The following is a 72089-nucleotide window of genomic DNA, read 5'->3' on the forward strand; positions in this document are numbered from 1 at the left end:
TTAAGAAAAACAGTTTTCTCAGCTACTCCTCCTTCTTGGTTTAGGGTTGTTAAATTATTTAAATGGTAGATACAGAATTAATTTTTTAATATGACTTTCTAAATTGGAAATTCCAAGACATTTCTCACCTTTATATTATTTGAGAGCAAGGATCAAGTATTTTCATTGTTTTTCTATAGCGGGGGTTAGGGGGTGCCCAATAAATATTCAATACTGATGCCACCATTAAAACTATAAAATTGGGCTTCCCTGGTGGTGCAGTGGTTGAGAATCTGCCTGCCAATGCAGGGGACACAGGTTTGAGCCCTGGTGTGGGAAGATCCCACATGCCGCGGAGCAACTGGGCCCGTGAGCCACAACTACTGAGCCTGCGCATCCGGAGCCTGTGCTCCGCAACAGGAGAGGCCGCGACAGTGAGAGGCCCGCGCACTGCGATGAAGAGTGGCCCCCGCTCGCCACAACTAGAGAAAGCCCTTGCACAGAAACGAAGACCCAACGCAGCCAAATAAATAAATAAATAAATAAATAAAATTTATTTTAAAAGAAAAACTATAAAATTATAAAGAGGAAAGCATAGTAAAGCTTTTTTAAAAGGAGGATGTATGGTTAGAGGAGGGAGATAAGAAAGGATTTCTTTATGCCTCTTATGTTTACAATAAAAATACTGAACCTGGTGGAAGTTTATGAGATCTGTGAATATGAAATGGTTAAGCAATCACTAAAAGTTAGTTTAAGAAACTGGACGTAGAGCATTCCCAAGCAAAACTGTGGACATTTAAATCTGCCTCTGGTTGATGTGGTGACTTGCTGTGTTTCAATATATAACCAGTCCCCTCAGCCCTGACTACTCTAGTCATCATAAATCCACATAGCCTCTTTGCTTTGACCTCTTAGTATTCCCAGAATTTTACAAAACTCATGATCAGATATGTCATAGAGAAAGTGACCTCCTGCTGAAGAGGTCCAATTTAGGTCAGAAAAGACAGGAACCCTTTTCTGTTAACCATTATTTGTTTTGATAAAACCATTGTATTTCTCAGGGTTCTCCAGAGAAACAGAACCAATAGGACATGTGGATCTCTCTCTCTGTCTGTCTCTCTGTCTCTCTCTCATATATATATATATATATATATATATATATATATATATATATAATTTCCTTAAACTAACTGGCCACATGATTGTGGGGACTGGCAAATCTGAAATATGCACAGCAGGCTGGCAGGCTGGGGGCCCAGGGAAGAATTGATGTTGCAGGCTCAGGTCTAAAGGCTGTTTAGAGGCCAAATTCCTTCATTCTCTGCGGACCTTGGTCTTTTCTCTTAAGGCATTCAACTGATTGGATAAGACTCACCCACATTACAAAGGATAATCTCTGCTTTACTCAAAATCACCAATTTAATTTTTTTTTGAATTTTTGAATTTTATTTAATTTATTTTTTATATAGCAGGTTCTTCTTAGTTATCCATTTTATACATATTAGTGTATATATGTCAATCCCAATCTTCAATTCATCACACCACCACCACCATCTCCCACACCCACTTTCTCCCCTTGGTGTCCATACATTTGTTCTCTACATCTATGTCTCAATTTCTGCCCTGCAAACCAGTTCATCTGTACCATTTTTCTAGGTTCCACATTTATGCATTAATATGTGATATTTGTTTTTCTCTTTCTGACTTACTTCACTCTGTAAGACAGTCTCTAGATCCATCCACGTCTCTACAAATGACCCAATTTCATTCCTTTTTATGGCTGAGTAATATTCCATTGTATATTCTTTATCCATTCATCTGTCACACCAGTCAGAATGGCCATCATCAAAAAACCTACAAACAATAAATGCTGGAGAGGGTGTGGAGAAAAGGGAACCCTCTTGCACTGCTGGTAGGAATGTAAATTGGTACAGCCACTATGGAGAACAGTATGGAGGTTCCTTAAAAAACTAAAAATAGAATTACATAGGACCCAGGAATCCCACTACTGGACATATACCCAGAGAAACCATAACCCTACCATTTAAATGTTAATTATATCTAAAAAATATCTTTACAGCAACATCTGGACTGGTATTTGACCAAAAACTCGGTACCATAGTCTAGCAAGTTGACACATAAAATTAACCTACACAGCCATCAATATTATTTTTTATGCCAGTTATTACAGCTACAATTCATTCAGCCAATAGGAAGAGACATACCTTTAAATTTCTCCCCAAAACAAATCAAACCAGTCCCTCTTCAAATTGTGTAATATTTCTGTGGACTAAAATCTATATCAAATATCCTTTGGCCAGATTCTTCCTCGGCCTATGTATTACCCAATAGTAGCTGCTATCGTTTTTCAATATCAGCATGATGGCTTTTATCCTCTTTGACTACGTATTTCCAAGGAGGCACCACAGAAAAAGGTGCTATCACATTCCACCAGCATGGTATCTCTCATTGATTAAATTATCCCAGTTGCTTTGATACAGGTAAGTAATGGCAGTCCCTTTCTTTATAAATCTGTGTCTTGGATTAAACATTCATGGCATCCATACCGTGAAGAAAAACACAAAAGTATTCTACCTCTAATGAAAGTTTAATCATTATCTGATAGCAGGGGCTTACAAAATGCCCAAAGCTGTTACTGGGTGGCGTGATCTCTTTGCTGGTCAAAAAGTAGGGGTTGCACACACTTCACTTGGGCATCTATGCCAGCCATCTCACTTCACTGCCAGCCCTCTCCCTCCCACCTGAACAACTTCCTTCTTCTAATTCCTTATATTATCTAAACGGCTATGGAGCCCTCAGACCCGGAACAGAGCCCCCAAGAGCTGGATTTAGAGGAGATAACTAGGAAGATTTCATTTCTGGACAAGTGGAGGGAAATCTTTAGTTATCACTGGTAAGATGTTCTCATTTTCTCATTTCTCTAGAACCAGAGGGATTTTAGGTGTTTAAGCAATCAGCTTTTACGCTTGCCACATGAGAAGTGTCCGTTACAGATTTACATTTTAAATGCTTCAGGTATAACTGTTTACAGAAAGAGCCATCCTTAGCAAGGTTGAAGTTGAAGAGGTTTGAGGGTATAAGGGTTGAATATAGTGAGTAATTTTCTTGATGTTTTCTCTTTCATTTATAGGTTGGGAACCAATAATACAACTTCTCAGGTAGTTTTTTTTCTCAAAGCCAGTGTGTTTTCCTCTAGCTGCTTCTTCAAAACAATCACATTAACAGCATAATCTGCATTTATTCTGTGCACATAATGTCACTCAGGCACCCAGCATTTAATGTGTGAAAACACAAAACTAGAAACCTTGTTGAAGATCTTTTCTTGCGCTTTCTTTTTTCATTAAAATCTCTTCCTACTTTTTCTTTTTAATTGGGGTATAGTTGCTTTACAATGTTGTGTTAGTTTCTGCTGTACAAGGAAGTGAATCAGCTATATGTATACATATGTCCCCTCCCTCTTGGACCTCCCTCCCGCCCTCCACCCCATCCCACCCATCTAGGTCACCACAGAGCACCGAGCTGAGCTCCTCTTCCTCATTAAAAGCACCATGTGGTTATTATTTTAGAAAAAAAAAATATGAGCATCTAGAGTTCCTACACTTGTGAAATAACACTAGATTCTGACACCCAAGTGCTTCGGTGATCCTGAAGAAAAGTAGTTCTGAAAATAGTTATTGTCTTGATTCAGCTTCTGAAAAATTGTTTTCCTTACCATCTTCAAATAAGGAAAAGATGACTGAATTCAGGTGTTAAAATGTATTTTAAAATCTGTTATACAGTATAAGATGAAAGATGTTTTTCTCTCACATCACCTGAAAAGGTTAGAAGGTAATGGACTTTGTGTTTCAGATATTAATTCAATCACTGAACAAACACAGCATAAAATATTAAAGTGATTTTCTTGGCACTAATATATGATACAATCAAACAACTGAATTATTAATATTTTAACTATTAACACTAAAGCACCTTGCTCCAAGTAACCTGTGATCAAAAGCCTTATTATTTGTGCTGAAACTCTCTTACCCAGTCTATTAGAATTGGGGAGATAATACTTCTGTTTTAGTCCTGAAAGTATTAAATGGAGCTAGCTATCATTTGGGGGAATAGAATAGTCAAAAGATAAAACAATCTTTGCAAGGAAAAAAAATAAATGTCAAGTTATGCTTTACTCAAGGTGGGGGGAACCCCTGCCAAAAATGTAAAGATTTTCCATGCGATTTACGAATGCATCTTATCCCACCAGTAGTCTGTGACTTGGATGCTGTGTTTCTGAGATAAGAAAGCATCTTAGCCTCTAGGAATCCAGAAAAACTAGGAAGGCAGTTTCCTTCATGTTTCAGCTACCAACTGGGCAAATTTGTTTCATGAAACTAGGATAGAAGTAAATTGGAAGAAGAATCGATGCTAACTTATATTTAAATGCCGTAAGAATCAGTTAAGAAAAGTAAAAATAGATATTTTTCTTAAAGGTAGGGAGTGGATTTTTTTAAGGAAGAAAATTATTATATTCACTTGCTAGGCAACAGGAATCTGAGAGAATTAAAAGGAGGTAACCTGACTTTGTTTACTGGCCAGTTAACAACATAATGAGAAATACCTTAAAGATTGGAAAGATTCACTCATTGTTTATAAAATGTTGCCTTCTCAAAACAAGAGACAGTGACATTTACATTCTTCTATAAACATAATTTCAAGTCAAGGTCTTGATAGCGTTAATTATGTTTCCATAGTTACACTTAACCTCTCCGAGTCACATAAAACTTAGGAGAAACCCTTTTGACACAGACACTGGGATTTTTCTGCCTCTTTTATTGCTATTTATGAAAATTTTCAGACAGCTTTAAAAGGGAGACAACATTTTCTGAGCACTGATATTTCAGAGAGAAAGAGAGAAAAGAGGGGAAAAAAGGTCATCACCAGCTCTGTTTGCTTTGTTTTTTGGTGGTGGCATTTTACACAGAATCGTGAAGGCAACCATATATCTGCCGGTGAAACTGAAGATGGAACAGGAATACCTCAGCCAAAAGGACACGGACATTGGCCATCAAGTAGCCTTTGTTCTATTCCCAAACCCTCTATCATCTCTTCAAAATCGGGCGGCTTTCCTATCTCCCTAGCAGTGGCCACGGTAAGTATAGCTTGTCAATTAAACATGAAATGAAACGTAATCTTCCCCAAACAACAAGCCTGGGGAATCTTATCTGCTGTCATGTGAGAGTATTATGGAAGATAAGACTACAGACGGTGGTTACTGGTAAAAGACGAATATAATTAAAATGACTTATTTATGGTATTTTCCAAGGACACCAGTGACGTTACAGGCTTTTCCTCCCAAACTCTCAGTCTCTCTTTATTTACTCCCTCAGTGTGACAGTCAAGTGTGAAGCCACGAGGGAGTTAAATTCAAATAATTTACATATAAGGTAGGACAGAGCAGCCAGTGAGGACTGCAAAGGTGGAAGACGAGGTAGATGTGGGAGACAGGATCACTGTCCTCTGTGGACAGGAGGGAGGGAGATGGGGACACATTTCCAAGCCCAGTCTTGGGGCAAAGAGATGATCTCAAGAAAGAAGCGTTCCCCAGGGCTGCCAACTAATAAGCAGATTTGAAAAGAACCCGATGTTTAAGAATCCGAGTGAACCTGGAAGCTACTGTTCCCAGGGACTATTTGTTCCATTCAAAACTTGACCAGGGTTGGGGAGAGGGGCTGAGGCAGAGAGACCCAGACGCACCTCATTGCATGGGCTGGGGGCAATGCCTTGGCGAATGGCCAAAGGACCAGCTGTCATGGTCAAAGAGGCATGATCGGGACCTGGGGAAGTGAAGCCAGGGGTCGAGGCAGGGAAAAAGCACCAGCGAGGGTGAGATTCCACCAATAGGATTGTCCTGTAATATGACCCTTTCAATCATAGTGAAAATCAGGGCTTTTAGGGACAGTTTTCCCACATTCAGCCCATTTCCTCAACCTCCAGACCACAGTCTAGATCCTTAGGCAGAGACCTCTCCTTTGGGCCCTAAGGACAAATGTCGGAGGAAGCACTTCCTTTCTGAGGACACGCTGCCCTACACCTGGGCACGCTTGCAGAACCCACCCGGGACCAGCCTGGTCATCTGGGCAAAGACCAACAAGGCCTACGGTCAGACCTGCCATGGACATAAAGCTCTGCAGTCTGTGCCCTGCAGGCAGGGTCCCTGATGAGAGGCAGGAGTGGGGGCCAGACCCCCTCTGGGGAAACCTCACAGTCTCCACCTGCTTTTCGAGCCCAGAGGCCAGGCTGGCCCTGACTGCAGTATTTCTAACCCTCAGTGTAGCTGTCCCTGAGGCTGCCCAGGTGCAACATCATCATACACACAGGGACTAAAGCCCCCGTGTTCTTTTTCATCACGCACATCCTCACAGGCTTCACAGAGCAACTCTCTCCACCGCCGTAGCTGCGGCACCAACGTGCTGGGAGGCCCACGTGCTCTTTCTTATCTTCACAGATCTTTCTGCCTCAATCCACCTTCCCTCTTGTGCTCCAGTGCCAGATGTCACAGGAAGACAGGCCGCAGGGCTCTCTTGAGATGCTGCACTTTGCTCATTGGCCTCACAGTCCCTGGATGGTGCCTTAACTTGTGTCTTAGGTGTCTAGTTCATCAATCTCTTTTTGAGTAATGAAGACAGGTCATGTGTAATCCTATTAGCATCTCCAGCCTCAGTGGTTATTCTGCCTACACTGTGCTGTAGAAACAGTAGTTAGAGCAACTACAGCGTCCCTCAATATCCTCGGGAGATTCATTTCAGGAGCCCCCAGAGGAAACCAAAATCTTCCGATGCTCAAGTCCCTTATATAAAATGGCCTAATACCATTGGCCCCCCCATATCTGCAGATACAGAGGGCTGAGTGTATCCATATTTTACTGTAAAAGGTTTCTAATGAACACTTTAATCAGAAAGTATTATTGGCTACTAATGAATTTCTATGGAGAATGTCATTTTAAAATTTACACATATCAGGAAATAGGCTACCTTTTGTATGGAAAATAGAGAAAACTGTGATTCTACACTGATACCGTATTTGCCTGTATATGCACACAGAAATTCCAGAAGACTTCCTAAAATGTAACAGTAGGGGGAGGGAGAGGGGCAAGAGCCCTGGGTCGGGGGGAGTCTTCTCAGCATAGCTTTTTGTACTCTCTGGATTTTGAACCATGTGAATGGACAATCTATTTCTAAAAACACCATCATGCAGTTTAAAAACAGGAAAAAAAAGGCATTCACAGGTGTTTCCAAAGTTTTCTAGTTCCTCTCTATATTGTGGAGGCAGGAGAGTCTGGGTCTGAATTCTCCCAATTGCAAACACAGACGTGATGCAATTGGAGACCTCCTCGGTGACTTTTCCAAGGTAATTCTCTCCCTTTGGAAAAGACTGGGAGACGAAAGAATCAGACCTGATGGAGTGTTCAGGAAGTCCCAGAAGTAAAGAGAATTGATTTTTCTTCAAAAAAAAAAAAAAAAACAAACAAATCTGGACTTATTCCCATTATGAGGACCAGATGATAATGTGTCCTTTAAATAACAGTAGCATTCATGTCCTTTAAATAACAGTAGCATTCATGAAACACACCCTGGGATTTCAAGATGATGAGCCTTGGGATTCTGAATACTCGTGTCCAGGGAGGCAGTTTGGAAGCTTGACCAATTCTAATGGACATTTTGGCCGTGCAGCCGCCTGGCCAATTCTTAGAGCGATTGGATCCTAGCACTCACATGAGAGTGTTTTTCGTTGTCATTCTGCTGTTCTCACTTCCCCCCTCTATTTGGAATTGCGATTCATAGGATTTCCTGACATTGGCACACACATTTTGCTGGGAATCTGCTGAGAAAGTAGGGAGTGGGCAAAGCAGCCAATGCCCCTTTGCTTTCCCCAGCTTTCCTGTTTCTCGCCTTTTGTTGCCCTATCTCCAATACCACAGGGTTCTTCCTTCCCCCAGCCTCACGTCTTATAGTGTGTGTGGTGTAATGAACGGGGATCAGCGGAGAAGGTGAAAGTCCTCCTCTGGGCTCTTCCACAGTGACACCCCCTCCCCCGCTGTGCTTCCCCCCAGCAGGAGTTTCTCATCCTCCCCACAGTCAGGCCCTTCTGCAGGACCCAGCCTGGAACACACTCCTCTAGCCTCTTTTATCAGCAGCCAATAAACAAACCCCTAGTGTATTTGCAATATCACCCAGCAGGATCATATTAAAACTGTAATACTGGGAGATCAAAATATTCTGGGGGAGAACCAGAAGAATGAAGCTCTAATCGAGGGTGACAGGAAATGGGCTGGCTTTAGGGGAGCAGGAAGCAGAGCCTGGTAACCCCAACATAGGTCTGGCTGATAGATGGTCCTCAGTAGACGTTTCATTCATTCATTCATTCATTGCCTCTGGGTGATCCCCAAGAGAGGCATCTCTGTACAGGGTAGTGGGTGTCAATTGTGTGCCCTTCAGAAGCATACTCTATCCCTGTCTGCCCTGCTTTCTGCGCTGGAGACTGAGCTGTACTCACTCCATCAATAGGGCTCCTTCCTCTGACTTCCTGTTGAGTTTGACCAATGGGAGCCCTGGAGGGAGCCTGGAGGGACGGAAGGGAATGAAGTCAGGTGTGCCAAGCTGGCTGAATCCCTCTCCTCGGAAGGCGTCCTCTCCCAGGACTCTTTTCTCCCTTCCACCCCTCCAGGTGTCGGGGACATAAAAACTTCTCACTCTTGCTAACCCTGGGACCCTGCGTTAGCCACTGTTGTTGCCCCACATGCAGCCCACATCTTTGTAAATGGTCCCCGAATTAAAGTTTCCTCAAGTTAACTATCCTGACTTGAGTGCCATCTGTTTCCTGCTGGGACCCTGACTGGTACCAGTTGAAAGGCTTGCATTTGATTCCTGGCACTACCATTTACTACCTATGTGACCTTGGGCATACCACTTCGCTGCTCTGGGCCCAAGTTCTTGAACTGTAAAACAAGAGAGCCGAATCAGATTTTTAAAAATTCAACAACTACTTCTTGCGAGCCTACTATGGACCAGGTACTGCACCAGATGCTGAGAAACTGATGGTGAACACAACCAGGTAAAGAGACTACCACTCTATTTGATGGGCAAGTTGAGAAATGTCTTCTTAAGACGCAGTAATTCTAAACTCTCTGATTCCATGATGGTCCAGTAATTTCTAAAGCAGGAAAAGATTTAGGGAAGGAGCTTCAAAGAGAATTATTCTACTTCAAATTGTGGGCAGGGAGCATGTGGCAGAGGACTGGATGGGGACAGGTGGTCACAAGAGGTCCCTCTAAGACCAGGGACAATGGACAAGGCAGTCAGGGTAAGGAAATGAAATCTGTTGGGAAGAATGATCCAGGACCTGTGTGTGCGTGTGCGTGTGCGTGTGCACGCGCGTGTGTGTGTGTGTGTGTGTGTGTGAGAGAGAGAGAGAGAGAGAGAGAATGATCACCATCATTATCATCATCACAGCAATCAGGGAAGAGATGTATTCCTGGAAAACTAACAAAGTGAAGAGAGAAAAACCGTGCTTGATTGTGTTAAATAATAACCATCGTTATAGTCATTTATTAGGACCATTTACCATTTGTGTCTAGTTACCAGGCAGCACGACAACATACATGTATCACTGACTATGTGTCAGGTTAATCTTGTTATAAATTATATCGATATGAAAGTCAGTGTTGGGAGGAGGGATAAATTTGGAGATTGGGATTGACATATACACACTACTATATATAAAATAGATGACTAATAAGGACCTACTGTATAGCACAGGGAACTCTACTCAGTACTCTGTAATGGCCTATATGGGAAAAGAATCTTAAAAAGAGTGGGTATATGTATATGTATAACTGATTCACTTTTGCTGTATAGCAGAAACTACCACAACATTCTAAATCAACTATACTCCAATAAAAATTTTTTAAAAAAGAAAAGAAAGTCAGTGTTACATAAGTAAGGTGAGTCATCTCTGTTGCCACCCTGGACCCTGGGGGCTCCCTGAGAAGCCTGCAGCCCCCCTGTTCTAGGCCTTCCCGAGGTGAATCTGGACAGTGGCGCTCCCTAAGTTGGAGGGGGCAGCTGGCAACAGAACAGGAGTTCGATTTGACTCACTGAATTGTTTCAATTGAACTTGAATTCTCAGCTTTCTTAACCACAATTGTCTTAGTCTGTCACATTATCCATGGCTTCTCCTCCCTTACCCCTGCCAGTGTCTGGTCTTTTTCCATCTGGGCTGGGACTTTCTTTCATGCAACATGAGAGGTTCCAGTGTAGACAGGCTGTGTTTTCACAAAGGTAATAACAGCACTTATGGTTCCCACAGTCCTTTCCATACTTCTCCTCTTGCAGTGATAGCTTTCAGTTTCAGTGATGGGGACAGAGCAGGGGTTATCCCCATTTCAGGATAAGCAAAGAAAGTCTTAGAGGGGTTGGACCATCTGTTCCCGTTCATGTGGTTGGCAAGAAGCAGAGCTGGGGCTTCTCAACCCTGGAGTCGGGAGTGAGCAGTTTCCTTCTGTGCAGTCTTGATGTCAGGGAGACACTTTCTGTCCATATTCAGGGCTCTGCTGGGGATGTCCTGGGTTGGAGGCCCTCTTTGGTTATGGTGCACACCGAGTCTGTGTCTCCCAAGATCAGCCTTCTTCTCCCTCTCCTTGATGGACTCCGGACAGATCATTTTCCTTCAGGTGCAATTCTAGTCTCTTGCTTATTCTGAAATGCACCCGTCTCTATTTCTCTGTAGAGGCCATCTTTTCTTTTGAGGGTGGGTGCAGAGGTGGCCAGGAAACAAACTCCAGCCATGGAACCAGTCCCTGGTTTGAGATGTGGAAGACCGTTCCAGATGCATGCTTCTCCTGCATCTGTCCTTCTTGGAAACCATTAGTGCCCACACTATGCACAGCTGGGAAGAGGTACCCTGGCTCTGGACCAGTTGGGCTCCATGTTCCTTTTGTCCACACTCTTCAACTGGCTCCAAATGCCTGAGTGTGATATTCAAAGACCTTCAGGATCAGACCCAAGGTACTTTCCATTCTGAGCTTCCACTGACTTCCTGCCCTGTGGCCCCAGAACACACAGTGTTCTAGACCCAGTGAGCTACTCACTGTCCCTGGATACCCTGGTACCATGTGTGTGCGTTTGCAGATCTCTCTCTCTCTCTCTACCCAGCCTCCCTGCCTTTACAGGTGACAGACCACTGTGTGGTCTGTCACAGAGTGTGGGACATGTGCCTGTGCTAGAGCATGGGGTGCTTTGGGGATATGGCAGTAAGTGACACTGAATAGCACTGAGTTACCTCGTGGGAAAGTCAGCCCCTTCTCCACTCTGGCAGGCCAGGGAGAAGACCGGGTAAAGGGCAGCACACATTCACACCTCTTTAACACCTCTTATCTCCCTTTTTAATTACAAAGAGTGCAGGGCTCAGTCAGAGCTTTCACAGGCAACGGTTTCTAGCATAATCTAATAACATCATTATATCTCTATTATTTTTTTATTATGGCAAGTGATTTTGATTCTCATTTAAGGATGTGGTATAAAGTGTCCTTTTAAATAAACGTTTTATTTATTTAAATGAATGTTTCCTTGTAAAATGGGGATTAAATGAGATAATGCACATATCTGACCCTTTGTAAGCTCTTAATGATGGTGAACTGATTTGAAACAAAAGAGAAACTGCCAACCTCTCTACAAAGAAAGAAAGAAAGAGAGAGAAAGGAAGGAAGGAAGGAAGAAATGCTTTAAATAAATGTTTTCTAAGTTATAAAAAAATGGCCCAAGCTAATGAGAAATATTATTTCAATAATTATTGGGGGCTTCCCTGGTGGCGCAGTGGTTGAGAGTCCGCCTGCCGATGCAGGGGACACGGGTTCGTGCCCTGGTCCGGGAGGATCCCACATGCCGCGGAGCGGCTGGGCCCGTGAGCCATGGCCGCTGAGCCTGTGCGTCCAGAGCCTGTGCTCCGCAATGGGAGAGGCCACAACAGTGAGAGGCCCGCATACAAAAATAAATAAATAAAATAAAAATAATAATAATTATTGGCATACAAAAATGACAGCAGTTAAAAGGATGGTACATACAGGATTAAAGCTGGGGAGGCAGATCAGTGGTGTTAGAATGGGTACGAATACCAGCTCTGCCTGACTTGCTGGGTGACCTTAGGCAAATACTTTCCTGTAAAAGGAGGATGATAACAGTACCTTTCTCAAGTAATTAAATTAACATAACGAATGCAAAGCACTTAGCCCAGTGCCTGGTGCGTAGAAAATACTCAATAAATGCTAGACGCCATCTGCCAGCCTAGTTTAAATGCCACCTCTTCCACGAAGCCTTCCTGAGTACTTCAGTCGGAAGTTCTCTCTCCATATCCATATCCCACACAGGACCTAGCACAAGCCGAATGATTAATATGCCTCTGATTATAAAGGGATTCCCTTTTTGTCATGGGTTTGGTTTACAAAGGCTTGTACCCAATTTTCTGGGATTTTCTAAAAGACCCTCTCCAATCTTAACATGCTGCAGAGTATCCAGAAGAAAACTTAAAGATTCTAGGGCAAAAAAACAGAGGCTGCTTGTTTAATACCAATTTACACCACTATTGTACTCAGACTGGAATCAGAGTCCCACCTATTCCTTTTTTTCTGGAGCAAGAGAGAAAGACCCAAACGTGGGAGAGATAGGAGTTACAGAGTCATGGTTAGAGGAATGAGAGGCATGAGAGCGTAGTCGCCCGTCATGGACCTTCAGGGGGTGCAGGGAAGATGGCTGGCAATGGAAGGTGAGACAGACAGAAAGACAGAACTCGGATGGGGATAAAAAGGTGCAGAGTTGACACTCTCAGCCTCCAGGATAAAATGTCCTAAGTGAACCCTATGCAAACCTTTTGCACAGAGCTGGACAATTACAATCAGGGAATAGAGTAATGTGTGAACCTGACTCTAGGAAGGGGACAGGCCCTCCTCCATGGTTTCACCACCTTGCTTAAGTCTGTTTGCTGAGGGCTTGTGTCTAGGAAGAATTCTCTTCATTTGAACCATTTATTTCCCCTCTTTTCAGAAACTGCACCAGAGCCTCTTTGGAAATACAGTCCAGGTCTTCAGCTCTGACTGGACAAAGGCCTATTTCCGGTTTCATGACCCTTTTTCTGACCTGGCTTTCGCTTTGGAAGTGGGAAAGGTAATAGCAGGTGATAATTTTTTAAAGTCCTAATCCCATGCTCCCTGTCTGTGTTTCCTTCCATCCTTCTCCATACGAGGCATGTTTTCATTATCATCATATGTAAAAACATATCGACGATTTAAAATTTAACCTTAAATGATAACAGACTATTGAAAATTATGACAAGCTATCTAGGATGTCACAAAGTCTCAAACTCCTCCCCACTCTCTTCCAGATTTTCATTTTCCTGGCTCTTTTCTCCAGGTACTAAGCATTCCTAAGAATTTAGAGGCAGGAAGAGATCTAGGAATGTCTTTCTGGCTTGTTTAAAACCTCAATAATTCAAATCATTGATCCCTAGCCAGGCAGAATTTCAAGAGCTAGCCGACTGTTTCCTTACCTCCTGCAAATCTAACAGTTGGACGTGAGGCATGAGCCCAGTGAAGGTGGGGCGGAGGGGGACAAGCATCCCGGGGTGCCAGTCTATGGGGCTCCACAGAGAAGCTAGTCATTGCAGATTCTAGCCCAGTCATGGCACGGCCATAGCCCACGGGGAGGGATGGCACATGTAGAGAACAGTGGCCCTTCACTAAGCCTAGGGGATGCTGTGCCCCAGAAGGGAAAAGGCTGCCGAGAAGAATAAATAACGACATCCATTTCCAAGATGGGCCCTGAGGGTTCCACCACCATTGTAAACTCACTATTGACCCTCCGCTTTTCAGGGAGGTGCCTGAAGCATTCAGATGGCTGTACAAGGATCCATCCTTAAATATTTATTGTTTACAGGGAAGGGAAAAGACTGCAACTTTCTCAGGTAAGAGGCCGATGAGAAGTATTTGCAAAGAATTCCCCATTTCCCGAGAACCTCTGTAGGCTAAGTAACCACCAGGGAAAATCCCCCAGGTTGCCTCAGGAAGGGGACTTGCCTCATAAGAGGACTTGCCTCGTAAGACAGAAATGGCTCTGGCCCTCCCAGAGGGACTGACTTTCATGACTAGGTAGAGCTCTTCCAGAGTCCCTTTCAATGTTCAGTTGCAGGGATAACACTGACAGTTTTTATGCTCCACTGCAGAGCTCCCTGACGGAGGAGATGAAGCACCAGGTCTCCAGATAGGCTCACTTGACAACACTTGATAGGAAGTCCCAACCTAAGAGTTCCAGAGAGAGAACAAAAGCGGTGATGACAAACCTCATAAATGAAGGATTCATCCTCCTATTTAATCATGCTGACAAAGTACAGCGTTTGGTAGTTGCCTATTTAAAAAATCAGTTCACATTATTTTGTTCTTAGATGCTAATGAACCCCTATCATGTGTAAGACTCTATGGTTGATATTAGAGGAAATGGAAATAATTAAAAGGCATCTACCTACCCTCAGGCGGGGTAACTTACCATCACCCAAAACAGGAACTGAATGTCTAATCTATTCTAAGAACGTGAATTGCCAGCTTCCTTAGAAGCAGAGCCAGAGATGGGAATTCTTCATGCACGTGATTTATTAAGGGAATGAATGCCCTCAGGAGAAACGCCTAAGAGAGCAGGGAAGCAGGCTAGGGAAGGAGGAGAAGCAGAGAAGGCATGTGGCTGCCAGTGATGTCTAGCCTCTGCCTGATCCATGGGAGCTCTGGGGGGCAACTGCTCCATCTTCAGATAAGGGGGAAGGGCCTTTTCACCTCCCACCCTCATCAGGCATCCGCTATGGACCCTCCTATGGGAAGGTGGCACAACTCCCAGTCACTTCCAGGGAAGGTGGCTCCAATTCTTCGGAGAAAGTTGAAAAGTACAAGCCACTAGCAAAAGTATGAGCCAAAGCAATGGGGGTGGGGGGACATGTCCACCAACTGAGTAAAAGGGATCCCAAGGGATCTAGATGGAACACATACAGCATTTGCTACATGAATAGCAAGCATTTAGCACAGTACCTGGCATGTGGAAGGTATTACATAAATGGGAATGAGTGATTGCTATTATCGACCTGCTCCATGAAGCCTTCCTGAACCTTCCCGATCACAAGCTCTCCCTCCTGCCTCTGTAGTCTCACAGCACTTTGTTTGACTCTCATTCTACCTTGGACAAGGGTTTTGGAGTGTGAGGGTCCTGCTACTCATTTCCGTATCACCACAGAGCTAGATGGATTCTATAAATCAGGGGTCCCCAACCACCGGGCCACAGACTGGTAGCAGCCCGTGGCCTGTTAGGAACCGGGCCACACAGCAGGAGGTGAGTGGCAGGAGAGCGAGCGAAGCTTCATCTGTATTTACAGCCGCTCCCCATCGCTCGCGTTACCGCCTGAGCTCCGCCTCCAGTCAGCATTGTGGTGAGCTGTATAATTACTTCATTATATATTACAATGTAATAATAATAGAAATAAAGTGCACAATGAATGTAATGTGCTTGAATCATCCCCAAGCCACCCCCACCACCCGTTCGTGGAAAAATTGTCTTCCACGAAACTGGTCCCCGGTGCCAGGGACCGCTGCTATAAATCATGGCTGAGTTCATTCATTAACCTCTATCATGTGTTTCTTCATCAGGACGACAGTTGTCAATGTTAAACATTTAGAACATGAGCATAGGAAAGGTCTGTGATGTAAAGATTGGCTCCCGTTTCCGGGGAAGTCTCATCCACTGGGATTATTGGATGGAATCTAATGGTTAAGAACAATCTAATGGTTAAGTCAGGAGGCACACTGCCTGCATTCAAACCACTGCTCTACTGCTTTAAAGGGGAATGACCGGGGGCAGAGTACTCCACCTCCCTGTCTTACTTTCCTCATCTCTAAAATGGGACTAATAATATTGATTGCATCCACCTCACAGGTTCTCATAAGGATTAAATGAGGTAATATGTGTTAGGTGCTTAGAACAACTCTGGGCCCAGTGAGTGCCAGATGAGTGTAAACTACAAGTTAGTAAGGGGGAAGTGGGCCTCAAGTGATTCGTAGGATGTGATCAGGCAGGAAGAACAGACAGAACTTGCATATTAAAGGCAGACAAGTACATGCGAAGAAAGCATGGAGGTAGAATGCAGAAACTATGCCCAGGGAACTAGTCCATCTGGGAAAGAGGGTTTGCAAAATGGAAACCTGGGAGATAAAACTGGAAGGATTGTTGGGCTTGCAGTTGGGAAGGGCCTGTGGTATCGGGTTAGAGAGATTGGATGGAGCCCGGCTGGAGTTCAGGAGAGAAGACAGTGTTGAGATTCAGCAGGGGCAGTAATGCACAGGGAGGGGTCAGTGGAGAACCCAGAGGATTAATGCTCTGGGGTGAGGATGCCCGCTCAGTGCGGGCAGAGAGGATGAGGCCCTCCACAATGTTCTCACAGTGTAGGCTGACGAAGGAACCAAACGGACCCATCCTGTACTCAGAAGGGTCCGTGAAAGTGGAGAGGCCCAGGCCCTCAGCTAGGGGGCACTCATTGCAATGCGTTCCTACCCTCCCCCTGGGCTGAAGTTTGTGCGCAATAAGCGAGCAGAGGCAGAAGTGAGCGCTGGCCGCGGCGCTCGCGGATGTCCTGTGGGCCGCAGGAGCAGCTCGGAAAGCCACCATCTGCCTTGTCACCGAGGACGCTTACGTCACCCCGACTCCTGACTACTCTGGGGACAGTTTCACTGAACGGGTGAGTGCACCCCTGTCCGTCCTGCCAGATAAAGGATGGTAAAGCCTGGGTGAGTGTTAGACTCACCATGGAACTGGAGGTGGAACTGATGCTCCTGGGTGGACCTCCACGATGTAAGCATCTGATGTGGCCAAAGGTACCTGCCAAAGCGGCAAGGATCAAGGGCATAAGTAATCCAAGCAGCCAAAACAGAGATGCCTGCTATGAATTTCTCCTTCCAGGATTCACCATGATCAAGAATATTCCATACCCAACAGAAAAGAAGCAGATTCACAGACATAGAGAACAAAGTAGTAGTTATAAGTGGGGAGAGGGAAAGGGGAGGGGCAACATAGGGGGAGGGGATTAAGAGGTGCACACTATTATATATAAAATAAGCTACAAGGTATGTTGTACAACACAGGGAATATAGCCAATATTTTATAATAACTATAAATGAAGTATTACCTTTAAAAATTGTGAATCACTATATTGTATACCTGTAACTTATACTTCAACAACAAAAAAATTTTTTAAGAATATCCCATGCCTGAAATTATCATAAACTCCATTTCCATAGCCAGTCTTCTAAACTTGGCTAAATTCTATTAGGGAAAAAATCTGTTTACAGTTTTCCTGCTCAAGATATCATACTGGTTTAAAAATGAGTAATGTAAAAGTGAGGCCGGTGGCCACCCAATCTTACCATGTATGTTTTACATGGCCTTGTGTAAGGTAATATGTCAGTTTCTAGCAATGTGATTTTGCAATGAAACAAAGAACTCCCATGAGGTACTAACAGTGAGTTGACATCTTCTAGATATAACTTTCATCTTCCTTTTCATTTTTATCTTCTATTTCTGATTTATAGCTCCAGCTGTTTGAACTTTCAGAGAAAGAAGCCACTGAGAAATTCATCTATGATCATGTACAGTGTGTAAGTGTTTAAGTGTTGAGATAATTCCTTTATGTTGAACTGATCTTACAGGAATCTTCTTCCTTTTATAAAGTGTATTTCTAATGATGCTTGTTAAGAAAAGCAGGTCATTTTGAGGACTAAGAGAGGGCAGAATGAGGGAAAGAGAAACCTGTCTCTCCCTTCCCACAATCTAGAAAGAGGCCAGGCTTCCCTGGTGGCGCAGTGGTTGAGAGTCCACCTGCCAATGCAGGGGACACGGGTTCGTGCCCGGGTCTGGGAAGATCCCACGTGCCGCGGAGTGTCTGGGCCCATGAGCCATGGCCGCTGGGCCTGCACGTCTGGAGCCTGTGCTCCGCAATGGGAAAGGCCACAACAGTGAGAGGCCCACGTACAGCAAAAAAAAAATAATAATAGAAAGAGGCCAGATGACACACAGGCCCACTCACAAATGCCTCTTTCTCCTTGACTAATCAAACCCAGAGAATAATACTATAGAGGGCCTATACAATAAGGTTGCTTTTATGGCAAGAGAAAATGTTAGAGCAGCCTTGCCTCATCTGAGGGATAAAACACAAAAATGGTAGTCTAAAGTGCCAAAATGGCCATTCACATTGGCTCAGAAAAATGACTGCCAGTCTGAAAAAAGTGGCCCCCTTTCACGTCTTCTATCAGCACCTTCCACACCATGCCCTCCCCTGCAATGAATCTTCCCCACCTCCTGTGTGGGAAGGACACAAAGTAGGGGATAGGCATGGTGGAAAAGGGAAGGTGCTTTCTTAAGTTTCCTCTGTGGATAAAGAAATGAAAGTTGATTTTCTAGAGAATCAGAACCTTACAATGTAGCAGAGGACAATTAGCAGAGTAACCATGAAGCCACATAAACGTGGCTTGTGTGGAAAGGGAAAATTTGAGTCATGAAACTCACAACCCCATCCCTTTCAAAGGTCATAGGGACAGGAAACTTGGGCATGAGTTCTCAGCCACACACTAGCTACGTGATCTTGCTTAAACTAGTTACCCCAGACCTTCCTCTCCCACCCTCTCTTGGGTCTATGTAGTAGGCAGAAGAATGGTCCCCTGAAAGACGTCCATACCCTACCCCTTAGAACCTGTGAATGTTTCATTACATGGTAAAGAGGAATTAAGCTTATGAATCAGATGACTCTAAAATAGGGAGATCATCCTGGATTATCCAGGTGGGACCAGTATAATCTCAAGGGACTTTAAATGTGGATGAGGAAGGCATAAGACAGGAGAAGACTGATGTGATGTGAAAAGAGTACCACCCACTGTTGTGGCATGGAAGGTCAAAGGTGGGGGCCATGAACCAAGGAATGTGGGCAGGGCTGCTAGAAGCTGGAAAGGGCAAGGACACAGATTCTCCCCTAGAGTCTCCAGAAAGAACACAGGGCTGCTAACATCTTGATTTTAGGCCAGTAAGACCCATTTCAGTCTTCTAACCTCTAGAACTGTAAGATAATAAATCTGTATTATTTAAGCTACTAAATGTATGGTAATTTGTTACAGCAGCAATACGAAACTAATGAAAGCTATATGATAGATTTTAAATACCTGACATGAAATGTTAAGCTAGAAGCCTGAAGGGACTTTTTGTGGTAGAGGGAGATGTTTAATGGGGTTACATGTACATCAGGAACCATGTAAGAAACGACTCTGCCAGCAAACAGAGGCAAACCCTTCCCTCTCTGTCTTCCATCTCTTCAACTCAGACCTGGGAGAGTCTGATTCGATAAGAAAGTCTTTCACATCTGCAAGGGCTTCTTAAGCATAGCCAGAGTTGAGAATAAGATGATTAGAGCTAGAGCTATCCATAGGTTTTCCCCCTCAAGGACTAAGAGTTGATAATGGGGACCTACTGTACAGCACAGGGAACTCAACACTCTGTAATGACCTATATGGGAAAAGAATCTTAAAAAGAGGGGATATATGTATATGTATAACTGATTCACTTTGCTGTAAAGCAGAAACTAACACAACATTGTAAATCAACTCTACTTAATTTTTAAACTAATTTTTAATTAATAAAAATTAATTTAAAAAATAAAATTAAAAAAAAGACTAAGAGTTGAGCTGGAATAAGTAATGAAAGGAAGCAGAATCAGACCGCATGGTGCAGGTGGGCTTTGCACAAGAGTGGTGTCAAGAGGACCCAAGCTGACCATTGCCACAGCCAGGCGGGGAAAGGGTTGGCACCATTTCCTGAGTGAGGGGGCATCTTGATGCATAGATATTCCTCTGAAGGGCACTCCTTAACCGGGGCTGCATGTGTGATCAGCCCCCATCCAGACCTTTAGCAAACGCCATTCACTATCAAAATGAAGCAGTTCTGTGCCCTGTCTTCAGGCAGAGATCACAAGCTAGAGGTCTGAGGGTTACATGTGGGCAGTAGGCCTATTGTTATTATGGGTTGAATTGCATCTCCCCTCTCCCCAAAAAAGAGATATGTTTAAGCCGTAACCCCCAGTACCTGTGAATGTGTTCATATTTGGAAAGAGTTCCTTTGCAGATGGAATCATGTTAAGATCAGGTCATGTTGGATTAAGGTGGGCCTTAATCCAGTGACTGGTATCTTTATAAGGAGAGAGAAATTGGGTCATAGACACCGACACATGCAGGGAGAACACCATGAGATAATGAAGGCAGAGACTGGAGTGATGCACCTCCCAAACCAAGGACACCAAGGACTGCCAGCAGCCACCAGAAGCTAGAAAGATACAAGGAAGGATCCTCCCCTAAGGCCTTCAGAGAGAGCATGGCCCGCCTCTGACACCTTGATTTCAGACTTCTAGCTTTCAGAACTGTGAAAGAATAAATTCCTACTGTTTCAAGCCATTCAAACTTCTGGCCATCTGTAGAGTAGGTCTAGGAAACTAATACATCTATCACATAGGATCTGCAGCATTAGCTCATACGGTGTGGTATTTTTAAAAACTCGACTTGATGAACTTCAAAAATAATCAGAAAATTCCACGTAAAAACCTAAATGTTTGGGCATTCCCTGGTGGTCCAGTGGTTAGGACTCCTCACTTTCGCTGCTGAGGGCACAGGTTCAATCCCCAGTCGGGGAACTAAGGTTAAGCCACTCCTCAATCTTCACAGAGCAGCAAAAAAAAAAAAAAAAAAAAAAAACCAACAACAAAAAAACCATACACAAAAACTAAATGTTTAGGTCCCCCCAACTCCCACCCAAAATCAGAAAATCTGACAGCACTAGGCCTGTATTCTAGCATGTCTTCAATCAGCTGATAAAGGGAGCAGTGACGCCCATTAGACAAGTCGTGATAGACTGAATGCTGTTACCTAACTGGTAAAAAGGACTCTGCAGATGTGATTAAGTTCAAGATCTCAGATGGGGAGATTATTCTGAATTTTTCTGGTGGGCCCAATGAATCATAAGGGTTTTATAAGAGAAAGAGGACGGCAGGAGATTCAGAAAAAGGGATGTGATGAGGGAAGCAGAGAAGAGGCTATGTGATGTGGAGTCATGAACCAAGGAAGAAGGACAGCTTCTAGAAGCTGGAAAAGGCTAGGAGACATCATAGCCTCCAGAAGGAACACAGGCCAACCAGCAGTGTGAATGGAGTCCAGTGACACCAGGGCTGGACGTCTAACCTCCAGAACTGTGAGATGATGGATTCCTGTGGTTTTAAGCCAACACGTCTGTGGTCGTCTGTTAAGGCAGCAACAGGAAACGGACACACAAGTGCTGTCCCTTGCCTCGGGCCCCACCTCTCCCCGTTTCCCTCACGTCCTGGCGTACAGCCATTTGGGTTCCCATCTGGCTTCTGTGGGCACTGAAGTTTCTTCTCCTGCCTGAAGATCCAGCCCCTGCAAGGGCACAGATAGTGAAGGGGACAAATTAATCCACAAAAGGAAAAGTGCATGCGTTTTAGCAGAAGGCTTCCTGATATAATGCCTTTAAAGAAGAGGCTTTAACCCTGGGCACCTTGAAAGCCAGCCAAGGAGCTTCTTGTCTGCAGGTAGAGTATTGACACAAAGCTAAGATAAGGCCAACCAGTGAGAGGCCCTGAATGAGGATGGATTTTATCCTGGACCTCACAGGGCACCTTTGGAAAGTTCGGAGCAGAAGAGTAACCTGGCCAAGAAAAGAGACAGAGAGAGGTGCCTTAGAGAGGGACAGACAGTCATTTTGCTGGGGTTCTAGCATGTTCTAAGAACTAAGGTAGGTCCTGTGCATTCTTTCATTTAACTTTTGCAACAATCCTAGGAAAAGGGTATTTTTATCTACATTTGCAGATGAGATTGAAACTTAAAGAAGCTGGAGTTAGTATAGTAGAACTGGTTTGGAGCTCAGGTTTGTCTAACTCCAAAGCTATTTCTAGAAAGCTTCTCTGCTCCCCCTGAGTTTAACAGGATGATGATGAAGGATGCACTGATGGAGGGAGGCTGGAAAAGGGCCAGCCAGAGCAGATCTGAGGAACTGAGCTAGGATAGATGCTGGAAAATGGAGAGGAAGTATACACTATGTCTTAGCCATGATTCGAAGAGAATCACATGATAGAAGTGGAGGAAAGATGGGTTGAAAACCAAGAGAATGATGGTGCCATTGGCACGCCTGAAGCAAGGAAAGAGGATGCATCTGAGGGTGGAGGTGACCTAGAGAAGCAGAGAGAGCTTCCACGGTCCTTTCGGCAGCTAGAAAAAAAAATCTCTCAGGTGTAAATCCTTGAATTCATGCCCACAGATACACAGAGATGCACTGTGTTTATGCAAATGTGTTTTTCCTTTGTTTTTCAAATAGTTCAAAGGAGAAGGAAGCCATGGTGTCATCTTGTTTCTTTACAGCCTGATCTTCTCCAGAACATTTGAAAGGTAAATTCTACACATATTTGCACAGGTATTTCCTATAGCTCTTGGGTCACATAAACAATGCTCTCTTGTGTTGGAAAATATTTTCATGACTTATTGGAAACATGAGTGCAATTTTTTTCTAGTGGACTCTCTTCTGTTGATGCATCATTTTCTGTAGTCAGTTTGGCCATATTCCTGGGAGAGTGGATGTCATCAGAAAAGTTTGAATCTACTTTTCTAGCGCAGTAGTAGGTTCCTTTTTCTTGTGGTTATAAATATTGGCAGATACCACTCAGGCTTATTTGTACAGTTTTCATAAATGAAAATATTTTATGATTTCTATGTATGACAAAATATAAATCCACAAATATTTATTTTGTCCCTATGAAATGCAAAGCCCTGTTCTTGGCACTGTGGGAAATACAAATAAAAGAGGATATGGCCCTGATCTCCTTGCAGGTTCCAATCTGGGAAAAACCAGGGGTACACAGAGACTGAGCAAGTCCCAGGTGGTACTTGACGTGCCAAATGAAGCACAGAGACAATGAATCTTAACGGATTCCAGAGGAGGGAGGGGCCCCAACAGATAAGGTGGCCAAGGAAGCCTTCTGGGAAGAAACAGCCTTTCTTCTGGACCCTGAGAAAAGGGGAAGCTTTTGAGAGTCAGAGAGAGAGAAACAGAGGGCCCCCAGAAAGGAAGAATGTCAAGCCTTGAAGCAGTTCCTGAAAACTTGTCTTTTGCATATCATACTTTTATGATCTATATTATTATTTGCTTAACAATGTCCTTAAGTCAACACACACTTGGGACTTCCCTGGTGGTCCAGTGGTTAAGACTGTGCTTCCACTGCAGGGGGCGCAGGTTCGATTCCTGGTCAGGGAACTAAGACCCTGCATGCCGTGTGGCACGGCCAAAAAAGAAATAAAAGAAAAAATTCAAAATCAACACACATTTAAATATCGTCCTCTTCTTAAACATTAATATCCTCTAAATCATGTAGTTGCTATGCTAAAGAGAAAATGTATTAAACACAGCACTGTAAAATTTTTTAAATGCTCGTATCTATACTACCTAACATCATGCCATAACTTAGGAAACACTGCCCTGAATTATATATGATGCTTGACCCACGTCTTTAGGTCTTATTCACAGAAGTGCTTGACCTTCCAGTCCTGTGAACAGGTTCGTTCAAGAACACATACAGCTCATATAACTCAGCATCTCCCTCCGGGTGACAACGCGAGCCGCTTTCCACCTCGATATTATACTGTCCTGGATGGAACCCTGACCCCTTGGCCCTGGTGAAACAGTAGAGGCTGCAGCCAAGACATGGGCTTAACTCCCCAGCTGGTGGTTTCCACTTGAACAGTCTGGTCAACTCTACCTTGGGCCAGCACTCTCTGGAGGGGTCACATGTCACCACCCTAAGCCAAGCGTCCCTTGGCACTCAGCGCAAACAGTTTTGCTACAGAGCCCAGCACCCACGCGGAGCCCACACCCAGGGATTCTAACATGTGAGGTCTGTCACTTCGTCCTGTTCCCTGACCACTTATCACTGGCTTCCTCCAACGGCATCCAGAGCTTGCCCAATCACCTCTGTAGCCCCAGTCCTAGAAGCTTTCCCAGCAACAGATGGAAACATGCCAGGCACATGGGAAGGACAGTGACCAGGCAAGCCCAAGTCACTGCTGCTCTGTGTCGTGGGGGAGGAGGGAGGAGAGGCTGCATGTCCCTGGAGCATCACTGTCCGTGAGTGCTGATGGCTTCTCCCACTCTGCAGGCTTCAGAAGGACCTGGACGTCTCCACCACTCATCTGCTACGACCAAATGCTGGAGGTTTCCTGTGCACGCAGGTGGGTTGGAAGACTTTGCCTTTTTATTGTAGCATCTCAACTAGGCTTTTTTTTTCCCTTTCAACTAAGCATATTCTCTCCTTAAGTGAAGAGTGATCAAATTATCTTTGAAAAACTAAGATGCTCCCCTGAGTTTGTTATCAGATTCTATCTTTCCACTTTCCATTACAGTCCTTTCTAGTTTACCTCTGAAAGCCTGCCATCCCTGAGATTCTAGAAACATCAGAAAATATCTTGACAAGACTGCCCAGGAGTCCCTAATAACTGAAAGAAAAGCACTATAAAAATTCCTTAGCTTCATGCAGCTTAAATCACAACTATGGAAACCGAAGTTCAAAAAAATATGAAGGGAGGAAGGGCCCATGGGGAGTTATGGGGCATGGCTCAAGGAAAAAAAATCAATAAACTCCTGTTTTAACACTACTAAACATTCATGACATACGTTTTCCCAGAATTATATATTGTGGGATTTCATTCTTTTCACTAAAAATGATACATTTTATGATTATTAGAAGAAAAAAGAAATTAAGTCCTTGTGTCAACGCTACCTGAAATGTAAATATTTGTAAAATGTGTCATCTAGGCAGTTCTGAACATGATTTTAACTGGAAGAGCAAGTCCACACGTCTTTAACGGCTATCAAAAAGGAAAGGCTCAGGAAATGTTATGTGGGGTCCTGACCCGCAGTGACATCGGCTATTTGCAGTGGTGTAAGGACACCTCAGAGGATGATAGACTTTCACAGGTGAGTGTGTTCCAATTCTCAACCACACCACCAGAGTATCACTATTTGGATAAGGCAATTCAAATGGGAGCTTACTTTTTCCTTTACTACTTTCCTGCATGCCTTCCACTTGCACATATAGACACACATGGAGATTTTTCAGTGACTAAATGGAAATATCCAAGTCTACTTGCTTCATATTTTACTTTATATATTTTTATGTATACAGAGTATAGGTAATACAAGTAATATGCAAATAATTTTTAAACAATACTTGAAATATACAAATAAAGTCTCCTGGCATCCCCACTCATCAGACATCGATACTGTCAGCAGAGAATGGTTATCTTCCCAACCGTTTATTATGTAAACATGAATGCATATATTCTATCTATTGCTCAAAGCTTTAAAAAAAATAACTAAAAAAAAGGGAATCCCACTTACGAAACACCTCTCAAAAAGCTTTCTAGCTCAGGGGATGTACAACCTCTGACAACCAGAAAGTATACTGTGCTGTTGAAAAGCACAGCCAGAGAATTAAGTAAGATGTGGTTCTGTAAAAACAACCAGGAGAGGGCTTCCCTGGTGGCGCAGTGGTTGAGAGTCTGCCTGCCGATGCAGGGGACACGGGTTCGTGCCCCGGTCCGGGAAGATCCCACATGCCGCGGAGCGGCTGGGCCCGTGAGCCATGGCCGCTGAGCCTGTGCGTCCGGAGCCTGTGCTCCGCAACGGGAGAGGCCACAGCAGTGAGAGGCCCGCGTATCGCAAAAAAAAAAAAAAAAAAAAAAACAACCAGGAGAGAGAGTGAGGAAGCAAGTATACCCACCCAAACCACAAATCAAAGGTGCTTCTGTGATATTTTCACCAAAATGTCATTACAAAACCCAGGGAAGGCAAGGCAGATTCTATAAAAAGCAACACTTCTTTGGAGCGGCCCTAACTCTAGCTGGGATGGAATTCAATGTGATGGTGACAAACGCCCCCAGGCTCACTGCCCACCAGCACCAAATGAGGCCCCATTGCTCAGAGCCTGTCCTTCAATCTCCTGGTTCCAGCTCAAAATCCCTTTCAACGTACAGGGCTTTACACTTTATAATGTCCTTTTATATCCATTGCTTCCTCTGTCTTTCCTCCTACTGTTGGCTCCAGCTACAATGTGCTAATCATGAAATCAGCATCTCACAGCACATACAAATCACGCCTGATAGCACTGGGAACGGAGCGTCTGACTTTCGCAGAATTAGTATATTTTGTGTACAAGTGTGTCTTAAAAGTTTACCTAGTATTCCTTGAGTTTGAAATCTAGTCCATCATAGAACAATGACACCAGAAACTAACATAACATTGTAAATCAACTACACTTCAATTTAAAAAAAGAAAAAGAAAAAATGAGAAGTGACAGAGAAGTTAAAAGGAAAAGAAATGAACCCAATCCCATCACCCAGGGTCAATCCTCTCAGAAATGCTTCCTTCCCTTTCTCATATAAATATGCTCTATTCTACTCCTCTGAACCCTGCCTTTCTCATTCAACACTAACGTCCTTATATGCCAATGAATATATATCCTTCATCACATTGAATGGATGCAAAGATTTGCATTGTAGGAATGTGAAGACTGCACTTTGAATATTCCCTAGACAGAGAATGGATTTGTTATTATTATAAAGTTCCTAATTGTTTGTTCCAGACAATTTGGGAATTCATCTTAGAATTTGATATATATATATATATAATGACAAGGAAAACTAAGCCAGAAATAGGGGACTTACAGATTTCATTTTCCATATTTTTCTTTTCTTTCAACCATGCATGGTCACTTGAGGTCCATGGTAAAGCATTCTGTACCGATCAGAGCCCAGTAACAGGCCAAGACTCAGTCTGGTAGGATACACTGGGGCCAAGTTTCAAGGAGCAAGGGTGCAAAAACCACAACAATTTTAGTGCTTTGTCTACTGTTACAAAGCTCTTTCACTATATTATTTCACTGTATCCTCAGTTTAAACTACAAAGATTTAAAAGTGTTTCTCATAGTTCTGTCATTTAAGTAGGTCATTCGAAAGCTTTGTTATATCTTCGCACCACCTCTGCTGTTATTTGCTTAATATTTTCCTTTAAATCAACTCACTTTTACAATTTGAATCTAACGTTTTCTGCAGCAGTAATACAAACTATGGACTTGATGTGCTATTTTTTTCCTAATACATATTAAATAAATAAGGAAACATGTTTTGTTTTAAAGTTCACCCCTTGTGCCCTGACTTCCATGCCACATGCCACCAAGGGGCACGTACACCATCCTTTAGAAACCTGGTGTAAAAGTGAGAAGGTTCCCGTAACACGTGGAAAACAGCCCTGTCCCGGAAACCGGGAGACTTGGCTGGAGGCCTTGCCCTGCCACTCACAGGCGTGTGACTTGGGCCAGTCACTTACCTGCTCTGAGCCTGCTTCCTCATCCACAGACTAATGTCCTAACACTTGCCTTGCAACCACATGACTGATGTGAACAGCGAACAAACTCATGAATGCTGAAGCCTGTTTGGAAAGCCCGAATGACCTCTCCACACATAAGGCTTTATAATAGATGATAAGGAATAACAGTAGAGTGTTTTATTCAGCCATGTTCATTCAGCATCTATTGATTGTGAGATTCTGTGTCCAATACAAAGAGGAGTCATACATGGGCCAATACCTGTACATAAACTGAGTGCTATAGGAAGGATAGGCAATAAAAGCTAAATAACAGCGATCTTGACACTGGCTGCACATTGAAATCACCTGGAGAGTTTTGTTTTTTTCAAGCGACTTTATTTTTTTTAGAGCAGCTTTAGGCTCACAGTAAAACTGAGTGGAAATATTTACAAAGATTTCCATGTATCCCCTGTCCCTACACATGCACGGCCTCCACATTATCAGTATCCATCACCAGAGTGGTACATTTGTTACAACTGATGAACCTACACTGACATATCGTTATCATCCAAAGTCCATCGTTTACATTAGGGTTCACTCTTGGTGTTTACATTCTATGGGTTTGGACAAAGTTACAATGACATGTATCCACCATTATAGCATCATACAGAGTAGTTTCACTGACCTAAAAATCCTCTGTGCCCTGCTGTGCAACCCTCCGTCCCCCCAACCCCCGTCACCAATGATCTTTTTACTGTCTCCATAGTTTTGCCTTTTCCAGAAGGTTACCTAGTTGGAATCATAGAGTATGTAGCCTTTTCAGATTGGCTTCTTTCACTTAATACTATGCATTTAAATTTCCTCCATGTATTTTCACAGTTTGATACCTCATTTCTTTATAGCACTGAATAATATTCCATTGGAATATTGTGAGTAACATTTTATTGAACAAATATTATTCTACTGATAAACCATGGTTTATTTATCCATTCACAGACAAAAGGTATCTTGGCTGCTTACAAGTTTTGGTAATTATGAATAAAGCTGCTATAAACATCCATGTGCAGGTTTTTTGTGTGGATGTAAGTTTTCAACTCCTTTGGGTAAATACCAAGCAGAGCAAATACTAGATTATACGGTATGTTTAGTTTTGTAAGAAACCACCAAAGTGCCTTCCAAAGTGGCTGTGCCGTTTTACATTCCTACCAGCAATGGATGAGACGTCCTGTTGCCCTACGTCCTTGCCAGCATTTGGTATTGTCAGTGTTCTAGACTTCAGCCATTCTAATAGGTGTGTAGTGGTATCTCAATTATTGGGATTTTTTTTTTGCATTGCCCTGATACTATTATAGTATATGATGTGGAACATCTTTGCATATACTTATTTGCCATCTGTCTGTCTTCTTTGGTGAGGTGTCTGCCAGTCTTTGGTACACTTGTAGAGCTTTTAAAACTATCAATGCCCAGGTCACCCTCCAGAACAGTGTCAACTACATGTATGTAGGACCTGTGTGCTCACACTCAGCCCCACACTTACAAGGTGCTGCACTTGGTTTTATGCTCTGTTGTCACTGCCTTAACATTCTTAACACTTTTTCAACAAAGGCCCCCACTTTTTCATTTTGTACTGGACCTGACAAATTGTATAGCCTTGTCCTACCCAATGACTCTGTTTATCTGGCCTGGAGAGCACCTGGGCATTGAATTTTTTTTAAGTCTTCAGGTGATTCTAATGTGCATCCAAGGTTAGAAACCTCTGGAACAGAGGTTGCTTAACCTCAGCACTACTGATATTTTGGACTGGATAATTCTTTGTGATGGGGGCTGTCCTGTGCATTATGGGATGTTTAGCAGCATCCTGGCTTTTACCCACTACACCCCCCGCCCAGTGTGACAACTAAAAATGTCTTCAGACATTGCCAAATGTCCCCTGGGGGACAAAATTGCCCTGACTGAATCATTGCTCTAAAAAACAGAAAAAAAAAATCTCGGGCTTCCCTGGTGGCGCAGTGGTTGGGAATCCGCCTGCCGATGCAGGGGACGCGGGTTCGTGCCCCAGTCCGGGAGGATCCCACGTGCCGTGGAGCGGCTGGGCCCGTGAGCCATGGCCACTGGGCCTGCGCGTCCGGAGCCTGTGCTCCGCAGGGGGAGAGGCCACAACAGTGAGAGGCCCGCGTACTGCAAAAAAAAAAAAAAAAAAAAAAAAAAAATCTCGTTAGGCTTGGCTGATTAAATCCATGGTGTGCAGAATTGGAAAACTAGCTGTTTCAACTGAAATTACAAGAAAGAGTATCTTCTTTCAATCAGTATCAGAAAGGTTGACAGCTTTCTATTCCTTTTTATTGTTTGCAAGGCTTTTGGGGCAAGTTTCAAACCTTATCTTAAATTAAAATTAAACAGGTGTTTGCTAAACAGCTACTAAGCTGCTCCAACAAAAGAAACTATATCAAAGGCTACGCACCCCACCACCACCACCCTGGCCCCTGCTCCAAGAAAGAGAGTGAGGGAGGGAGACGCAAAAGGGAGGGGATATGGGAACATATGTATATGTATAACTGATTAAATTTGTTATAAAGCAAAAATAAATAGATAAATAAGTAAATAAATAAATAAATAAATAAATAAAAGAGAGTGAGATTGAGAGAGAGAGAGGGAGAGCCTCAGAGAGTCAAGGATTCACAGCAATCCAGTGCTACCATTTTCCATGGATCACATTTCTTTTGATACAAGTCAGCTCTGACCAATAGTGCTACTAAATCATGCTCTAAAGAAAAGTACTTGCAGAGCCTAAAATATCCTCCAATAATAAAGTGGATGTTTGTTGGGACCTTAAAGTCAATCAAGAGGCCAAGGCCTAAGGTAAAAAAAAATAAATAAAAAAAAAATAAGAGCTTTCCTGCTGGGAAGAGGGCAAAATGTACCCGACCTCAGGACCACCATCCAAAGGCCTGCTCACAAATTGGAAGTAGGGCAAAGGATGGCGACAGGCCAGGTTAGCTTTTAAATCTACATAGAAATCACACGTAGAAATCAAGGCTTCCATCTTTTCGAAAAGTGACTAATGTGGCTTTTCATCCTTTCTTCGTAGAGTCAGTGTTCTCTCCCCAGGGAGACACCTATGAATCCTACCCGCGGTAAAAATTGCCTGAAATTGTATACTAATGGCTTAAAACCCGGAGGATGTTTATTATGTTGTCTCTAACGTGCACTTCAAGTTTGGTTTCAGAACAAATGTATTAAACAGCAAATATAGGCTGGTAGGTAGTATTCTTACTTGAACTGCTGAGATATATGACTGTATTAGGCATCCACATGTGTACCTATAAATTTTATTTAATCTGAAGGTGCTTTATTTTCTATAGCAGCTCATTATATTCCAGGATAAGAGCAATTCACAACTCATCTATTATTATTAAAATAATTTTTTACATAGAATGATTTTATGTATATAAGAATTTTATATTTTCTCATCATCCCTGAAGATGGTATTTTTTAAAGCTCGTTTAGTCATTATAGCGCCAACAGCCACTTGTGTAGATCACATACTGTGTGCCAGGCTCTCTCTAAGCCACTGGTAATGATATCTTCTTTCATTTAACCCTCACTTCCACTCCAAGTTATAATCAGTGTTAGTTCAAGTGCACTGGCTGTTGTTTGGTCATTCATTTTAGAGATGAGAAAATCCAGACTGAGAAAAGTATAGGAAGTTGCCCTAGGCCACAAGCTAGGGAAGTGTCAGAGCCAGGGTTCTGACCCCAGAACCAGCTACATTCAAAGGCCCCTTCAGCCCACTGTGCCACGGTGCCTGTCATGATCATCTTGGCTTGTTTTCTGATAAAGTGGTAAATACAAAATGCCAGTTCTTGGCATGATATCATCAGAAGTACTTTCGTAATCGATCACATCAATGTATTGACATAGAGATGTAGATGTGTATTACATAATCTAGAAGATCAATCACAGGTACACTGATGCTGAACTACAACAGTTAGATGGTGGCAAGATCATGGCTCAGGGTTTTTTTGGTTTTTTTTTTTTTTTTTTGCAGTACGCGGGCCTCTCACTGTTGTGGCCTCTCCCGTTGCGGAGCACAGGCTCCGGACGCGCAGGCTCAGCGGCCACGGCTCACGGGCCCAGCCGCTCCGCCGCATGCGGGATCTTCCCGGACCAGGGCACGAACCCGTGTCCCCTGCATCAGCAGGCGGACTCCCGACCACTGCGCCACCAGGGAAGCCCATGGCTCAGTTTTAGAATGCATGACGGTCGTGCTCAACATCTAGAAATTTATCCATTGACTTCTAGGTTAAAGCAGTGGTGAGTTTGAGTTGATCATGAACTTCAGGTACTGGTAGCACGCACCCCTTCAAGTATCCGTCACCCCTCACCTGTGGTTTGTCAGACCACATCTCACTTACACGCTAGAAGGACAAGCTCAGTGGCACTCACAGACGCGCTAACCAGAAGCCCCATCTGACTGCAGTGCATACAGATGTCTAGTATTTCATAACATTTTATCATAGAACTTCTTGCAGAACAGCAATTTGCTCAGAAAAGAACCAGATGTGGGTCTAGGACAAAGCTTTAAGCATCACTGGATTGAGGATCTCACCATCACTCCCCTCCCTTTCTGCTCTGAGGCATGCTGACTCTGCACAGGACACATGAATATGCCAAAAGCATTTAGGTTTAAGCATTTTATGGGTACTTAGGGACTCCTGCCTAGGGTGGGTGCTCTAAATCAGAAGATTCTATATAAGTATTGGTAATAGAAACCTAATATAAGAAGGTTTCTGAGTTCAAAAGAAAACCAACGTGCTGCCTGACAGATTCTGCTGTCGAGGTGAAACCCCTCCTGTACCACTGCATCTGTCTTCCCGAAGTGAATCTCTTCTTACTCGGTGACAAAATTGCAGAGATTGCAAAAACTCACGTCTTTCAGTCCCAATGTCACAGCCCAGTGGGTGAGATTAAAAAATAAAAAAGGAGCTCTCATTAGATGACATGGCAAGGCCCCCAGGGCCCAGCAGACGGATGGTTCCTGCAGCACACAGCCAGCTCCCCTCAGGATGAGGCACTATTTTGAAGCCTCCCGTCACTTTTCTATTTGAAGGTACAGGTTTGAGTGTGAGGTCCCAATACCTAAGTGAGAACATAAAGCAGTTGGAGTCTAACACCATCTGGAAAGCCTTAGGAGGTTCACATTACCTTCGCACCTGCCACAGAGAAGAAAAATCAACTCTGGTTTTTAGAAGGGACTGAAGCCATTTAGGTCTTTCTGGATTTATTCCCCCAGCAGCCCTGGCAGAGCACATCACCATCCGAGTCCTACCCTCTTCCCTCTTTACATTTTCCCTTTAAAGAGACTGATAGGGGGCTTCCCTGGTGGCGCAGCGGTTGGGAGTCCGCCTGCCGATGCAGGGGACACGGGTTCGTGTCCCAGTCTGGGAAGATCCCACATCCCGTGGAGCGGCTGGGCCCGTGAGCCATGGCCGCTGAGCCTGCGCGTCCGGAGCCTGTGCTCCGTGACGGGAGAGGCCACAACAGTGAGAGGCCCGCGTACCGCAAAAAAAAAAAAAAAAAAAAAAAAAAGAGACTGATAGGAAGATATCCAACCCTAAAAGTACCAGATGAAGCTCCACCCACTCTTCTCTACCACTGAGTCACTGAGGTAGTGCCCTGCAAACATGACAACATCCCTGCAAACTCACTGAGAGAAGTTACATCAACTCAAGTTCCAGGTGGCAGAGATGAGAGCCAGACCATGAGCAGTCATGCACACAAATTGTCACCAGGAATCAGCGAAGAAAGCACAACACTTCCAACAGCTTTCTCTGGTTCAGATCACCGGCTAAGGGCCCTGGGACTTCAACATCAAGCTCGCTGTGCAAAGGCATACTGTAAGAGCCACTGTTCTAGACGGCGGCATAGGAAAGAATTATGTGGACTCCATCCTCACCCTCTGGTGCTTAGAATTGCCCCATCCTTCTTCCTATCTTCATAACTTTACATTAAATGATACATGTTATGGAAGGCTTGATTGCTGCATGTAAGGCTGAACACACTGGGCTTATTACACTATGAGTGAATTTAAGGAGAAAGGTATTTTATTTATAGCACCACTGTATCACAATTTAATTTCCTTCTTACCATGGCAACATGAGGCAACACGCACAAATTCTGCATTGGTAGAATCTCACCAATAAAACATATTTAGAATCCTCCTTTGGGGGAGCTTAGCTGATAAATTGTGTCTACCCCAAAGCAATACAAATTCTTTTTTTTTAAATTTAATTTTATTTATTTTTTAATACAGCAGGTTCTTATTAGTTATCCATTTTATACACATCAGTGTATACATGTCAATCACAATCTTGCAGTTCATCACACCACCACCACCCGCTGCCACTTTCCCCCCTTGGTGTCCATACGTCTGTTCTCTACATCTGTGCCTCAATTTCTGCCCTGCAAACCGGTTCATCTGTACCATTTTTCTAGGTTCCACATATATGCATTAATATACGATATTTGTTTTTCTCTTTCTGACTTACTTCACTCTGTATGACAGTCTCTAGATCCATCCACGTCTCTACAAATGACCCAATTTCGTTCCTTTCTATGGCTGAGTAACATTCCATTGTATATATGGACCACAGCTTCTTTATCCATTCGACTGTCAGTGGGCATTTAGGTTGCTTCCATGACCTGGCTATTGTAAATAGTGCTGCAATGAACATTGGAGTGCATGTGTCTTTTTGAATTATGGTTTTCTCTGGGTATATGCCCAGTAGTGGGATTTCTGGGTCATATGGTAATTCTATTTTTAGCTTTTTAAGGAACCTCCATACTGTTCTCCATAGTGTTGTATCAGTTTACATTCCCACCAACTGTGCAAGAGGGTTCCTTTTTCTCCACACTCTCTCGAGCATTTGTTGCTTGTAGATTTTCTGATGATGCCCATTCTAACTGGTGTGAGGTGATACCTCATTGTACTTTTGATGTGTATTTCTCTAAAAATTAGTGATGTTGAGCAGCTTTTCATGTGCCTCTTGGCCATCTGTATGTCTTCGTTGGAGAAATGTCTATTTAGGTCTTCTGCCAATTTTTTGATTGGGTTGTTCATTTTTTTAATATTGAGCTGCATGAGCTGCTTGTAAATTTTGGAGATTAATCCTTTGTCTATTGATTCGTTTGCAAATATTTTCTCCCATTCTGAGGGTTGTCTTTTCATCTTGTTTGTAGTTTCCTTTGCTTTGCAAAGGCTTTTAAGTTTCATTAAGTCCCATTTGTTTATTTTTGGGTTTTTTTCCATTACTCTAGGAGGTGGATCAAAAAAGATCTTGCTGTAATTTACGTCAAAGAGTGTTCTTCCTAAGTTTTCCTCTAAGGGTTTTATAGTGCCCAGTCTTATATTTAGGTCTCTAATCCATTTTGAGTTTATTTTTGTGTACGGTGTTAGGGAGTGTTCTAATTTCATTCTTTTACGTGTAGCTGTCCAGTTTTCCCAGCACCACTTATTGAAGAGACTGTTTTTTCTCCATTGTATATCCTTGCTTCCTTTGTCATAGATTACTTGACCATAGGTGCATTGGTTTACCTCTGGGCTTTCTATCCTGTTCCATTGATCTATATTTCTGGTTTTGGACCAGTACCATAATGTCTTGATTACTGTAGCCTTGGAGTATAGTCTGAAGTCAGGGAGTCTGATTCCTCAAGCTTCGTTTTTTCTCCCTCATGACTGCTTTGGCTATTCGGGGTCTTTTGTGTCTCCAAAAAATTTTAAGATTTTTTGTTCTACTTCTGTAAAAAACGCCATTGGTAATTTGATAGGGATTGCACTGATTCTGTAGATTGCTCTGGGTAGTATAGTCACTTTCACAATATTGATTCTTCCAATCCAAGAACACGGTATATCTCTCCATCTGTTTGTATCATCTTTAATTTCTGTCGTCATTGTCTTATAGTTTTCTGCATGCAGGTCTTTTGTCTCCTTAGGTAGGTTGTATTCCTAGGTATTTTATTCTTTTTGTTGCAGTGGTAAATGGGAGTGTTTCCTTAATTTCTCTTTCAGGTTTTTCATCATTAGTGTATAGGAATGCAAGAGATTTCTACGCATTAATTTTGTATCCTGTAACTTTGCCAAATTCATTGATTAGCTCTAGTAGTTTTCTGGTGGCATCTTTAGGATTCTCTATGTATAGTATCATGTCATCTGCCAACAGTGACAGTTTTACATCTTCTTTTCCAATTTGTATTCCTTTTATTTCTTTTTCTTCTCTGATTGCCGTGGCTAGGACTTCCAAAACTATGCTGAATAATAGTGGCGAAAGAGGATATCTTTCTCTTTTTCCTGATCTTAGAGGAAATGCTTTCAGTTTTTCACTGCTGAGAATGATGTCTGCTGTGGGTTTGTCGTATATGGCCTTTATTATGTTGAGGTAGGTTCCCTCTATGCCCACCTTCTGGAGAGTTTTTATCATAAATGGGTGTTGAATTTTGTCAAAAGCTTTTTCTGCACCTACTGAGATGATTGTATGGTTTTTATTCTTCAGTTTGTTAATATGGTGTGTCACATTGATTGATTTGCATATATTGAAGAATCCTTGCATCCCTGGGATAAATACCACTTGATCATGGTGTATGATCCTTTTAATGTGTTGCTGGATTCTGTTTGCTAGTATTTTGTTGAGGATTTTTGCATCTATATTCATCAGTGATGTTGGTCTGTAATTTTCTTTTTTTGTAGTGTCTTGTCTGGTTTTGGTATCAGGGTGATGGTGGCCTCATAGAATGAGTTTGGGAGTGTTCCTTCCTCTGAAATTTTTTGTAAGAGTTTGAGAAGGATGTATGTTAGCTCTTCTCTAAATGTTTGTTAGAATTCACCTGTGAAGCCATCTGGTCCTGGACTTTTGTTTGTTGGAAGATTTTTAATCAGTTTCAATATCAGTGCTTGTTATTGGTCTGTTCATATTTTCTATTTCTTCCTGGTTCAGTCTTGGAAGGTTATACCTTTCTAAGAATTTGTCCATTTCTTCCAGGTTGTTCATTTTATTGGCATAGAGTTGCTTGTAGTAGTCTCTTAGGATGCTTTGTATTTCTGCTGTGTCTGTTGTAACTTCTCCTTTTTCATTTCTAATTTTATTGATTTGAGTCCTCTCCCTCTTTTTCTTGATGAGTCTGGCTACTGATTTATCAATTTTTTTTTATCTTCTCAAAGAACCAGCTTTTAGTTTTATTGATCTTTGCTACTGTTTTCTTTGTTTCTATTTCATTTATTTCTGCTCTGATCTTTATGATTTCTTTCCTTCTACTAACTTTGGATTTTGTTTGTTCTTCTTTCTCTAGTTACTTTAGGTGTAAGGTTAGATTGTTTATTTGAGATTTTTCTTGTTTCTTGAGGTAGGCTTGTATTGCTATAAACTTCCCTCTTAGAACTGCTTTTGCTGCATCCCATAGGTTTTGGATCATTGTGTTTTCATTTTAATTTCTCTCTAGGTATTTTTTGATTTCCTCTTTGCTTTCTTCAGTGGTCTCTTGGTTATTTAGTAATGTATTATTTAGCCTCCATGTGTTTGTGCTAGTTACGGGTTTTTTTCCCCCTGTAATTGATTTCTAATCTCATAGCGTTGTGGTCAGAAAGGATGCTTGATATGATTTCAATTTTCTTAAATTTACCGAGGCTTGATTTGTGACCCCAGATGTGAACTATCCTGGAGAATGTTCCGTGTACACTTGAGAAGAAAGTATAATCTGCTCTTTTTGGATGGAATGTCTTATAAATATCAATTAAATCTATCTCGTCTATTGTGTCATTTAAAACTTGTGTTTCCTTATTAATTTTCTGTTTGGATGATCTGTCCATTGGTGTAAATGAGGTGTTAAAGTCCCTCACTATTATTGTGTTACTGTCGATTTCCTCTTTTATAGCTGTTAGCAGTTGCCTTACGTATTGAGGTGCCTCCTATGCTGGGTGCGTATATATTTATAATTGTTGTATCTTCTTCTTGGATTGATCCCTTGAACATTATGTAGTGTCCTCCCTTGTCTCTTGTAACATTCTTTATTTTAAAGTCTATTTTAGCTGGTACGAGTATTGCTACTCCCGCTTTCTTTTGATTTCCATTTGCATGGAATATCTTTTTCCATCCCCTCACTTTCAGTCTGTATGTGTCCTTAGGTCTGAAGTGGGTCTCTTGTAGACAGCATATATATGGGTCTTGTTTTTGTATCCATTCAGTGAGCCTGTGCCTTTGGTTGGAGCATTTATTCCACTCACATTTAAGGTAATTATCGATATGTATGTTCCTATGACCATTTTCTTAATTGTTATGGGTGTGTTTTAGTAGGTCCTTTTCTACTCTTGCGGTTCCCACTTAGAGAAGTTCCTTTAGTATTTGTTGTAGAGTTGGTTTGGTGGTGCTGAATTCTCTTAGCTTTTGCTTGTCTGTAAAGCTTTTGATTTCTCCATCAAATCTGAATGAGATCCTTGCCTGGTAGAGTAATCTTGGTTGTAGGTTCTTCCCTTTCATCACTTTAAATATATCATGCTACTCCCTTCTGGCTTGAAGAGTTTCTGCCTAGAAATCAGTTGTTAACCTTATGGGAGTTCCCTTGTATGTTATTTGTCATTTTTCCCTTGTTGCTTTCAATAATTATTCTTTGTCTTTAATTTTTGTCAATTTGATTACTATGTGTCTCAGCGTGTTTCTCCTTGGGTTTATCCTGCCTGGAACTCTCTGCACTTCCTGGACTTGAGCAGCTATTTCCTTTCCCATGTTAGGGAAGTTTTCAACTATAATCTCTTCAAATATTTTCTAGGGTCCTTTCTCTCTCTCTCCTCCTTCTGGGACCCCTATAATGCAAATGTTGTTGCATTTAATGTTGTCCCAGAGGTCTCTTAGGCTGTCTTCATTTCTTTTCATTCTTTTTTCTTTATTCTGTTCCACAGCAGTGGATTCCACCATTCTGTCTTCCAGGTCACTTATCCCTTCTTCTGCCTCAGTTATTCTGCTATTGATTCCTTCTAGTGTATTTTTCATTTCAGTTATTGTATTGTTCATCTCTTTGTTTGTTCTTTAATTCTTCTAGGTGTTTGTTCTTTATTTCTTATAGGTCTTTGTTAAACATTTCTTGCATCTTCTCGATCTCTGCTTCCATTTTTTTTTTTTTTTTTTCTTTTTGCGGTAGGCGGGCCTCTCACTGTTGTGGCCTCTCCCGCTGCGGAGCACAGGCTCCGGACGCGCAGGCCCAGCGGCCATGGCTCACGGGCCCAGCCGCTCCGCGGCATATGGGATCCTCCCAGACCGGGGCACGAACCCGTATCCCCTGCATCGGCAGGCGGACTCTCAACCACTGCGCCACCAGGGAGGCCCTCTGCTTCCATTTTTTTTTTTCCGAGGTCCTGGATCATCTTCACTATCATTATTCTGAATTCTTTTCCTGGAAAGTTGCCTATCTCCACTTCATTTAGTTGTTCTTCTGGGGTTTTATCTTGTTCCTTCATCTGGTACATAGCCCTCTGCCTTTTCATCTTGTCTGTCTTTCTGTGAATGTGGTTTTTGTTCCACAGGCTGCAGGATTGTAGTTCTTCTTTCTTCTGCTGTCTGCCCTCTGGTGATGAGGCTATCTAAGGGGCTTGTGCAAGCTTCCTGATGGGTGGGGCTGAGTGCCCTCCTTGTTGGTTGTTTGGTCTGAGGCGACCCAACACTGGAGCCTACCTAATGGCAGACTCTGGGAGGGCTCATGCCAAGGAGTACTTCCCAAAACTGCTGCTGCCAGTGTCCTTGTCCCCACGGTGAGCCACAGCCACCCCCCACCTCTACAGGAGACCCTCCAACACTAGCAGGTAGGTCTGGTTCAGTCTCCTGTGGGGTCACTGCTCCTTCCCCTGGGTCCCGATGCGCACACTACTTTGTGTGTGCCCTCCAAGAGTGGAGTCTCTGTTTCCCCCAGTCCTGTCAAAGTCCTGCAATCAAATCCCGCTAGGCTTCAAAGTTTGATTCTCTAGGAATTCCTCCGCCCGTTGCCAGACACCCAGGTTGGGAAGCCTGACGTGGGGCTCAGAACCTTCACTCAGGTGGGTGGACTTCTGTGGTATAAGTGTTCTCCAGTCTGTGAGTCACCCACCCAGAAGTTATGGGATTTGATTTTATTGTGATTGTGCCCCTCCTACCATCTCATTGTGGCTTCTCCTTTGTCTTTGGATGTAGGGTATCTTTTTTGGTGAGTTCCAGTGTCTTCCTGTCAATGACTGTTCAGTATTTAGTTGTGATTCCCGTGCCCTCGCAAGAGGGAGTGAGCGCACATCCTTCTACTCCACCATCTTGAACTTGCAATACAAATCCTTAACAGAAGCTTCCAGTCAAACAGATTACATGGTGCTCAGAGGAATGAAAGAGGCATGATATTTGGGTGGGTTCCATTGGGAGGTGCTCAGTTTTGGTTTTGTGGGACTCCCTGTAAACCAGGTATGTTCTCAGCTGTAATCCGAAGGCTCACCCCTTGGAGTTAAAACCCAAAGTGCTGTGACAGACATTTTCCTCTTGACCAGAATCTCTCAAGGCAAGCGGGACTCTGTCTGCTTAGTGTGGGGTCTCTGGATGGTCACTTTGGGTGCTGGAGATTGTTATATTTATGACTACTTCATTTTTCTCCTACTTTAATGAAATCTTGAGTAGCTTTGAGTTCAGGAAAGAAAACCATTGCATTGTTGCATAAAATCACAACAGTATGGTGTCAGCCCTTTGCAGAGTATGAACCTGAGCGCCTGTTGAATTTTGCCTATGTTACAAAGATTCCATGAAACAATATCATATATGACTACAGTCTATTACATCCACCCACACATAATTTACAGGAAATTTCATTTGTGTAAAATCAGCCAGAACATCGACCTGAAGTTCAAATGGAGTGTTTTTTTATTACAAACAGCCCTCAGTTTCCTAATTGGTTTATCCATGTGTTCCAACCTTAACAATCCCAAGTCATATGGATCATATTTTGATTACACATAACCTTAGTACAGGAGGTACCATCGCAAGAAGGCCTGAGAAAGAAAGAGCTTATTTTATAACTATGAATGGTGACAGTGTTCTTTGGAACTTGGGGGTGGCTCCTGGAACCTAAGCACATGGGGCTGCTTCAACGGCACATCCTCTGTGCTTTATTTCCGACGTAGCCAGTGGGCGACTTGCCCCACGTTTGGTGTGTGAGAGGCTCATGTTATACTCAGCCCAGAGGGGCCGGTGCTGGTGTGGAAGACGAGCAACTCCTGCACTCACTATGAACATATCCAGACTGGGGTGCTGGGCTTGCACCCCTTTTTCCAACTATCAACTAAAATTGAGGTCATTTCTTTTGAACACAGTAATATAATTTTTCTCCAGTAGCTGAAGAGAAAAGCTTAAAGACAAAAGCACCTCTGATTCACCCACTCACCCACAACTGAAGAATTTAAACTCTAGAAAAAGGAAGAGATTTGAATAGAACTATTGAGAAATCAGAATGTCAAGTTATTAGCCTTTAGTACTTGGGTTTACAAAACACGTGATCATTTTCTCAAAGCTCGATTTTCCACACAAAAGAATTTGCTCTTATGCACACAGGATAACTTGAAGGACTGAGAAGAAAAGAGACAGAACTGAATCCTTTTGTTATGGGAAGACGTGCCAGGGCTGAGGGTCCAGAGCTCTCCCTGGCATCATGTGAAAATGATGGGGATTTCCATGTAGCTCCTGTTTATCTCTTTAAGTAGAAAAAAAATTTTTTTAACATTAATGAGTTTCAATGGCATTAAAAAAATGTGCTTCCCTGCCTCTTCAAACAAAATGGGAGACATCATTAAGAAAAATACACTATAATATCGAGATACCCTCAGGGGCTACTGCAGTGTGCAGGACCCTTTATTACGACACCTCAGAGTGGTGTTTTTGTGAATCTAATGCACTAACTTGAAAATTCAAGGCTGAATTGACAGTTGCCTGGAAAAACCAGATAACAAGCTGATTAAAACAGTGAACTTAAAATTATAGGTAATATTAAACTAGTACACTCAGCTCCAAGCACCTCTTCACAATTGATCTACACGTTAACATGCAGATATATGTATATCTGTGTGAGTGTGAGGGTGTGTGTGTTCCCCTTATTTCCCAGAAGCTTTTTTCTGTATTCAAAATATTCACTATTTCCATATTCTAAATAGTCTCTTTTTCCTATATTCTAAATGGTTAGTGCTACCAGAATGACCACCTGCTGAATGAAATACTGTCCTACCTTGGGAACGGGGATAAATACACTTGTCAACCACAAAGACCACTCGACGTTCTCTTGTTCCACCCTGACATTTCTATTTCAGTTTATCTATTTATTCTCCACCCCTCTTCCAAACTGAACTGAGATGGTTCCACCTCCTCCGTGAGTCCATCCCCAAAATGTGTTAAAATACAATCCATGCAGAGAAAAACTGCAGCATCACCACCACACCATTCATAAATGCAAATTCATTCATGATGAAGCTTTCGTTTGAAATCTTCCTTCACACACTGCGCCCTGCACAGCTCCCAGAGCAACGCCAAGCCTCCAAGCTGCTTTTTGATCCTGATGCCATATCAGCATCTTTCACAACGTGGCCAAATCTTTATGTTCATCTGCATTCCCCTCTCCCCTTGCAGGTGGGCAGCATGCTGAAGACTCCCAAGTTACCTATTTGGCTGTGCAACATCAATGGAAATTACAGTGTCCTTTTTAGCACAAACAGGCAGCTGTTATCAGACTGGAAAGTGGAGCGCCTCTTTGATCTGTACTTCTACAGTGGCCAGCCCGCACAGAACAAGCCTGCGCACCTTACCATAGGTGAGCATTCCAGATCCCAAGTGCCCTGACCTTTAGTGTGCTCAGAGAGATGCAGCTACTGCCGGTTCACAGCTCATGCTAGCTCTACAGGAAGATGTAGAAGTGTGATCTCTGAAATGAAACCTAGGCATCAATCTCATGGGCCTAACCTAAGCCTTGTAACGTGGAAATTCTAAACCTGCTTTAAATAAGGGCAGGGGGTCTAGAAGTAGCACAGAGGAACCAACAACTTTTAGGTAAGAGAAAAAACAAAAGGTTGAGAGTCAGATTTCCAAAAAAGTCTTCCCTGGGGTCTTCTGTGAGCACAAGGCATGTAATGACCAAGGAAAGAACTAGAAAAACAAAGGGACAGGGGCAGGGGGGTTCCAACTGGTCTATTCTATCCCAAGAACAAACATCAGATGATCGATCATCCTGGGACACAGTAACGAAACTGAGAGGGCATTTGTGTTCAGATTAGTTCAAAAAGCATTTTTGAGGCCTACTAAGAGCCAGCCACTAGGAAACCAACGATAACGAAGGCACAGTCCCAGCAAACCTTAGAGGTTCTGCTCCAAGGGCAACCACAAAATCCATTTCAATTCCCACCATACTTTCTTTTTCTTTTTTCTTTTTTTTTTTTCTTTCTTTTTTTTTTTTTTTGCAGTATGCGGGCCTCTCACTGTTGTGGCCTCTCCCATTGCGGAGCACAGCCTAAGGACGTGCAGGCCCAGCGGCCATGGCTCATGGGCCCAGCCGCTCCGCGGCATGTGGGATCCTCCCGGACCAGGGCACGAACCCGTGTCCCCTGCATCGGCAGGCGGACTCTCAACCACTGCGCTACCAGGGAAGCCCCCCACCACATTTTTTTAAACACATGAGGAAAAAAGACTAATCTTAAGATGTCTTTAAACACTGGCCTTTTGGACAAGGGAAAAACTATGGTGAGACTGGGAGGCTGTATCTGGTACCTCAGCACCATAGATGGAGCCTTGCTGATTTGATGTCTGACTCTTTGCATTTAGTGTCACAGGTCTGGTGTTAAGCAACTTTTCATTATTATGACTAAATTTGGAAAAGTATCTTAGTGACTGCTTTATCTGTGTAACTCCTAATTCTTTTTCTCTACTTATGAGAAATATCTATATAGATCTATAGATATACATGAGCCCATTTCGTTTAGTGGGACATTGACAATACATTCCTTAAAATATATTACTGTTTCTACTTTACTCTCTTCTTCGAGGAAAGCATCGTTTTTTGTTTTTGTTTTTATTAGCTCACATGCATGGCAAGCATTCTGTTCCGGGCACTGTGTTGAAAACTTTACATACATTATCCCATTAAATTCTCCCAACAGTCATCTGAGGTAGATACTATGATATTTATTTTACATAGAGGAAACTGAAGTGGCCAAGAAATGATTTCTAATTGAGTAAATGAGGCTGAGAGATGTTAAGTACCCTCTCAAATGTCATTTGAGACCAACCTGGGCCTGGACCTCAGTTCTTGACTACTCATGAGAATACTTTGCTCTTCACCCCAAAATGCAAAGGTACTCCTGGAAGCATTGAGAAGTGGTAAGCTCTCTCTTTTCTTGTTTTTCCTGACAACAGCTGGTGACCTACACCCGGCTCTATGTGTCCCATCTGGTGCTGGACCATGCCATTACATGACGTCAATATTCCGTTTCCAAAATCTACAACAACCCAGGTTATCATGGTCGTGTTTTGTATGGGGCGAGTCTAAATACCATCATCTACTAGAATCCCCCTCTGTTTACCCAGTTCTAGGAACACAGCTTGCTGAGCCCAACTCCTGCCCACCCATCCTACATTCCTTCCTTCCTGGCTTCCTCCAAAATGGTATACATAGGCTGGGGTCTAAATGCTGGCTGTTTCCCCCCTCAGATACTCATTCCCATCACTGGGAAAGAGTCCGACATGAAGATGAACACAGGCCAGGAAGACGGTTTTCTCCAGTGGAGACGGCTATCAGAACCAAGTGGAGAGAGGCCACCATCAACTGGAATGGAACTGTTCCCCTTTACTAAAGAGAAAGCCAGGATGTGCAATGAAGACTGAAGTGTCAGCACCGCTGGGATACAAAGCCTAAGTGGGGGAGAGACCGTTTCACATCTACATTCCTCATTCCGAAGCCCCACCAAACCCCGCCCCCCGTGAGCAATCTGTTCTTCCTTTGGTCCTCTATGAAGTGTCTGCAGTTGCTATATCAGTGCTGTAGGAGACATACAGGCCACTTACTGAAGCATCTGGAAGGTGTGTCCTCTATACTCACCTAGACTGGTGCCTTCATTTTTATTCAAAAGAGAAACTGAAGTCTCTTCCCTTCACGTTCTCTCCAAATTCCTCTCTTCTCGGTGTGATTCTCCCCGGGGATTATGGAAGCAGGGAGCTAGCTTTCATTTGGGGATGAAGTCATCAGTAAGACATCATCAGATTTTTAGTTATGGCAAGAACTCAAGCCTTCTCAAAGATTTCCTGGTATGAAGAGCATTCCCTTCCAAGGTTACATTTTGAGTGCCCACATTAGCAAGTTCTTGTCATTAAAATAGTAAATGGGCTTGAAGTGGGGTCTATTCCTGGTAGGCTGGCTATTGCAGCTGGCTGGGAGTTCAAGCCATCAAGGAGAGCCCACAGAAGGAGAGATTCTTTCTATCAGTGCTAAGTTTGCTTCGTTTCTTTATAAGCTGGATATAAATACATAGACGGACAAAGATAAACTGAGAAAGAAGTCTGATTCCCAGACAAAATAAAATTATATACAAAAATAAAATGTCTTCTTATGTCATTGTTCAAGGGGGAAAACAATTCTTTTTAGAATATGATCTTTCCCTGTCCTGTTGAATGCTTACACTTTTTCTGTAGAAATACCCAGAGCAAGACACATATTCTTTCTAAAAGAAGCACACGGGGACCATCTAGACCTTTTTCCTACCCACCCCACTGGTCTACCGACTCAGAATTAGGGCTTTGTATTCACAAGCCAAAGGTTCGTTTGCAAAGAACAACTGATCTGCACCCGTTGTCCAAATTAATTTGTTAAATGCATTTTCTTTTGGCTCAAAGAATAATGTTTCAACTTGAGAAGCATATAGAAAATGAAACTTCAAGGTGAATAATAAATTATGTCCAAAGAAAAAGGCAATATGGCTTGGATTGCTGATTACAGTATCCTTATCATTGATGCTCTTACTCGGGATTTTAAATACATTGGACAAGTGAGTGGATCCCTACAGACCCTCAGCTTACTTCTTAGTCTTGGCAATATTGTGCTTTTCCTGAGGTGCGAGCCTGTTTTTGTTTTATGGACACTGACTTATTTCTAACCAAATATCCCTTTTGGTGTGGACTGCTGGAAAGCTTAGAGCCTAATGAGAACCATAGCAAGTGCATCGGTCAGAAACCTCCCAGCCACAAGTAAGAGATCCCACTCAAAGTGTCTCACACAGTAAGGACATTCCTTTCTAACAAAATGGTCCAGATAGGGGCCCATGATTCTCTTAGATCAACCACGGTTCATCCTCCAGGACTGAGCACAGGATACTCGGTATCAGAACATAATCAGGGCTCTGCAGAAGGAAGGAGGGCAGGATGACTGTTGTGCAGACAACCAGCAGTGTTGCCCGGCAGGATATTAGTCCCTACAAAAGGCATTTTTCAATTGGCCCCATTTCTGAATCTATTTTCTATCCTACCCTATTTTTCTTTTGAATTCTTAATTGATTTATAATTTATGTTACTTTGCTGTATTTTATGTGCTGTTATAATATCTTAAATGACTCCTGGAACAAATGTATTAATAAGTAAAATAATAGAGGAACGATTAAGAACATGTTTTATATATAATTGTATAATAATTTTGATATAGAAAGGCATTAATCTCTTTGTATGTCAATATCCAGTGAAAATGAGTGTTTATTTCATCTTACGAACAAGGCACCCAATAATGTTTGATTCTTTTTGTAACATGGGAACATGTTATTTAAAAGTAGCTAGAAATTTCCTAGGACTGGCAGTTCACCTTTGAACTTTCTGTGTTTTCAAATAAATGACTTTAATTGTCCTGTCAGCTTCTAAAACATAAAGCAGGAAAAAGCTATTTGCGTGAAGATAGAGATAATAATTTTTCTGAAGTTACCTAAACTGAATGTGTTTTTAGTGAGACCATGCCCCTGAGGAGACGGCAAATACTTTTGGTACGTCCCTCAAAATCATTGTTTGTTCTTAGCGAAGCTGCACGTGTCATTTTTGTCAAGGGTATGCTTACCAATGTCACAAGCCCAGGTGGCACCAGGCCAGGGGGCAGGCGGGCCTGAGCGTCCCTGGCCAGGTTTGGCATCTGCAGGTTATGTTCAACCTTCCATCACACCTGGACCTGATTTTATTTACAAGTAGGTAACACAAACTATGGATATACACTGTGGACTGTTATAATTGCTTCGTCAGGGCCTCAGAGACACAACAGTTCACTCATTCACTCAGGGAGCTTTTTAAACATCACCTATGTGCCAGGCACTTGGCTGGGTGCTGGAGAGATACAGCGAGCAAAGTCAGCCATGGGCCCTCTTCTCTCTGGAGCTCTTTTGAAGCAAAGGCATTCATCAAGAAACCACTTTAGTGAATATAAACTTGGAAACTGAGATAAGTGCTCAGAGGGAAGGTATTTCTGATGTGTAATAGCTTATAATAAAGGCTGGACGTTCAGGAAAAGGCATCTCTGAGGAACAGACGGCTAAGCTGAGGTAGGAAGGCTGAGTGGAGATAAGCAGGGGAGGGAGACAGGGACGAGCAGGTGCCAATCCCTGCAGTGGACACGCTTGAGGAACAGAGACGCAGTGGGTCTGCCATGCAGAGCATGGGGTGGAGCGTGGCTGAGAAGCAGCTGGAGGGGCAGGGAAGGACCCACCACAAGGCACTGTAGACTAGGAGGCACGGGCAGCCTTGGAAGGTTTGCAGTGGCCTGAGAAGATGTGCGTTTTGAGAAAATGCCTCAGTGTGGAGAATGGATTAGAGAGCCCACGGTGGACACAGAGACTAGTTAGAAGGCTGCAGCAGGGGTCTAGACAAGAAGTGACCAGAGCAGAGTTGTGGCAGTAAAGGTAGGCCAAAGTGGGCCACTCAGGAGAAACTACGTGGTGGGTAAAGCAGACAAGGCCAAGAGATTGATTGCTGGGGCGGGGGGGAGATGAGAGTGAAGGAGGCATCAGGAATAGCTTCTAAGCTTCTGGTTTGAAAGGTGGATGGAAGTTTGTGTCTTTATTGAATTTAAAAACACTAAAAGGACAGCAGTTTTGGAGGGGAGGAAATCCCAAGTTCAGTCTTGGATGTGAAACATTCCCATGCAGAGGCAGAACACTGGGTTAGAAATAAAGATCTGGACCCCAGAGGAGAGGTTTGAACCACATAAATACACTTGGGAGGCACCAGTAATGAGCAACCTGACGGTCGGGAATACATTTGCCTGAGGAGAGTATGATGTAAGAAGAGAACTGGGCCTGAATCGGAGCCCCGAGGAGTTCCGCTGTTAGTGGTCAGGCAAGTTCTGAGGAGCCTGGAAAAGAGACAGAGAAGGAGCAGACAGAGATATAGGAGGTGGCCCTCAAATGACATCTGAATAAAAGGTATTTTCAGTCAGTGACACTTTATGTCAAAACTCAACCAGAGAGAATGGACTTCGAATAAATACAGCCAGTCAGCTTCAGGATAGCCGGAAATGAATTCTGTTGAAGGTGTTCATATCCCCTCTCTTTCCAAGAAGGACCTGGGGTGGCTGATAACTGGTAAGCTTTCTGGAACACTTGGTGTGTCTATTTTTTTTTCCCCCCTCCAGTTATTAAACCCAATTTTTAAAACTTCCCACTACTGTCCACAAGGTGGTGCTATGAGAGTGACTTTTTCAATCTCATCAAAAATAATTAAGTAAATGTGGTCAATTCAATCACACACACACACACATTAGCAACTAATTATAAAATTGATGCGACGGATATTTAATTTTTGTGATACTTAGAACTGGTGTCACTAAGCATGGTGGGTAGTACTGCTCTCCTTGGAGTCTTCCTCTCTCTTCAGCTCCAATGGCGGTGAGGGGGGAGGGCTGTGGAGGGGGTGCAGCAAGAACTATAAATGTCAGCTCTAAAATACTTCCATCTGCATTGCCGCCTTCCTGGTGCAGACACCACTGGACTATTCAAATAGCTGCCCAGGGCTTCCCTGGTGGCGCAGTGGTTGAGAGTCCGCCTGCCGATGCAGGGAACACAGGTTCGTGCCCCGGTCCGGGAAGATCCCACATGCCGCGGAGCGGCTGGGCCCGTGAGCCATGGCCGCTGAGCCTGCGTGTCCGGAGCCTGTGCTCCGCAACGGGAGAGGCCACAACAGTGAGAGGTCCGCGTACCGCAAAAAAAAATAGCTGCCCAGGTGCTCCCGTCCCTTTCTCTCTTGTCCACTTCTGTTTTCAACACAACAGTTATCTTTTAAAACTTTGAATCTGACCATATTATATAGTAGAGTCATGTTTATAGACTTCGGACAAAATGCCAAAATCTTAACATGATCTCCAAGAGCCTGTGGGATTGAACTTCTGATTCATCTCATGCCCCTCTCTTGATCATCACCATGCTCCACCCAAGCCAAACTCACCCCCACCTCAGGAGCTTTGCACATCCTCCTCCCTCTGCCAACAAGGATGTTCAATCCTATCTCACTCTTCAGATCTCTGCTTAAAAACCACTTCCTCAGATGGGCCTTCTCTGACACTATCCCCCATCTAATAGCTCTCCCTGGTTTGTCCCTCTTAGCACCTGTTCTCCTTTATACACTCACTGTGGTGGTTAATAATTACATACGTATTTGTATGCTTACGCGTTGAACGCCTAACTACCCATTAGCCCAGTGGTTCTCAAACTTTTTGGTCTCAGGACCCCTTTATGCTCTGAAAATGATCAATGACCCCAAAACCCTTTTGTTTATCAGGGTTATTCTGTTAATATTTATCCTGTTAGAAATTAAAGCTGAAAATTTATTTAAATATTTATCTCTTCATTCATTTAAAATAACAATAATAAACCTATTACATATTAACCTATCTTATGAAAAACAACTATATTTTCCAAAGGAAGCAGTGGCATAACTTTACATTTCCATAAGTCTCTTTCATGGCCAGCTTAACATGAGATGGCTATATATTCTCATATCTGCCTCTTATTTCAATCTGTTGTGATACACTTTTAGGCTGAAATACATGAAGAAAATCTGGCCTCACATAGGTATTTAGCTGGAAAACAAAGGAGAAATGGACTAGCTTTGTGGCTATTCTTCTTTGATACTACACCAGAACTCTACAAGTAGTCATATCTGAAAGGTTAGTTGCAATGCAGAAAGTGAAACCATATCAACGAGCTTTTCAAACTCTGTTATATTAAAATTCATTGGTATATCTTACACTTTCAACGCATCTTTCCCATGCACTAGTCATTTGGAAAATATTGCTTTGTTGAATTATGTAGATCATTAAATGTTGTATTTTATAATGCCATATCAAAAACTCGTATTAGTTACAAATGAACTATTGCTACATGAAACAAAATGGATGGAGCTTATAAACATAATGTTGAAGGAAAGAAGCCAGACAGGAAATGCTCCGTGCTACACAGATCCATTTACATATAGTTCAAAAATAGACAGAACTGGGGCTTCCCTGGTGGCGTAGTGGTTGAGAGTCTCCCTGCCAGTGCAGGGGACACGGGTTCAGGCGCTGGTCCAGGAAGATCCCACATGCTATGGAGCAACTAAGCTTCACCACAACTACTGAGCCTGTGCTCTAGAGCCCACGAACCAAACCTACTGCAGCCTGCATGCCTGGAGTCCATGCTCCACAGCAGGAGAGGCCACCGCAATGAGAGGCCCATGCACAGCAGCCAAGAGTGGCCCCCGCTCGCTGCAGCTGGAGAAGGCCTGTGCACAGCAATGAAGACCCAACACAGCCAAAAATGAAATAAATAAAAAATAAATAAATTAATTTTTTTAAAAAATAGGCAGATCTGCGGTGATAAAGGTCAGGAGAGCAGTAAGCTGTGGGAGTAGTGACTAGCGGGGGTACAAGAGCGTTGTGGGGTGCTAGTAATGTTGCATTTCCAAGTCTGAGCACTGGCGACACAGCTGTGTTCACTTGCAAAAATTAATCAGAATTATACATTTAAATGTATGCTCTTTTCTATATGCATATTATAATTAATAAAAAGATTTTTCTGAACTAGGACGTTTGAGGATAGACACATAGATCAATGGAAGGGAATTATGAGTCCAGAAATAAACCCTAAATTCCATGGTCAGTTGATTTTTGACAAAGAGGACAAAACAATTAAATGGGAGAAAGGATAGACTTTTCAATAAATGGTGGTGGGGTAACTAGATATTCACATGCAACAGATGAAGTTGGACCCTTATCTCACACAATATACAAAATTTAACTCAAAGTAGGTCATAGATTTAAATGTAAAAGTTGAAACTATAGGACTCTTAGAAGAAAACATAGGAATAAATCTGAGATTTTGTATTAGGCAATGGTATCTTAGATACAATACCAAAAGCACAAGCAGTAAAAGAAAAGATTGATAAGCTGAACCTCTCAAAATTAAAGACATTTGTTCTTCAAAGAACACCATCAAGAAAAGACAACCACAGACTGGGAGAAAATATTTGAGAATCATGCATCTGATAAGAGACTTGTACCCAGAATATGTAAAGAACGTGTATAACTCAATAATAATTCAGTTTTAAATGTGCAAGTGATTTGAATAGAGATTTCTCCAAAGAAGATCTACAAATGGCTAAATAAGCACACAAAAAGATCTTCAACATCATTATCCATTAGGGAAATGCAAATTAACACCCTAAGAAATATTACTTCACACCCACTAGGATGGCTGCAATCAAAAAGACAAGTGTTGGTAAGGATGCTGATTGCTTCATTGCTGGTGGAAATGTAAAATGGTACAGCCACTTTGGAAACCAGTTTGGTAGTTCCTCAAAATGTTAAGCATGAAGTTACCACATTAGCCAGCAATTCACTCCTAGATATGTACCCCAGAAAACAAAAGCCTATGTCCACACAAAAACTTTCATGCAAATGTTTATATCAGCATTATATTATAAATGACTATTTATAATAGTCAAAACGTAGAAACAACCCAAAGGTCCATCAACTGATAAATAAACAACATATTGTATATCCATACCATGGAATATTATTCAGCCATAAAAAGGAATGGCCTACATAGATGACCACATCACAGTTGACTATAACATAGATGAACTTCAAAAAATTATGCGAAGTGAAAGAAGTTAATCACAAAAGACCACATACTATATGATTCCATTTATATAAAATGACCAGAAAAGACAAATCTATAGAGGCAGAAAGTGGATTAGTGGCTGCCTAGGGCTGGGAGGAGAGGGTAGGCAGGGAGGATGGGTGGAGAGTGACTGCTAAAGGGTACAAGGTTTCTTTTCTGGATGATGAAAATGTTCTAAGATTACATCATAGCGTTGAATACACACTCTGCACATACACTAAAGAACATGTAAACAGATGAACCTTATGGAACGTAAATTACATCTCAATAAAGCTGTTTGTAAAAAATAGCTATTTATAAGGGGTACTAACACCATTTGTTTGAAAGGGGCCATAGTAAAATAATAAGGATCTGATAGATTTGCAAAGACAAGAAGTCTTTGCCTCTGACCAACGTATCTTGAGAGGCATGACTGTTTATGGTGGAGGGAGAGGGTGAAAGTTTCATCACCATCCCCTTCTCCCTAACGTAACCAACACTGTTCCCTAAAAAGAAGCTGGGGCTTCCCTGGTGGCGCAGTGGTTGAGAGTCCGCCTGCCAATGCAGGGGGACACGGGTTCGTGCCCCGGTCCGGGAAGATCCCACGTGCCGTGGAGTGGCTGGGCCCGTGAGCCATGGCCGCTGAGCCTGTGCGTCCGGAGCCTGTGCTTCGCAACGGGAGAGGCCACAGCGGTGAGAGGCCCGTGTACCGCAAAAAAAAAAAAGAAGCTGGTACTTTGGCCTATTTCACACACTGAAATCAGACCCTCCCCTACTTGATTAAGCCCCTTCACCTCTAATTAGCTTTTGTTTTGCATGAGATTATAACCCCACGAGGAGGGGGGCAGCAATGCAAATGGCCCCTTCCTCTCCCAGAAGCCCCAGCTTCCCTGCACTCCTTCCCTTTTCTCCCCTGGGTGCCTGAATGGCTGACCACCATCCACGAGAGATGTGCCACAGGAAACATACAGGTTACCCCTCGGCAGCAGCCCAAGAAGCCACAATGTGCAAGAACTAATCAGACTTGACCAGGCAGAAAGACAGGGCAGCCCTGATGGCCAGAACCAAAGTAGAAGGTGAACAACCTGCTTGATTGCTACTTAAAAGTAAGACAGATTCACTAACTGAGCAATTGAAAGCCACCGGGGAGAAAGGAGCTGTGCAAATGAGCTGGCTAAGTGAACTCAACTGCCACCATAGAAAGTGAAATAGCCCCTGGCTGGTGGGCAGTTCACAGGACAGTCTCAGAGCACAACCAGTACCAGGTCACGGGGGAGGTGAGGGCAAGCACGCACACTAGGAGTCCTTTCCAAATGGTGAGTCCAGCTCAGAGTAACATCAGATATACTCCAGAGCCTGAATTTCCAGGGTAATCCAAAGGCAGAAAGTTGTTCCATGCACAGAGCTGTAATCACTGCTTAAAGCCGTTTGTAGCTGCCCCGGCTATTAGCGTATAAAATGAAAAAGCAATTTGGAGTCTTTTCCATAGAATGAGATTTCCCATTTCAAAAGAGGAACAGGACACCATAGAAAATACTTTGCTCCGTGGAATGATCTAGGTCACTTTGCCCTGCATACTCAGGTTGCAGCTGCTAGCGTAATGGAACGGATGAACTCATTGTCCAAGAATTTAAGAGATCCAACTACGTAAGGTGTGACGGATCTCCCTGCTCTGCCCGTCAAGGTGCCACCCCTTCCCGGGAACAACCGAAGAAATGTGTGTGAACAACTGCCATTCCAACGTACAGGCCATACCCAGGCTGGGATTTTTTCTACTTTCTTCCCCTATACATATATACACACACACACTTTTTCAGATTCTTTTCCATTATAGGTTATTATAAGACATTGAATACAGTTCCTGTGCTATACCGTAGGTCCTTGTTGGTTACCTATTTTATACATAGTAGTGTGTGTATGTTCATCCCCAGCTCCTAATTTACCTCTCCCACCCCCTGCTAACGCTCTGGTAACCATAAATTTGTTTTCCATGTCTGTGAGTCAATAACTCTTAAAGCCATCTAGTGCCTTCTATTCTTCTCAGTAGCTCCTTCTCACACATGGCCTTATAAGTCATTAATTGGTCTGAGTGATACATTTAATCAGTCATTTGATGTTGATAAAAAGGTATCTTTTGGTGATCTAATCAAGACAGCTGCCTTTACGGATGAAAAGAATAGGGAGTGAAGCAGGGCTGATGCTGATGAGTGTGAGAGAGAGAAAGGAAGGAAGGAAGGAAGGAAGGAAGGAAGGAAGGAAGGAAGGAAGGAAGGAAGGAAGGAAGGAAGGGAAAGAAAGAAAAGAAAGAAAGAAAGAGGGAGGGAGGGAGGGAGGGAGGGAGGAAGGGAGGAAGGAAGGAAGGAAGGGAAAGAAAGAAAGAAAGAAAGAAGGAGGGAGGGAGGAAGGGAGGGTGGGAAGGAGGGAGGGAGAGAGGAAGAACCTCCAGAGGTCTCAAGACAGACTGTTAAGGGACAAGCTACCCAGAGAGCTAAACTGAGAAGGAAAAGAACAGTACAGCCCAGTAATTGTGCACATGTTCTATGGAAAAGACACAACAGATACCTGTTTAGTCAGAAAAGCTGACTTCTTGTAATTACTCTGCCTTGATATTTTGCACAAGAAGAAAATAGCATTCCCTTCTTGAGCTCCAATTTTCTCATTTTTAAATAACTACAACCCACAATCTGTTTCCAAAATTATTAGGATGACAGCAGTTACATTAACTACTTGAGGCTCCTTCAGACAATAAAACAATCATCAAGGAAAGAAAAAACATGCTTCACGCTTTAGTGGAAGTTTAATAGTTAAGAACTTCACATACGTTTTTAAACACAATGTGTCCGTGTACTTTAAAGACATGGTATTGAAGGCTATAAATAATGTTTCCTAACACTGACTTAGGTCCACATCCTGCCAATTGCTATTACCAAATTTTAAAAGTGACCATTTCATTCATGCAAATGCTTTGACATAAATTGGCTGTTTTTAGAGCAACAGTGAACGTGCCCAGCTGCCTATGAAATGATAGTAGCATTGTGGTATCAGGCAAATAATGACCCAAAATTAAGTTTGTTATTAAGTTACAACAAGGGTCACCTTGTGTGTGCAATTTACAACTGTAGGAAACGGCTTTTCCCTTAAACTCCACAGAATGGAATTTAATGCAAGACGGCAGGAAGGTTGAGAGGTGTAAAACGGCCACTGTCCACATTGACTGCATCTTTCCCCCAACACTCCTGCACCAGAACATTCTGTCAGCCCACACATCTCACCTCCACCCGAGTCACACACCATGGGAACCTCTCCCTTCCTTCCAGCATCCAGGAACAAGGAAGCACCCGCTGCAACCTTCCAATTAGGTCAAATCCCAAGAGCCCTCTGCTATGACAGAGGAGGTTCACACTTAATCAGAAGTCTCACACTCCCACAGGCTACCATCCATGCTTCTTTCATCTCTGCTTTAAATCCCTACTTGAAAATAGCTTCAGCATCTAGTATTGTATTGGAAATGCTGTTTACATAGCAAGAGAGAGAATCACAAAGAAAGCACATGATCAATTTCCAGCCTAACTCACCTCTGTCACTGTATTTTTAGCTCATCATCAAAAGGATATGAAATAGATGGCATTTAAATTGTGTTAGGTTTGCCATATGCTTTCCCATGTATCAGCTGCTATTGTAAGCTTCACAACGATCTTGAAGTTGGACTTAGTAACCTGTTTTCCAGGTGAGGAAGTAGATTCAGAGAAGGTAAGCAAGCTGCCCAATGTGTTATATCTAGTGAACTGCAAGGCCAGGACTGGTAGCTTTTGGTTTCCTCCAGGACTCCTTCCCCCACCTCTCCCTCTGCTCGCTAATTAGTTCAAGGCTCACTGGGTAAGCCGGGGGGGGGGGGGGGTGGACAGGGGAGGGGGGCCAGCCCATCTTTTCCCAGGGCCCTTAGACCAGGGTCCCTGGTACTGCTCTCAGATCACTGAGTCTGATTCTTGAGGGCTGATAGAAAGGGAGACTTCAAAGCTGAAGGCTGTTCTGCCATCTCCCTGACCTCAAACAGTGCCCTTCAGGAGTCCACAGCAGGTTAACCAACTTTGGGAATCTTTCTGAAAGGTGCCAAGACTCCTGTTTCCTCCAGCAAAAAGTGAATTCTGCCCCAGCATGCCATTGGTCCTTGCTGCCAGCACTGATTCATTCATTCATTCATTCATTGTCTGCCTCTCCTCGCTAGGAGGTTAGCTCCACGAGGACAGGAATTTTGTCTGTTTTGTCCAGTGATAAATCTCAGCACTTAAAAACAGTGCCTGGCACACCATACATTCTGAATAAAAATATGGTGAATCAATACACAGATCCTATAAGGTTTTCCTGTTTTAACTAAATCACATCTTACCACAGTGTATGTTTAAGGCCATGGGCAAAATCCCCAGAAAACAAGGGAAACATGGTGGAGGGAGCTGCCCCAGAAGGGGGTGTTCTCTGCACTAGGGGCCCTACTAAGTTATGGGCAGGGGGAGGTGCTTCGAGTGATGGGCACAGTTTTTTAAACCAGATAATTAAACAAAATAATCTACCTCCTCTAAGATATTTGATAAGTACAAAAAAAACAACTGGATACCAGAAGCCTTATTTCAATGTTAAAAGAATATATTGTTTGGTATGATCTCAGTCTTTAAGTATATAATGTGGTATACTTTAGTTACTTATGCACTTACTTAGAAGATGCTTCTAGCAGTTCTCTGTAGGCAAAGATGAAAGATGCGCTCAGAGCAGATCTCTGTCCTGCCCAGTCACGTGAGGCAATGGTGTCGGGCAGAGTGTGCCAACCGTGTGCATCAACACCCAAGTCCAAGTCCTGGGGCATCACCTGGATAGACTGAAATTGGTACGAATATTTCCGTCACAAAAATTGGCAAACGAAAACTCAGGGCTTTTTATCTTTTCAGAGATCTGCCGGTTAAACACTGACCAATACACCACTGCTTGAGGAGTCCTGTTAATTATAGAAGTGTAGGTGGTGGCCACCCATGACCCTGGAGAGAAGGGTGTGATTGGTCTCTACCTTTCATGGAGCTTAGCAAAAGCTCCCCTCCCCCTAGTAGGGAGGACTGGAGAATTGTGGGGATGGGTAGACCTACGAGCATAAAGTGCCCAGGCTCCTTCTGGATAAGAAGGTACTGTAACGCCCCGCCCCTGCTTACTGAAATTCAAGTTAGGGAAACTTGTTAGGAGAATCATGGTGTGATCCTAAGCAAGATCCAGTACTATCAGCAAAGGGCAATGATGCCATGATACAAAATCACCCTGAGGAAAAGGGGGTAGCTTTTTAAAATTTTTATTGAAATACAGTTGATGTACAATGTTGTATTCATTTCAGGTATACGGCAAAGTGATTCAGTCATGTATATATATACATATATCAATATATATACTTTTTTAGATTCTTTTCTATTATAAATTACAAGATATTGAGTAAAATTCCCTGTGCCACACAGTAGGTCCTTGATATTTATCTATTTTACATATAGTAGTGTATATATTTTAATCCCAAACTCCTAATTTATCGTTCCCCCCTACCTTTCCCCTTTGGTAACCATGTTTGCTTTCTATGTCTGTGGGTCTGTTTGTGTTTTGTATATAAGCTCATTTGTATCATTTTTTTAGATCGCACATATAAGCGATATCATATGATACTTATCTTTGTCTGACTTACGTCACTTAGTATGATCATCTCTAGGTTCATTCATGTTGCTACAAATGGCATTATTTCATTCTTTTTTATGGCTGAGTATTCCATTGTGTATATATACCATAATTTCTTCATCCATTCCTTTGTCGATGGACACTTAGGGTGCTTCCATGTCTTGGCTCTTGTAAATAGTGCTGCTATGAATACTGGGGGGAGTTTAGAGTTGGTCTAGACTCAACACAAAGGCCTTGGGATGGGCTACTTCCCAGCTGTGCCATTCCTCAGCTGTTTCATGCTTTGGGACTCCATGACTCTGACTTTGAAGCTAACATGTGAAGCACCTCTGTAATGCTTCAGAGAGTACCAAGGTCATCTGTCCAATAGCACAGAATCGGTCTTCAAGAGCAATTCTATGATGCAATGAGTGGGAGAGGAATGATCACATTTTCTGGGGGTACTCACACCTGGCATCTGGAAACAGGACTAAGCTACTCTATCCCAAGTAAGCTCCTGGAGTTTTTCAACAAATAAGCATGGGGAGTGGGGCATCCTATAGAACAGAATTCCATGGGGACATTCTGGGCTTCTTGTTAACAAGGTAGCATGGATGCTCAAGCAATCATGTGATGAGCAGAGAACATTTTATATGTACATATACAATAAAATATATTCAGATAGTAAGAATGATTATCAGGAGATGATGGAATTGTGGATGATTCTCTTTACACTTTATTTTTTACAATTCTATAAGAAAAGTAAATCATAAGCCCATGTGTTTTGCTGTTGTATCAAAAACATTCAAGTTCTTCCCAAATGGCAGGAAGATGCCTCCACACCCAGAGGGTTGCCCCTGTAGGGCTCATAAGGGAACCATCTGGATCGTACCCTCCAGTTCAGACCTTTCCAGGATCCACTCCACTCCAGGCACAGGGGAGAATGGCAGTGTAGGGGTCCTGCTGGGGCCGACTGGGGGACTCACAAAGGTGATGGGCTGTCATCAGCCTCACCAGGGCAGGGAAGAGAAGCACAATCATAGTCAAGATCCACAGGCTCCTGGATGCAGACGACACCATGAAGATCACCTACCACAGCTGCTCCCTGGCACTGTATTAGGTGAGAGGGACTGTGGCTGATCTTTGATCTCTTTTCTTAAATTTCTTTAATGTCATATTCTCACAATTAAACAAATAAAAGGCAAAAACAAGACTGGTCAACAGGTGAAACTTTATAAGATTTCCTCTGGGTTTTATGTAAAGTAGGAACTCTAAGGACCTACTGTGGGTTTTATATAAAGTAGGAACTCTAAGGACCTACTGTGTGTTTGCGTGTGTGTGTATGTGTATACATATATATAGACATATGACTGAATCACTTTGCTGTACACCTGAAACTAACCCAACATTGTAAATCAACAATACTTCAACAAAAAATAAAAATTAAAGCGACTTTTTTAAAAAAGTAGGGACTCCACAGTCAAGATGAGACTCTTGTGCCTTGCTGAGTCTCTGTGGGAGATTTTTTTGTGGGTATGGGGTTGGGGAGAGGGACTTTCATCCTAACATTAGTTTGACTCTGGAGAAATCTGTCTCCACTCCTGAAGGCTGTGAGGGACGCTGATGCTGGCAGGTCCACCTCCCTGCCTTCTCCCCACCCCGACCCCATGCCAATGCCAGCTCCTCTGTGAGAGACAGAGGCCAGGTAGGAACCACTCAACCGCAGTCTTTAATAACTTTCTCTCCCCATGCTAACATGGGATCAATGAAATCTAAATTGAAATGTGTGGTTGAATGGCTTTCTGAAAACATCCTGTGCCTCTGAGTCTTTGCAGAAGTTACGCTCTCCTTCAGGGCAAGTTGGGGTGGGTACTCATGTGGATGGCTATTGTGCACCTTGCCCCTTTCACAGAGATAGCACAGAGGAGAATAGATTCATGCTGCTGATGGAATGGGAAATGGGATTTGAGGAAACAAGGTGTTCTCCAGCAAGCAGAGTCTGAGAGGTGAAGGCTTCCATGCTTCTCCTTTATTTAGGGGTGGAAGTTCCACGAAGCAGGAGCAAGGGACACGGGGAGGGAGAGAGGGAAGGAGGAGTACCACGTGAGGGTGAGATGCACGGAGGGCGCTAGAAGCTTGACCTCCTGCCACTCCTCTGAGAAGCCTTTTTTTTTTTTTTTTTTTTGCCACACCCTGCAGCATGTGGGATCTTAGTTCCACGACCGGGGATCGAACCTGTGCCCCCTGTATTGGAAGTGCAGAGTCTTAACCACTGGACCGCCGGGGAGATCCTGAGAAGCCATTTAAAATGTGCCTCAGGACTGTTCAGCTGGGTGAGAAAGGGGAAAAAATGTATCTAGCAGCCCTCCTCTCGGGTTGATGGTTTATTCCAGGGGGTGTTTTCTGCCCTGCATTTCCGGTTGTGTATGTATGGGGGTTTCATAACTTCCCATGCATCAGTGTCAACAGGGAGGCCCCAGAACAGAAGGCAAGAAGTCTGAGGGGCAAGCGTGAAGCTGGGGGTAGCCCAGGCATAGCTGGTCACCACTGCAGCCCCTGGACCTAGAGACATGGGTTGGTCATCAGCTGGCTTAACTCCTACACATGCGTCAGATATCAGATGGGGGGCTTCCCTGGTGGCACAGTGGTTGAGAGTCCACCTGCCGATGCAGCGGACACGGGTTCGTGCCCCGGTCTGGTAGGATCCCACATGCCACGGAGCGGCTGGGCCCGTGAGCCATGGCCGCTGAGCCTGCGCATCCGGAGCCTGTGCTCCGCAACGGGAGAGGCCACGACAGTGAGAGGCCTGCGTACCGCAAAAAAAAAAAAAAAATCAGATCGGATGCTCCTCCTCCAGGAAACCTTCCCCGACAGGCCACTCCTCCATGGCTCCACTAAATTGAGTCATTAATCCTATGTTCACTGACAAATGATTCCAGCCAGAAAACTGTTAAAGGCTTTAGACTCTATAAAATAAATTACTATTTAGTAAACTAAACATTCAACACTCCACCTGCTGTTTTAATTTAACATGCCCAAGATAGACTCTCCGGTGGTTTTTAAATTCTTGTTTACTGTGGCAGAAATTGATAGTTATCCCCAAATATTCCTTTCCCTCCTTCTACAGTAATACAGTTACACTGATAGTTTTTATCTGGGCAGATGGCCTCCCAGAATACATTTCCCAGGCTCCCTTGCAGTGAGATGCAGCCACGTAACTCAGTTCCAGCCAATGGTATGTGAGCAGAAGTCAGGAGTGCAAACACCAAGTTGAGTCCTTAAAGGGAAAGGGTGAGGGCTCCGTCACTCCCTTCACCCCTCCCACTTGTCTGAATGTGGGTGGACACTGTGGAGATGGTCCCTCTAGGCCCACATGGACGACAGCAGCACCTTCAGGACAGTGAATCAAAAAGACAGGAAACGGACCCTTCAGCCTAGCGCTGCTAACCCCCACCCCGGACCCTCATATCCAGACTGTTTGGTGAGAAAAAGCTACACATCACGCATTCATTGCCTAAAAGAAAAAACTGTACTGACTGTCTTACTATATACTTAGGACTTCCTAAGTTCTGGGAACTCAGAGTAGGACTGTGGAGATCAAAAACGTCATTCTTAGCTAAAAGAAGCTGTTGGCCTAGTGACAAGGGAGACTATAAAAAATATCACACACACACACACACACACAAGTGTGACAAGGGCTATGATAATTAAGTACAGGCGCTGGGAGAGTGCATGTGAGAGGGCTTCCTGAAGGAGGTGACGTCCATATGATTTCTAAACAAGGAAAGGAATCCATGAGGAAGAAAAACAAAAAGAACAGCATAAACAAAGACAGTGAGGCGGGCGAGCGTGGTGCCTTCAGGTGAGAAGGCGGTGGAGCCCAGCAGTGACGGGAATGGGCTCGGTGGTCAAACTGCTTAGATTCAAATCCTGCTTTAGCACTTATTAACTACTGGACCTCAGGTGAGTCACTTAACCTCTGTGTGCCTACCTCGTAGAGTTGCCATCAGGATTACATGAGCTAACCCATGTAAAAATCCTTAGCACAGTGTTTGACGTGTAGTACAGAACAGGCTCGGTAAATATTAGATTAAAAAAAGGAAAAAAGGGGCTTCCCTGGTGGTGCAGTGGTTGAGAGTCCGCCTGCCGATGTAGGGGACGCGGGTTCGTGCCCCGGTCCGGGAGGATCCCACATGCCGTGGAGCGGCTGGGCCCGTGAGCCATGGCCGCTAAGCCTGTGTGTCTGGAGCCTGTGCTCCGCAACGGGAGAGGCCACAACAGTGAGAGGCCCGCGTACCGCAAAAAAAAAACAAGAAAAAAAAGAAAAAGAAAAAGAAAAAGTAGGTATGACTGGCACCCAGAGATCAGAGTGAAGAGTTATCAGAGAAGAGGCTAAAGGGGTAGCCCGTGACCAGATCATCAAAGGGTGTGGGTATCATACGGAAGCCTAAGGGATTTTAAGCAGGAAGTTCACGGGGTCAGAAAGATTTCTGCCTTCCAAGAACTCAGTTTGACGGCAGAGGGGCACAGAGGTCACCAGGGGTCAGTCCTCCTTTCTAAATGAATCTTGGCTTTGCACAAAGAAAAGCATTTACTCCACACATCGCACCCCCTAGGCAAATATTTTTTGTGAACTGTAGACTGAGAAAATGGGTGGACCAAATACAGATGACCACCCTGGTAATGACAAGTCAGCACGCCTTCTGGCGGAGCCTCACTGCCTTGTCCCTGTCTCAGAGGAAGACTTTTATTGCTTTTTGCCACTATTATTCGATAACAAACTAAATTTCCACTTCCTGTCTTGCTAAGAAAAATTTCCATGGTCAGATGACCAAGAATATCATTTTCCACCTGAATGGGGTTAAATCATTACAGGGGGCTCCCTTGCAGTCAGGGATAAATTCACTGAAGCTTTTCTCAAGGTGGAACCTGACTTACTTTCTTAGTCTGATTTTTCCATGCAAGCATATCCAAAAAATACTCCGAAGTTGGCCCGGCTGTTTACATCCCTCAGATGACCCAAATGTATTCGCACTCTGAACAGCGCTCTGGGAGCAGTGCGCTCCCGTGGTGGCTTTCTCTGAAATTTCTCCACCTGGTATTGGATGGCCCAGCTCCTGTCATGTAATGACTTTCCTCCCTGCAGGAATGGTGAGTGCCAACAAAATAGTGATTCTTTTCCTTAAATAAAGAATGCCAAATAAGGTCTGCACAGTTTCCTATAAAATATCTGCCTATCTGCACTAAGGGGGAATAAATACCATATGCAAATCCTTGCTGGAAGGTGGGAAGAGAGCTTTCTTTCCCCAATCAAATCAAATCACCCTGAAGCAAGATTTAATGGGATTTTTCCATGAGTATGAGTGTAAGCAAATTCACCAAAATCCTGAAAGCTTCCCAGGAAAGACAATAAAAAGCACTAGAAATACCACCTCCATTTTCTGGAAGGGTAACCAGTTAAGTCTGCAGAGCCTCAGCTACAAAGGCATAGGTGACCCCTTGGTCTTTGGATTATCCCTTTTATACATAATGGTGATCAGACGCTGAAGCAGGAGAAAATTACACAAAACACACCAGGAGACACACTGGGAATTCTCTGCCTCTGTAAAGGGTACATTCACCCATCATAGGCTCACTTCTGATCTCCCAGTCCCCTCCTACCTGGAAGTCTCACTTTTCAGATGGGACTTCACTGTGCAGTCTCTGAATTACTGGAGACTGGGTCTTCTCTCCTCATTAGCAGGGGCAATCTCCTGTTGTGTCATATGCATGGCTAATGTCCCATTATGCCTTCTCCATTACTTAGCCCTAATTACTCCAAATTAGTGTTTTCCCATGGCACACCAAGGAGGGAGGAGCCAAACCTCTTCTCATTCTTTGAATGTCTCATCTATTCCTCACCCTCAAAACATTCCAGAGACAGGTGGAAGAGCTCCCCAGGACTCTAACTGCCTCGGACAAAACAGAGTGTTGGTAGAATGACCTTTCAGAGGTGGGGAACAATGAAAATGAGACAAATTCCATTGATCCCAACATCCCTTTGTCATGAGCATACCACACTTTTCAATGATTTCTACATTTGAAAAGCAGAAATTGTTCATTCACAGATGGTGGGGTGGGGGGGAAGCTCCAAGACTATTGTTATAGTTCTTCAATGTCAGCTACTAGAACAGGAAAATGCCCAGAACATGCATGTGTAGATTCATCCCATCTCCAAGTTATCTCTGAGGAATTCATGATTTATTATATGCTGCCACTGTATTGAAATTAATTATGTACATGTAGTATTTCTTCTACTAGATTGGAAAGTCTGGGAGGGCAGAGATAACATCTATTGCCTCTTTACTTTGGGGAACAAGCTGGAAAATATAATCATGCATATATGAGTTCACACACACACACACACACACACACACACACACACACACATTGTATACCCTACAGCCCAGCACAGTGCCTTTCCTAGTACACTCTTTAATTATGTTTTAACAAATTGTTTAAAGACTTAATGACAAAAGCAAGATGTAAAACTGTTAATACATGTCATTCTTAATATTGTCAAATAGAGCTACATAGACATCTACGCATGAAAAGTAGATAATTAGAAAATGTTAATACTTATTCTGAACGGTAGAATTTTTTGTCTTCATTCAAAAAATTTCCAAGATTTTTTTATGATGAACACGTATAATTTTTAAAATCAGGAAAATGCTATTCTAAAAATATTTCTGTAGCAAGCATTGTATATCTAAATTGTTAAAAGGAACCGTGTATAATTTTCAAGATGCTGAAAGCATCTGATTTTGCAGTGAGGGAGTAAGAGTTTAAAGGAGAAAAGGGAGGATACGATGAAGATTACTTTACAGTCTGTGTTTCCCTGAGACTCCAAGATCTGCTGCCCTCTGAACATGACTGAGTAGATGATATATGAAAGACCCCCCACTTCTACAATCAACACAAAGCCACTGAAACCCCAAAGTGAAGATGATTTGGGGTTCCTAACATTGAGGCCTAAAGCCCTGATACTGGGAAATCAATGGAACCGGAAGAATGTTAGGGATGGGCACCCAGCGCCTGGGTCTCCACTAGCACAGATGCCACCTCTGCACAAGTTACAGAAAACTCCCCAGAAGATGAGTACCTGAAGGCCCTTCCTTGCCAGGCTGCAAGCTTGGCGAGCCTGGGGCTGGACTTCTTCCCTACTCTTGCACTCTGGCTCCTTTGTACATGGCACGAACTGCCACCCTGCACTGAGACCTGGCCAGAGAAGCAGGACATCAGGGGATGCTGAGGACCCACGCCAAGCTGTAGATGAGCAGTCTTCACACGAGAGCCTGCACTTCTGCAGATGAACAAAGACCTTCCTAGAGAAACTAGGGCAGGGATTATTTTAAGGTACCGGATTTCTAGACCCTATGCTTCCTTAGGTACTCTGCTAAAACTGATCCACCTAGGAGAGGGGGCTGCATCACAATAGTCCCCTCCCACACTAGCCCTCACCTATTCCAGATCTTACGGTTGCATTGCCCCAGGGTATAAAAACCTCTCTCTTTGTTAATTAATCAATCAGGAACCCATAACTCCTCCTGCCTTTCTCTGTCTTATAAACCTCTAAGGTTAAAGGCGGAGCTCAACCTTTAAGTGGGCCAGCGGGTGTTGGGATGTACGAAATGCAGAACAGTGAAAGCCAATGGATTAGGGATTCTGTCAAATAGAACTATAATTGTGAAATGCAACTGAGTAGTTTGGCTTGTGTTGGGATGTTGTGAATTAAAATACATAGTCAAGTAGAGGGTGGGAATACATTTTTATTTTAAAAGGCTCTATCCCTTTTCTTTGAATTTGAAAATATTTAACTTTTTATTATGGAAATTTTTAAACATATATAAAAATAGAGAATAGTGTGATAAACCAAGTACCCATCACCCAACCTCAACGAAAATAGGCATCTTTGCACCCTTGTTTCATTTATTTCCCTACACACAGACATACACACAAACACACACACTTTTTTTTTTTATGGGTTTATTTTTTATTTTTTTAAATTTTATTTTACAAATTTAATCAGTTATACATATACATATGTTCCCATATCCCCTCCCTTTTGCGTCTCCCTCCCACCCTCCCTATCCCACCCCTCCAGGCGGTCACAAAGAACCGAGCTGATCTCCCTGTGCTATGCGGCTGCTTCCCACTAGCTATCTACCTTACGTTTGGTAGTGTATATATGTCCATGCCGCTCTTTCACTTTGTCACAGCTTACCCTTCCCCCTCCCCATATCCTCAAGTCCATTCTCTAGTAGGTCTGTGTCTTTATTCCCGTCTTACCCCTATGTTCTTCATGACATTTTTTTTTCTTAAATTCCATATATATGTGTCAGCATACAGTATTTGTCTTTCTCTTTCTGACTTACTTCACTCTGTATGACAGACTCTAGGTCCATCCACCTCATTACAAATAGCTCAATTTCGTTTCTTTTTATGGCTGAGTAATATTCCATTGTATATATGTGCCACATCTTCTTTACCCATTCATCCGATGATGGACACTTAGGTTGTTTCCATCTCCGGGCTATTGTAAATAGGGCTGCTATGAACATTTTGGTACATGTCTCTTTTTGAATTATGGTTTTCTCAGGGTATATGCCCAGTAGTGGGATTGCTGGGTCATATGGTAGTTCTGTTTGTAGTTTTTTAAGGAACCTCCATACCGTTCTCCATAGTGGCTGTACCAATTCACATTCCCACCAGCAGTGCAAGAGTGTTCCCTTTTTTCCACACCCTCTCCAGCATTTATTGTTTCTAGATTTTTTGATGACGGCCATTCTGACTGGAACACACACACTTTATTAGTAGTGGGGAAGGGATATTTTAAAGCAAACACTATACCTTATATATCATATTATCCATAGCTATTTCTGTACGTATCTCAGCAGATACATCTTTCTATACCTGTCTCTAAATATAACCACAATGTCATTATCACACCTAACAAAAATAATGATCACTTAATATCATTTACTACCTATGCCATATTTAAATTTTCCTAAGTATCTCAAAAATGTCTTTTTTCCAGTTGATTTGTTGGAATTAGGATCCAAACAAAATTCATACATTGCATTTGACTTCATTCAAACTATTTTAACCTATAACGGTTTCCAGTTCTCTTTTTTTATGCCTGACACTTATTGAAAGAAATGGATGGTTTGTCCTGCACAAGTCCCTTCTTTTTATAGCTATCTAGTATTTCACTGTGTGTGTACCACAGATATTCAATTAGTCCTTTGTCGACTTTTGCATTCTTTCCATTTGCATTTTGAGTTTGGTGCTACGATGAGAAGAGTCTTTGTATATTTATCATTTTGTATTTTTGCCAGTGAATCTTTAAAATGAATTTCGGGGATATTAGGTACATGCATAAGTAATATTGCTAGATTTCATCAAATCCCCTCCATAGGGGTTATACAGTTGTACACTCCTCCCAGAAATACAAAAGAGTTTCTGCTTTGGGTAGTATAGTCATTTTCACAATGTTGATTCTTCCAATCCCAGAACATGGTATGTCTCTCCATCTGTTTGTATCATCTTTGATTTCTTTCATCAGTGTCTTATAGCTTTCTGCATACAGTCTTTTGCCTCCTTAGGTAGGTTTACTCCTAGGTATTTTATTCTTTTTGTTGCAATAGTAAATGGGAGTGTTTCCTTAATTTCTCTTTCTGATTTTTCATTGTTAGTGTATAGGAATGGAAGAGATTTCTGTGCATTAATTTTGTACCCTGCTACTTTACCAAATTCATTGATTAGCTCTAGTAGTTTTCTGGAGGCATCTTTAGGAATTACCAATGGCATTTTTCACAGAACTAGAACAAAAAATTTCACAATTTGTATGGAAACACAAAAGACCCTGAATAGCCAAAGCAATATTGAGAAAGATAAACGGAGCTGGAGGAATCAGGCTCCCTGACTTCACACTATACTACAAAGCTACAGTAATGAAGGCAGGATGGTACTGGCACAAAAACAGAAATATAGATTCAATGGAACAGGATAGAAAGCCCAGAGATAAACCCACACACATATGGTCACCTTATCTTTGACAAGGGAGAAAAGACAGCCTCTCTTCAATAAGTGGTGCTGCAAAAACTGGACAGCTACATGTGAAAGAATGAAATTAGAACATTTCCTAACACCAAATGCAAAAATAAAGTCATAATGTATTAAAGACCTAAATGTAAGGCCAGACACTATCAAACTCTTAGAGGAAAACATAGGCAGAACACTCTATGACATAAATCACAGCAAGATCCTTCTTGACCCACCGCCTAGAGTAATGGAAATAAAAATAAACAAATGGGACCTAATGAAACTTAAAAGCTTTTGCACAGCAAAGGAAACCATAAACAAGACGAAAAGATAACCCTCAGCATGGGAGAAAATATTTGCAAATGAAACAACTGACAAAGGATTAATCTCTAAAATATACAAGGAGCTCATGCAGCTCAATATCAAAAAAAAAACCAAACAACCCAATCCAAAAATGGGCGGAAGACTTAAACAGACATTTCTCCAAAGAAGACATACAGATTGCCAACAAACACATGAAAATATGCTCAACATCACTAACCATTAGAGAATTGCACATCAAAACTACAATGAGGTATCACCTCACACTGGTCAGAATGGCCATCATCAAAAAATCTACAAACAATAAATGCTGGGCCTCCCTGGTGGCGCAGTGGTTGAGAGTCCGCCTGCCGATGCAGGGGATACGGGTTCGTGCCCCGGTCTGGGAGGATCCCACATGCCGCGGAGCGGCTGGGCCCGTGAGCCATGGCCGCTGGGCCTGCGCATCCGGAGCCTGTGCTCCGCAACGGGAGAGGCCACAACAGTGAGAGGCCCACATAACGCAAAAAGGAAAAAATAAAAAAATAAAAAAATAAAAATAAAATAAATGCTGAAGAGGGTGTGGAGAAAAGGGAACCCTCTTGCACTGTTGGTGGGAATGTAAATTGATACAGGCACTATGGAGAACAGTATGGAGTTTCCTTAAAAAGCTAAAATTGGAACTACCATATGACCCAGCAATCCCACCACGGGGCATATACCCTGAAAAAACCATAATTCAAAAAGAGACATGTACCACAGTGTTCATGGCAGCACTGTTTACAATAGCCAGGACATGGAAACAACCTAAACGTCCACTGACAGATGAATGGATAAAGAAGATGTGGCACATATATGTATATATATATAATGGAATATTACTCAGCCATAAAAAGGAATGAAACTCAGTTATCTGTAGTGAAGTGGATGGAACTAGAGTCTGTCATACAGAGTGAAGTAAGTCAGAAAGAAAAAAACAAATACCATATGCTAATGCATGTATATGGAATCTAAAAAAAATGGTAATGTTGAACCTAGTGGCAGGGCAGGAATAAAGACACAGACGTAGAGAACGGACTTGAGGACACAGGGGGATAGGGGAAGGTGGTACAAAGTGAGAAAGTAGCATTGACATAGATACACTACCAAATGTAAAATAGATAGCTAGTGGGAAGCAGTTCCATAGCACAGGGAGATCAGCTCGGTGCTTTGTGATGATCTAGAGGGGTGGGATGGGGAGGATGGGAGGGAGGTTCAAGAGGGAGGGGATATGGGGATATATGTATGCATATACTGATTCAGTTTGTTATAAAGCAGAAACTAACACAACACTGTAAAACAATTATACTCCAATAAAGATGTTAAAAATAAAAAAAGTTTCTGTTCCCGCAGTTTTGTCAACAGAATTGTCAAACTTTTAAATTTTTTGTCAATCTTGCATCTTGGCAGATTGGTTTTTATTTTTCGTTTTTTCTTGTCTTGAGTTTTGTCTTTAACCATCTCAAGAGGTGGCTGCTTTCTCCCCCACAGCACTAACACTTGGAGGAGGTGTCCTCTTTACACATTGCTGCCACTTTGAGGCCAGTGTTCCCCCCTCTTCCCTGAATCCCCAGCTCTGAATCTCATATATTAATCTCTATCACCTGCTAACCCAACACACACCCCAGGTCTCTCCTCCTTACTTCTCCATGAGCTCTGTTTCTCTTGGTGCAGTTTTACCTTGCATTTCTCTTATTTGGGATAAAACTAAACATTCCCCCTGATGACTAGAAGCAATTTGCAGCTCTTTTTCTGTGGACTATTTGTTCATATTTCTTGTCCATTTTTTTTCAGCATACTTTCAGAGGATGAATCATCCAAGGGAGAATTTCATGACAGCAAAGCAAAGAGAGCATCGATTAGAAATCCTGAATGCGGGCTTCCCTGGTGGCGCAGTGGCTGAGAATCTGCCTGCCAATGCAGCGGACACGGGTTCGAGCCCTGGTTTGGGAAGATCCCACATGCCGCGGAGCAACTAGGCCCGTGAGCCACAACTACTGAGCCTGCACGTCTGGAGCCTGTGCTCCGCAACAAGAGAGGCCGCGACAGTGAGAGGCCGGCTCACCGTGATGAAGAGTGGCACCTGCTCGCCGCAACTAGAGAAAGCCCTCGCACAGAAACGAAGACCCAACACAGCAAAAATAAATAAATAAAATTTAAAAAGAAATCCTAAATGCTGAAAAAATAACTTTTTTCATGTATTTAAACACAAGCAAATATTTTCTGCTTTTCTCAATACTCATGCCTAGAATTTGCCATTAGCTGGAAAGAAAAGCAACTTTGAGCAACCAAAACAGCAGAGATTAGTGATGCTGATTCTTTTAAATATAACAAGAATATTTTCTAGATTTGTCAGTTTTTCAGGACACATTGGAATCAATTTATGTGTAACATTTTCTCAGATTCAGTGTATATTGTTAACAGCCTACTTAAAGTATATTTTATTATATATCATGAAACATTTATTTTAATTCGAGTAAAATCTCATTTATTTTTCATAAAAAGTTCAATATTTTAAATCCCTTATTAATTAAAAAAATTATATGCTGGCTGTTGGACCAATTAGTTTTTAGTGTTATTTACCTTTCTCTTTTATAAAATAAGTCAGAAAAGTTTGATTATAGTGCCCCAAAAAATTATCAAAGTTATTTCAGGTTATTATGCTAAATTCCACTATAATTATTCTCTAAGACAGAACACCACGGTTCCTATGTGCTCCCACACTTAATTACAGGAGAAATACCCTGTCTTTATCAAACTACATACTGGCTTCAACAACAAAATAACTTACAATGTGAGCCACAAATTGCATTGCATTACTGCAAATTTTTTTAAATAGCATATTGATTTCAATGTATTTTTACAACTTACTGTATCAGTCAGGGTTCTATCAAAGAAATAGAACCACTAATATGGGGTTTGTTACAGGAACTAGACCCCATGCAATTTGGGGAGCTGATTAAGTAGTCTCTGTAAATAGATTAGGGTTCTCCAGAGAAACAGAACCAATAGGATAGATGTAGATACAGATATATAGACAGCTATACATAGAGATAAAAGGAGATTTATTATAGGAATTGCTCGTGCAGTTATGGAGGCTGAGAAATCAGTCCCACGGCTGCCATCAGCGAACTGGAGAACAAGGAAATCTGGTGGTATAATCTAGCCTGAGTCCAGAGGCCTGAGAATCAAGGGCTAATAGTGTAAATCCTAATCTAAGTCCAAAAACCTGAGAACCAGGAGTACCAAATTACCAGGGCAGGAGAACATGAATGTCTCAGCTCAGGCAAAGAGAGAGTGAATTCAGCTTCTGCCACCTTTGTGTTTTATTCAGGCCCTCAGTGGGTTGGATGATGCCCACACGCAGGGGAGGACGGGCTGCTTTACTCAGTTCACCCGTTCGAATGCCGGTCTCTTCCAGAAGCCACAGACTTCCCACTCCCCACCCCCGGGGAAATAATATTTTCCTAGCTATCTGGGCATCCCTTAGCTGAGCTAAATTGACACATAAAATTAACTATCACAGTAAGGGTTTGTCTTCCTGACTGATGAGGGGCAGGCAATCAAGAAGAAAAGATGGGGGCTTCCCTGGTGGCGCAGTGGTTGAGAATCCACTTACCGATGCAGGGGACACGGGCTCGTGCCCCGGTCCGGGAAGATCCCACACGCTGCGGAGCGGCTGGGCCCGTTGGGCCTCCGCGTCCGGAGCCTGTGCTCCGCAAATGGGAGGGGCCACAATATGAGAGGCGTAGAGTCGGGGAGAGCAAGAACAAGCTGGAACCCACAAAGGCAGACCAAAACCTATGTCAGCTCTTGTTGCCTCTGACCTTAATGGTGTCCGGCAGAAGCCAGGGCCTTTCTTCACGTAGCTGAACACACATCCCCGCCCAGGAGTCAGAAAAGCTAAAGTAGACCCAGCTGCCGCCACTTGCCAATGAGCTGAACCACAGCTCAATCAAATCCCACTAATCCTTTCCCCAAGAGGAGACGCCAAGTCCCTTTTTTTGTTCTTGGGTGCTGTTCATTCTTCTAGCTGACTCACATGCCCCTTTTGCTATCCTGTAACTTACATACTGAGATATAAAGTTAAATACTATTGACACATTTTAAAATGTGATAAAAGGATAATAAGGGAAGAGAAACAAAACTCTATGGTTGACATATATCAAAATAAGAAAGAAATACCCTGTTAGATTTTTTCAGCTGAGCGTGAGTTTTTAGTTCTTACCTTTACTGTTGCCCTCAGCAAACACCTCAGCTAATTGTGGTTCCTTGCCCAGGTGGGGTGGATAAAT

At 43.0% G+C, this 72089-nt stretch overlaps 1 protein-coding gene across 1 annotated transcript; it reads left to right on the forward strand.

The window, feature by feature from the left end:
• Positions 1-2786: 2786 nt before the first annotated feature.
• On the forward strand, positions 2787-44394 carry MINDY4B (MINDY family member 4B). The gene is given in 12 exon segments (XM_060098887.1): positions 2787-2893; positions 3131-3158; positions 4964-5131; positions 13077-13196; positions 13901-13992; positions 16632-16797; positions 17648-17713; positions 22479-22549; positions 24310-24382; positions 24966-25127; positions 42182-42362; positions 44252-44394. Coding segments are annotated over 12 exon segments (1377 nt in total).
• The last annotated feature ends 27695 nt before the right edge of the window (positions 44395-72089 follow it).

Source organism: Mesoplodon densirostris, chromosome 5, assembly GCF_025265405.1.
Source record: "Mesoplodon densirostris isolate mMesDen1 chromosome 5, mMesDen1 primary haplotype, whole genome shotgun sequence".
Classification (NCBI taxonomy): Eukaryota; Metazoa; Chordata; class Mammalia; order Artiodactyla; family Ziphiidae; genus Mesoplodon; species Mesoplodon densirostris.